At 33.8% G+C, this 60,948-nt stretch overlaps 3 protein-coding genes and 2 pseudogenes across 3 annotated transcripts; 2 read left to right on the plus strand and 3 right to left on the minus strand.

Moving 5' to 3' along the window:
• The first annotated feature begins 6,991 nt into the window (after positions 1–6,991).
• On the plus strand, positions 6,992–11,579 carry LOC145612070 (NAC domain-containing protein 73-like). Its single transcript, XM_081667446.1, has 3 exons — positions 6,992–7,401; positions 7,552–7,747; positions 10,462–11,579. Exons 1-3 carry the CDS (start codon positions 7,186–7,188, stop codon positions 11,025–11,027), a joined length of 978 nt encoding a protein of 325 aa, XP_081523572.1. The 5' UTR covers positions 6,992–7,185; the 3' UTR covers positions 11,028–11,579.
• Positions 11,580–21,168: 9,589 nt separating this feature from the next.
• Positions 21,169–35,909, minus strand: LOC145611439 (uncharacterized). Its single transcript, XM_081666770.1, has 14 exons — positions 35,442–35,909; positions 31,527–31,688; positions 31,030–31,095; positions 30,494–30,637; positions 30,299–30,412; positions 29,921–30,022; positions 29,631–29,816; positions 27,795–27,884; positions 27,577–27,711; positions 26,423–26,545; positions 23,948–24,033; positions 23,265–23,877; positions 23,018–23,095; positions 21,169–22,718 (listed from the first exon to the last, which is right to left on the minus strand). The coding sequence occupies exons 1-14, from the start codon at positions 35,745–35,747 to the stop codon at positions 21,675–21,677; spliced, it is 3,249 nt and encodes a 1,082-aa protein (XP_081522896.1). The 5' UTR covers positions 35,748–35,909; the 3' UTR covers positions 21,169–21,674.
• Positions 35,910–41,683: 5,774 nt separating this feature from the next.
• On the plus strand, positions 41,684–42,169 carry LOC145611047 (homeobox-leucine zipper protein ATHB-52 pseudogene; annotated as a pseudogene).
• A 6,587-nt stretch (positions 42,170–48,756) lies between these two features.
• On the minus strand, positions 48,757–49,740 carry LOC145612077 (glutaredoxin-C9 pseudogene; annotated as a pseudogene).
• Positions 49,741–53,091: 3,351 nt separating this feature from the next.
• LOC145611048 (prohibitin-2, mitochondrial-like) lies at positions 53,092–60,446 on the minus strand. The gene is made up of 5 exons (XM_081666283.1): positions 60,276–60,446; positions 59,717–59,833; positions 59,314–59,484; positions 53,643–53,855; positions 53,092–53,292 (listed from the first exon to the last, which is right to left on the minus strand). Exons 1-5 carry the CDS (start codon positions 60,444–60,446, stop codon positions 53,092–53,094), a joined length of 873 nt encoding a protein of 290 aa, XP_081522409.1.
• Positions 60,447–60,948: the final 502 nt, after the last annotated feature.

The raw sequence follows: 60,948 nt of genomic DNA on the forward strand, positions 1-60,948 counted from the left end.
TTTACCCTTATAGGATTATTTTACCTATTCACGATTTGTAGTGATTTCATAAACTCAAGCCTACAACGGACGTTTATGACAACATATAATGATCATGTATGGTTACAAACGACATTATATAACCCCGAGATGAATCCCCTAAGGTTTCAAGATTTTTAAAAAAGCGTAGATTATAGCCTTCGATTTTGTAATTTTTGACCTTTTTTCGCCCGAAAATAAAAATTTCCACGATGTTTACCATGGTCCCCAATACCCTCCGGTAGTCCAATTAGGTTGGTGGAACCATCCAATATGTCCTGAAACGGTCATTCTACCCGTTCGAAACTTGCACCCAGTTTGTAAACTCAAGCCTACCACGGACGTTGATGACTACATATAATGATAATATATGGTTTCAAACGACATTATGTGACCCCGAGATGTATCCTTTAGGGTCTCAAGGCTTTTCGCTATCGGGACACTAAACCTCAAAATTTTCTCAAAAAGCGTGGATTATAGCCTTCAATTTTGTAATTTTTTTTATCTTTTTCGCTCGAAAATAAAAATTGCCGAGATGTTTACCATGTTCCTTAATACCCTCCGGGTGTCCAATTGGGTCAGTGGAACCATTCAATATGTCCTTAAACGGTCATTTTAACCGTTCAGAACTTGCATTGATTTCGTAAACTTAAGCCTACCACGTACGTTTATGACAACATATAATGATCATATATATATATGGTTTCAAACGGCATTATATGACCCCAATATATATCCCCTAGGTTCTCAACACTTTTTTGCCACCGGGCCCCGAAATCTCACAATTTCCTCAAAAAGTGTGGATTATAGCTACAGCTGTCAAAAACTGACCTGACGCGAGAACTTGACCTTAACGAACAAAGATCTGATCTCTGCCTGTACTCGAACAATGGGGTGAAACTTGTGACTTGTAATCTGACTTGTACCTTACCCGATCTTAACCGAAAATCCATTTGATCCAATACTTTATGACCTGAACACGAACCTGCCTCCGACCTGATAGTGATCGTCAACCGATTTAATCCGACCCAAAAACAATTCAAACCTGAACTAGTACCCGACAAAATTAAAAATGAACCCGAGTCATGGAATGTTTAATAAAATTTTCTTTACCTTTTATTCAGCTTATATATTGGTATAATTCTGTAAACTCTCAATCCGATTTAATAAAATTTTTGTTCAGCTTATATAACTTTTGTTCTCTATTACACGTATATAGGTTTAATAAAATCTTGATGATGCTCGATTAAATTATGGAAGGCGTAGTTATATAGTTCAACTTGGCCACATCGATATTTATTAGAATTAAACTTGAACCAGTTTCCGACTCAACACTAACCCAAACCCGAATGTACCATCTTTTTAACCCATCAAACCCGACTCAACACAACCCGAACCTGAAATTGAACTCGATCTGATTTTAACTCGAATTGAACCTGACCTACATCCGAAATGGTAAACGACCCGTTATAACTTGAACCGAAATTCACCCAACCTGAATCTAAAGCTAGATTGACCTGACATAACCTGATCTCGATTTAACACAAGACCTAATTTGACTCGACTCAAACCCGACTTGAATACTCGAATTGACAGCTCTAATTTCTAGTTACACTTTGTTGTGGTAGATGATTTCAAAACAGGAAAGGCAAGTTTGGTTTTGAGAACAAACAGGGGCTTATCTTATGTTGTGTTCCTTGTATAATCATCAACACACTTTATCCATATATTTGAAAGCTTGTTATATACACCCGGGTGTACCGGACAGCCATAAGTGTTATGTTTTCATTATAATGGTTGTTAATTATTTAAGGAAATTTTGACAATTACCACCTTCTGTTATGTCTATTTTAGCAATTACCACCTTCTATTTTTTTTTGAAAATTACCACCTTCTATTTTCAAAAACATCAAAAGTTACCACCTTCTTGCCTCCCAACTACCACATGACCTCATTTTGGGCTCATTCTTTTCTTTTATTCCCTATTTCCCTCATATTTCTCATTCCTAACTCGATTTTCATCCCCCCTTTCATCTAACACACTTTATCCATGTATTAGAATGCTTCATATTAGTCAATTGCAGTCATAAGCTGGGCCATTAATTAGACTTGTAACTTTAGTTCTTTTGGCCCATCTTCAAACTTTCAGAAATAAATCTATTGGGCTTGGCTCCCTAACTTGATTAATTGGATTCATAAAATGATTACAATTTTTTCCTCTATTTTCTTTTATTCTTTTTTTTTGAACATTTTTTTTATGGTTTTTTTAAAACATTACTCCTTCCGTTCCTTTATAAGAAGCCTATTTCTAAGTATTTATTATTGACATAATAAAGAGAAACAAGCTTTTTATTTAGGGACAGAAAAAGCATTAAATTTACATTTGTTTATTACTGATTTTTATGTGGAAATTTGATCACTAAAAATTATGTGTAAAAACTACATAGGATGATAAAGTAGTACTCCATCCGTCCCTTAATACAATGCATCTTTCTCTTTATTATGTCAGAAATAAATGCTCAGAGGGATTGTATTAAAGGACGGAGGGATGACTATATTGTTATGAATCTAAGAAGTTGTACATAAAAAAGTTTTGATACTTGTATCAATTAAGATTCATAATCAACTTCAAAAATTATTTTCTTATCAGTCAATTATGTCTCTTCTTTCTTGATTAGGAGAAAATATGAGTGATAATTGTTAGTTTAAGAGTGTTGGGTGCTAGGGTCGTGAATATTTTCAAACTTTAGAGACACTTGTATTTTGAAACCATCATTAATAAATTATACTTCCTCCGTTTTTTTTTACTTGCAACACAGCCTTGTGACACGTATTTTGAGGTCGGGTTTATGCAATGTAAACGGATAAATTATTTATTATAATTTTTACAAATGATACTTAACCCTATTCTAATCTTCGTGTAAAAATTATATTGATAAAATCGCTCGTTTATCCTCACTAATTATCTCCTAAAACTGCGTGTCTAAAAGGTGTGTTGCAAGTAAAAGAAAACGGAGGAAGTATATAACTGAAGTGACAGTCATCTCTTCTTACAGGAAATACAAGTTACTCATCCTGAGTAACAACAAATGTAACTCAAGGGGCACGGATGTAAACTCAAAAAATAAAATAAAGTGTCTTTAGAGAGAAATAATTTATTCGAGTACACAAGAACACTTAAATTTTAGGTTTAGTTACCAATTGGTTATTGGTGTAGTGGTAATTGAATTTGCACCTGGTCGGGAGTATCGCGGGTAAAGGGACAGAAAGCTAACCATTCAGAACTGATCCCCGACTTTGAATTACCTCAAAATGTAAATTGGGTGAAACACCAAAAAACAATTTTAACTCTAGTTTTGTGACTTGTGTTTTAATCCGATATCTTAAATTTTACGTTGTTCGTAAAAGAGCCAAAATAAATCTTTAATGGGGCCAAATAGAGAGATATGTTAAATTTAAATATTATCAAACTCCCAAATCTTTGTGATATAAAATTAAATGTGACCCAAAAGCTAAGACCCTTTTAAATAATATTGTAACACAAACATTATAATCTGGGGCTAAACTAAGCTCTTTTTTAGACAACCTAATGGTAGTACAAAAACTGAGCACACGTTGAAAAACTTGTGGGAACAAATTGACTAAATGAACACAGGCTGTGAAAGTGATGGGCAGTATTCCAGCTAAGGGAAATACAGTAAGTATCTTTGACGAATTAAATAATGATGAAATCATCTTAAAAAAAGCCCTAATATATTAAACTCAGTCTTGCACGTCAAAGTTAAACTGATTATAAGCTTATCGTATAAGCTTCTTATTTGGTTGTGAGGCTTGTTTTAGAAGCTAAGGACATATGCCCCGAGCATATCCACTAACTGTCGGCTAAAAGCCCCAAATTTAATGTTTTAATATTAGTCGTATTAGGAATTTAGGAGAATATATATATAGGAGGTGCCAATATGTGATCCTTCGCAACATCACTACTCCTTATGTATATTCTCTCATCAACACGTAGAGTGTTGTATTTTTATTTGAATCATTTAAGGGTCTGTTCTCATTGACTGAACTCAGCTGAACTGAACTGAACTGAGCTGAGCTGAGCTGAGCTGAACTGAAATGAATATTTTATAAGAGAAGGAAATTAGAAGCTGAACTGAATTGAACTGAACTGAATTTCAATGTAAGAGAATAGGCCCTAAGTGTGGTCCGATCTAGTCTGATTTGATCGCATTTGATGAGGTCTTCTGTTTCAAAATAAATGTTTCATTTTAGTCGACACATTTGTCAACACACAATTTAACCATCAATACATATAGAATAATTTACTTACGTATATATGTATATACAATGAAATACTGTATATACTTTTTTTTTTGAAACCAAATACTGTATATACTTACGTAACTTGTTTAAATATGTTTATTGATTGAACATAGCTAGGATTCAATTCAAGTTCAGGCCAACTCGAACAAAAATTGAATCACCTTTTGATTAGGTACTAATCAATCAAGCCGACTTCAAGTAGCTTATCTCACTTTCAATTTTTTATGAGACAAAATGCAATTCATATAGTACTTCATAAATTTCTACAAAAATGCTTAATTGGACATGTAGAGAATCTAAACATTGTCTCAATAAACAACACCACAATTAATTTACATTATGAAAAAGGGCATGACACATGAGATCAAAATCGAGAGAAATGAAGAGGGTACTTAGAAGAGAGGATTCCTTGCTTGGCAATTTGGCATGACAAGTATACTTGAAGAAAAAGAATAATTTCTAATTTAAAGAGCTTATAATTTTAAAAAAAAAAAAAAAAAAAAAAATTTACAAAAAAACAATAAATTAAAAATTTAAAATACAGGTTGATGGTAGAATCATACCTTTAAATTTTATTTAAAAAATGGTAGGTTGGATAATAGTAAATATAATTTAATTTGGTAGGGTGTAGATAGATGTACATATACTGCCTACTACAATATATATGATATTACTACAACTACGTAACTTAACAAAAGCTTTAAGATCACTCTTAACATTATATTGACACTGCATCTAATAAGGAGGCTGCCCCTTCCTTCGATATCCCAGCCTAAAGGACTTGGTATGGTAAAATGTCCTAACTTGAGAATCATCTTGCTCATTCTCTACTCTATCATAACGTTATGTTTGATTATCGTTATATAGGTCTTTATCTTTACTACATTAATTAAACTAATAAGACAGTCGCGATCCTTTCAACTACTATGCATTCAAGTAGATACGCTATATATAATGAACTCTCCTAACTAAATGAGTAGTCAATCAGCTATACGGTTTTTATAGGTGTATAATATACAAAAAACAACAAGTATATATCTTAGGTCTACAATAAATTGGCTCATCTAATAAGTAAAAATACTGTAAATTAAAAAAATGGTTATTTTATAATTTAAGATGTGTGTTGTAATTCAAAGATTATAATAACCTAATGAGTGACCATTGTTTAATGTCGTTCAGAACAAGCCAACAATTTGTAAATTCCAATCCAACTCATAATACACTCTTGAGGTCTTGGTCAAGTCAAGTCAAAACAAAAAATTAAACTAATGATAATGATGGATCGGCCCATAAGTCGACCTAACCACTAAAATCAGTCTATGTATGAATAATGCACGTATGATACTATTTTTATCAAGTATAGTTGTAATTTCAGTGCATTATTTGAGAAACATAAAATATTTTAAAGTTACAACTAATATATAACGGATGTAGTAGTATAACTTTTTTGTATGGGTAAAAGTTTATAGTAAAAACTAACGTGTTAGTTTATGAAATAATATAATGTTTCTAGTTAGTTATCCCACTTTTTAATTATTGCTGCATCAAGAAAGAAGGGAATCATATTATCATATAAGGCTGACGCCTGATGATGATCTTGTGTATTGTAAAGTACAACCACTACATAATTTTCACCTCAACACCAACATCATCGCCAAGAAAGAAAAGGATTGGAGTTTTTGAAAATATGGATATGGGAAGCAACTTTTCTTTAACCTTAATCGACTCAATTGACTACACTATAGGGAGTAAACTAGTTAACTAGTCGGGCTTGACTGCTTGAGCTAGGGTTGCTTGACTTAACTTGCATCAATTCAAATTCGAGCCAAGTTAATCTTAAAGTATAATATTACCTCTTGTAATTCGTAACTCATCGATCTTACTCGTACATTTGAAGCATTAAAAATGCTCACAAACTTTTCATTTCGATCATACTTTGATCGACAACGGACCATACCTGTTCACTTTAGCCCCAATCTGCTCAGTTTAGTTCAGCTCCAATCAGTTCAGTTCAGCTCCTAATTTCCTTCTCTCATAAAATATTCATTTCATCTCTTTTTAGTGCAATTCAGTTCAGTTCAATTCAGCTTCAATCAATTTAGTTAAGTTCAATTCAGTTCAGCTTTGTTAAGTTAATATGAACAGGCCCTACTTATACGAAGTATCTTGATTTGAGCACACGTAAGTAGACCTTAGATAAAAGTTTTAATACCACGTCCCATGAGTACATCATCATAATACCACGTCCAGATCGACAATTCTCTCCAACATAAAACCATTGAAAGAGTCTAAGAACATCATTAGACTACATATTCAAGACCTTAAATCAAATCTTATCCACACTATTACACCAATTAACATCCTTAACGAGTAATTTCATTACTTATTTCTAAGAAATGTTTCAAATGCTTAGACGTAAGTATGTAACCTTATATAAGTACAAACCAAATCATTTTCCTTATTAAATAATTATAAAAAAAAAATAATAAAGAAAATAAAATAATAAAAAATCAAAGGAAAGGTGCACAATATGACGGTGTGTAACGATTATACCCTATCACTCTCTCTCACTTTCAACGACTTGACGTCCAAGCAACCTCTCTCTTATTTGTAGAAAATACTCTCTTTTTACGCTTTTCCCATCTTTCTTTCTCTCTCTACAATTTTACCTGCAAATCTCTCCATTAATACCCATTTCCCAATTGCTTAGCTTCAAACCCCACAAAATTATTTTTATTTCTTCTTTCTTTCTCTTAATTTTTCAAGAGTTTTCTGGGGTTTAACTTCATTTTTCTGGGTAGATTTTCTTTTCCTGTATTTTTTTTGGTCATTGAAAGGTATGAAATGACATGGTGCAACATTAATAACCCTTCTACTAGTAGTAATATCAATATTAACACTAATAATGATGATATTAACATCAATAACTTCAATATAATTACTGAAAAATCATCTTCTAATGATGATAATAAACATGGTGGAATTTTAATTTCCAAAATTACCCCTCTTCATACTATCTCTTGCCCTTCTTGTGGTCATCACTTACCCCTTCAAGACAAGGTAATTTTTCTATTTTTATATATTTTTTATAAAAATAAATTATTTTTTTAGCGTAGAGAGAGAGAGCTGCAGAGGTAAATAATGATGTAGACGTGATTCAATCCCAAGTCTCGGGTTTTTTTTTAATCCAGTTTAATTTTGTGTATGCAGGCAGCAGGGGGAATAAATGATTTACCAGGGTTACCAGCAGGGGTGAAGTTTGATCCAACTGATACAGAAATTTTGGGACATTTAGAAGCTAAAGTGAAGTCTGATTTGAGTAGATTACATCCTCTCCTTGATGAATTCATACCTACTATCGAAGGCGAAAATGGAATTTGTTATTCTCATCCTGAGAAATTACCAGGTTTGTAACTATTTTAAATTAATAAGTTTTGTTTTTACAATTATTTCATTTGATTTAGGTGGTTTTTGATGTAGTACATAGAGAGCCATGAGGGTTTGTATTGTGTTCGGGATTTGATCCGAGACTTTACCAACTAATCTAGCTAGCCGCCTAGTTGAGGACTCAAGGGTTAGCAATCTTAAGCTTCATGCATGCCTTTTCCATCTAAATCATATTTTGGGGGTAGATTAGTAGTATTTAATTTTGTAAGGAATTAAATTAATTAGTAGTGGCGTGCTAAGAATAAAAATGAATGTTGAATAGAATTAATTACTTGTAATTAGTAATACTAGCGTGCTAAGGATATATTTATGTTGTTTTCAGTCGATTTATGACACATTTCCATTTAGGTTGCTTCCCTTGCAAGCATCTATTAGGACTTAAGAGTAGTTTTTTAAAATTAGTTTTTGTGATTTTTGGTATTTTGTCAATTTTTGGAATTATGTTGCAAATGGTACTAATTTTATGCATTTAATCTCCAACCAAATTCCTGAATCTCTGCTTCGTAATTTAGGGGATATTGGGTCATTTGTGTTGATCATATTTATAATTAAGGAAAAAAAATTAAAAACTCTTCAATTCATTCCCCAAAAAATTACTACTCAAATTATTTGTCTCAAAATTATACTGTGCATGCCACATTTTTATTAATAAGACTTTCTAAATCTAGTAAATTTTTGGTAAGTTAAGGTTTTATAATTACTCGAGTAAAAAAATAGTTTTTATAATTACCGTAAATGATACCTTAATTAAGATATTCAAATGGACTTATTGTGGCCGATTATATAGGAACATAGGGAGTACTATCCGCATTATAGTTTGCTGGAATGTTTGCAAGACAATTTTTGTATATTACTCACAAAAATTGTCTTGCAAACAAGGCCTAAAAAATTATTACAGGTTATTGAATGAGTTATGATGCTGATTCCTCACAATCTTAATGTGTTCTGAATTATGTGATGCTCTCCTCTAATGTGTCCATTTGTTGCTATAGGGTAGTCTATTGGATCATATTAATTGTTGCGTAGTTGAGCAATAAGAAAATTTAATTACAACCTTAATGCATTAACTGCAATATTAATCACTTCATTATTACGAGTAGTGTTTAGATTGATCTTTTGGATCAAACTAAGGGTTTGTTCTCATTGACTGAGCTGAACTGAACTGAATATTTTATAAGAGAAGGAAATTAAGAGCTGAGCTGAGCTGAACTGAATTTCAACGTAAGAGAACATGCGCTAAAACATGAAAATTTGTCCCTTTAAATAACAAAATTGTTTCGCGCAATTATAGTGTAAATGGGGTGTAATTATTTGGATTGCTGCTTGAATATGTAATGAGATGTATGGCTAAACTCTTTGGACAAAGATATTATTTGTTTTCACCTGCTTTACCTTTTAATTGTGATGATTAGAGATCTTTTGAACACATGATTTGTACGATGTACTACAATACTTTTGGTTATGCAGCTCTATGGTGGGTTCAATTACTTATCCAAAGTAGAAATATATACCATATATTTGATACTAGATCTAAAGAGAGAGCTTGATATAGTTTAACTTTTATGTTTCATATTCTTGCTTTTAATGTTGCCTTCACAAGACACAAATATTATGCTTATCTAGCACTTTCACTTACATAGTTCGAGTTGGAAGTTAAAAAGGTGAAGTGAAATATACGGGAAAGAGTGAAGTAGACAAATAAGCAAGCGAGTGAATGTATGTGGAGCTAAAGTAGTATCCTGAATAAGTTGTCACATTGATAGCATATTTTCAAGTGAAAACTAATTTTGAATAGAACCAATATATGTCACGAGTAGCTAGCTTTCGAGTGGGATGAAGGTATTAATGTCTAGCTTGTTGATCAACCAAGCTTAATGACAATAAGAGGTTTGAATGTTGTCATGGCCTTACTTTAACATGTGCATCAATTACTTAACTCCATGTTAAGTAGTGTATCATAGGCATAGCTTTGCATCTTATAAAAGAAAATAAAGATTGAAAAAGTGAGATAAAATGGAAAGAGTTCACTGATTATTAGCAATGTTTAAGAAAAGAATCTTATTAATCTCCAGCTTGTAAAATTCTGTATATTGCCTCTTTCTGTACTTTTGTTTATGGTGATTGTAAGCTCTCCATATTCAACTTTCATAACTTCTAATAATTTTACCATATAGAACCGCGATTTTTCTATAAGAATGTACGTCCAAGTTCTAGTTTTACCCAATCTTTATTATGAGTTGCATTGGTAATCTATCATTAGTCATGTGTAATTAAGCTTTTAAATTAGTCTTTGATAAAATGTTTAATGGAAGCAACATAAATGTGGCCTTTGTAGTTTGTATGTACCATGCTTCCTTTGTCTATCCTGAAGTAATTATCATAATCACGTTTTCTATGATAGTAATGGTTTGCGAATGACTCCTAAATATCCTTATACTATAAGGTGAATAATGAGGTCTTAGTTACGACTTATGAAGGGGTTAGTTAAAACAATGAAATAACAGAAGGAGTTATTGATTTAATTTAAGTGAACTTTAACTTATGATGCTTACTTCTTATTTACTTACTGATAATCCTAATATATCCCTTTCATTTTCGTATATAATAAATGTGCTCTTTTTTTTTTAGTAAACTAGCAAAAATTGAGAATTCTTGTTGTTCACTCTAAATTAGGTGTGAGCAAAGATGGTGTGATGCGACACTTCTTTCACTGCCCTTCAAAGGCATACACAACAGGAACAAGAAAGCGAAGAAAGGTCCACACTGATGAAGACGGGGGAGAGACAAGATGGCATAAGACAGGCAAAACTCGACCCATACTCATCAATGGCACGGTTAAAGGTTTCAAGAAGATTCTAGTATTGTACACAAACTACGGAAGGCAAAGAAAGCCAGAGAAGACAAACTGGGTAATGCATCAATATCACATTGGCCAAAATGAAGAAGAAAGAGATGGTGAATTTGTCCTTTCAAAGGTGTTCTACCAAACACAACCTAGACAATGTGGTTCTACTATCAAAGAAGTACCCTTAGATATCGAAAATCCTGCATTGATCAAGCCCCCTCTCAATTATTACCACCCGTCTTATATTTCTTACGATCATCATCACCATCATCATCATCAACAACATAACGTTGGGGAACAAAATAGAGAAAGCCCACCTCAGTTAATTCCTAACATGATACTACAAGGCGATGGGTCATCGTTGTTTTCAATAGCTACTACTCGAAAATCATGAGAAACTGGACTGAAAGGTACATACTATATACAATATACCGATGATTTGAACGAAACTCATGATGATAAGGACTTATTTGCTTGATGGTTGTTGAAATGTCAAATAATAAAGCTTCATATATCATATACTTCGTATATGGTTGGACTTTGAAGGGTTCGGGTGGCAATTTGGTAATTTTCCATAGGAAATTTTGAGTTGCGCAGATGGCTATGCATGAAGGTGAAGTGAAGATCAGCTATTCAGCAATTATAATATACATGTACACTGTTATTTTGTAGGCTTAATTAGGAGGGTAAAATGGGAACTAATTTGTTGATACTGTACAAAGATATACTTTTCATTGTACGGTTATTTAGGGCAAAATTTACATTAATTACATGAACAAGACGAGAAAAGTTATTAGGTTACTAATATTTTTTTTTTCAGAAAAAATTAATAACGTATGAAATTATGAGAGAATAATTGATGATACTAATTCAAGTTATGTTTTGGTATGGGTAGGAATAATAAGTTGGACAATAAAGCATGGTGTTATAGCTCCCTTGTACTTGTATAATCTAGGAGATAGTTTTTCATTTCTTTTAATATAATTATTTTTATAAGTTGTAATCCAAAACGTAAACGTTAAAATAAGAAGAAGAAAAAAGGTATTTGAAAATCAAATTATCAATAAAATTCTCTCCTTTTTTTACATCTATCAAATGTTATTGAAGGAGCACGACCGGATCTGAATTCACCGAACACGAACATGTATGAATTTAAATGTAGAGTTTAATGGTAGATCTTTCAACTTTCAAATCATGACTCATGAGCTAGATAGTTTGAATCTAATCCCTACGTTTTAATTTTAATTGTAACAGTTTAGCCTTTTCTACTATTTATTAAGTGATTTTGAATTTATTTTAACTAATGTACAAACAAATTCTTTTTTTTTTTTTAAAAAAAAAATGGAATCTTCTTTTATTTTTCCTTTTATAAATTTTTGAGTAAATAAAATACAAAAAATGATTTTTACTTTATTTTTGTAGGTAAAGAAAATTCTCTCATAGAGATGGAAAGAGGACTTACAACCACTAAATCAACCTAGAGCTGTCAACAACTGACCCGACCCGACAACTCGACCTGAACCGGCAATGATCTAAACCCAACCTGTACCCGGAAAATGGGGTGCAACTAGTGACCTGTAACCCCCTGAACCTGACAATATGTTAACCGACAACCGTTTTGATTCAATACTTTTTGACCTGAACCCAAACCTGCTCCCGACCTTAGAGTAACCGTCAACCGAATTAATCCGACCCAACAACAATCTGTACCCGAACTAGTACCTGACCCAATTAGAACCTGTACCCAAGTCATGGAAGGTTTAATAAAATTTATATGCCTTTTGTTCAACTTATATACTGGTACAAATCTGTAAACCCACAATCTGATTCAGCTTGTATACCTTTTGTTCTTTATTACTCATATATAGGTTTAATAAAATCTTGATAAAGCTGCCAAATTATGGAAGACGTAATTATATAGGTTCAACTTGAACACATCGATATTTATTGGAATTGAACTTGAACCAAAACCCAACTCAACACTAACTCGAACCCGAATGTACCATCTATTAACCCACTCAAACCTGACTCACACACAATTCGAACCTGAAATTAAATCTGATCTGAATTTGGCTCGAATTGAACCCGACATATATCTGAAAAGAAGAACGACCCAGAATAAACTAAACTAAAATTAACCCGACCCGAACTTGAACCTAATATGAGTCTAGATTAACCCGACATAACCAGATCCTAATTTAACCAGATGATTTGACCAAACCCAAATCCGACTTGAATACCCGAATCGACAACTCTACTATAATACATGAAATCGAAGCGATTTATGAGGTGTCGGGAGCTGGTATTGAAATTTCACGGAACACTACGGGATGAATCCCAGGATCATATAATATTGTATGGACCCAGATATATATATGACCATTATCCGGCAACTTAAAGGCACCAAGAGAGCTTATAGCCAATACAAGAGGCATGTACGAACACGGGTAAAATGACCATTTTAAGGCAAATTGGATGGTTCCACCCACTCAATTAAACTCTCGGGGGGAGTTAGGTACCATGGTAAATATCTGGGAGTCCAATTGGGTCGGATGAACCATCCAATATGCCCTGAAACAGTCATTTTACCCGTTCACAACTTGAAGTGATTTCGTAAACTCAAGCCAATCACGGACGTTTATGAGAAAATATAATGATCATATATGATTTCAAACGACATTATATGACCCCGAGATGTATCCCTATCGTTTCAAGACTTTACGTCACCAGGCCCCGAAACCTCAAAATTCCTCAAAAAGCGTGGATTATAGCCTTCAACTTTGTAATTTTTTGACCTTTTTTCGCCCAGAAATTAAAATTACCAAGATGTTTACCATGGTCCCTAATACTCTCCGGGAGTCCAATTGGGTCAGTGGAACCATCCAATATGCCCTTCAACAGTCATTTTACCCGTTCACAACTTGAAGTGATTTCATAAACTCAAACTTACCACGTACATTTAAGACAATATGTAATGATCATATATGGTTCCAAACGACAATATATGATCCCGAGATGTATCCCTTAGGGTCTCAAGGCTTTTCGCCACGTTGCCCCGAAACCTCAAAATTTCCTCAAAAAGCGTGGATTATACCCTTCAATTTTGTAATTTTTTGACCTTTTTTCGCCCGGTAATAAATATTGCACAGAAATTTACCATGGTCCCTTTTATCCTCCGGGAGTCTAAATGGGTTGGTGGAACCATCCAATATGCCCTTAAGCGGCCATTTTACCCGTTCACAACTGGTAGTGATTTCATAAACTCAATCCTACCACGGACGTTTATGACAACATAAAATGATCATATATGGTTTCAAACGGCATTATATGACCCCGAAATGTATCCTTTAGGGTGTCAAGGTTTTTCGCCACCGGGACCCGAAACATCAAATTTTACTCAAAAAGCGTGGATTATAGCCTTCAATTTTGTAATTTTTTTGACCTTTTGTCCCCCAGAAATAAAAATTGTTGAGATGTTTACCATGGTCCCATATATTCTCCATGAGTCAAATTGGGTTGGTGGAACCATCCAATATGCCCTTAAATGGTCATTTTACCCGTTCACAACAGGTAGTGAGTTCGTAAACTCAAGCCTACCACAGACGTTTCTGACAACATATAATGATCATTTATTGCTTCAAACGGCATTATATGACCCCGAGATGTATCCCTTACGGTTTAAAGGCTTTTCGCCACCGGGTCCCGAAACATCAAATTTTACTTAAAAAGCGTGGATTATAGCCTTCAATTTTGTAATTTTTTGACCGTTTTTCGCCCAGAAATAAAAATTGCCGAGATGTTTACCATGGTCTCTTATATCCTCTTGGAGTCAAATTGGGTTGGTGGAACCATCCAGTATGCCCTTAAACGGTCATTATACTCGTTCACAACTTGAAGTGATTTCGTAAACTCAAACCTACCACGGATGTTTATGACAACAGATAATGATCGTATGTGATTTCAAACGGCATTACATGACCCCAAGATGTATCCCTTAGGGTTTCAAGAGTTTTCGTCACCGGCCCTCGAAACCTCAAAATTCCTCAAAAGCGTGGATGTTTACCATGGTCTTCAATTTTGTAATTTTTTGACCTTTTTTTGCCCGAAAATTAAAATTACGAAGATGTTTACCATGGTCCATAATACCCTCCGGGAGTCCAATTGGGTAAGTGGAACCATCCATTATGCCCTTCAACGGTCATTTTACCCGTTCACAACTTGATATGATTTCATAAACTCAAGCTTACCACGTACACTTATGACAACAGATAATGATCATATATGGTTTCGAACGACAATATATGAACCCGAGATGTATCCCTAACGTTTTCAAGGCTTTTCGCCACATTACTGCAAAACCTCAAAATTTCCTAAAAACAGCGTGGATTATAGCTTTTAATTTGTAATTTTTTGGCCTTTTTTCGTTCGGAAATAAAAATTGCCGAGATATTTACCGTCGACCCTAATATCCTCCGGGAGTCAAATTGGGTCGGCGAAACCGTCCAATATGCTTTTAAACGGTCATTTTACCCCTTCACAACTTGTACTGATTTCGTAAACTCAAGCCTACCACGGACGTTTATGACAACATATAATGATCATATATGGTTTCAAATGGCATTATATGACCCCGAGATGTATTCCTTAGGGTTTCAAGGCTTTTCGCCACTCGGACCCGAAACATGAGATTTTACTCTAAAAGCGTGAATTATAGCCTTCAATTTTGTAATTTTTTGACCTTTTTTCGTTCGGAAATAAAAATTGTTAAGATGTTTACCATGGTCCCATATATCATCCGGGAGTCTAATTGCGTCGGTGGAACCGTCCAATATGCCTTTAAACGGTCATTTTACCCGTTCACAACTTGTAGTGATTTCGAATACGCAAGCCTACCACGGACGTTTATGTCAACATATAATCATCATATATTGTTTCAAACGACATTATATGACCCCGAGATGTATAGCTTAAGGTTTCTAGGATTCGCCAGCGGGCTACGAAACATCAAATTTTACTCAAAAAGCGTGGATTATAGCCTTCAATTTTGTGATTTTATTACCTTTTTTCGCCCGAAAATTAAAAATTGCCGAGATGTTTACCATGGTCGCTTATATCCTGCGGGAGTCAAATTGGGTTGGTGGAACCATCTAGTATGCCCTTAAACGGTCATTTTACCCATTCACAACTTGCAGTAATTTCGTAAACTCAAGCCTGCCACGGACGTTTATGTGAACAGATAATGATCATAAGTGATTTCAAACGGCATTACATGACCCCAAGATGTATCCCTTAGGGTTTTAAGAATTTTCGTCACCGGCCCCCAAAACCTCAAAATTTCACAAAAAGCGTGGATTATAGCCTTCAATTTTGTTATTTTTTGACATTTTTTTGCCCGGAAATTAAAATTACCAAGATGTTTACCATGGTCCTTAATACCCTCCGGAAGTCCAATTGGGTCGGTGGAACCATCAATATGCCCTTCAACGGTCATTTTGAAGGAGTTATGTCTTCGTCGTGTGAAATTACTAGATATATAATTGGATCATATTATGAAGATAATTATGTCCGGACATTTGGGTCGTAGTTTTGCCATAGCTTGAGGTACTTACGATCTTTGGACTAGTAAAATAGGCCAAAACCCAATTGGACGGATCCTATAAGGTCACACAAAGGGGCTAGATCGAGCATTAGAGGACGAGGTCCATCATGGGCCTCATCACTCTAGGTGGCCGGCCATATGGATTGGATTAGAAGGTTTTGGGCTTCGTGCCCTACTCTAATTATAATAAGATTATAAATAGACTAGGGGCCTAGGTTTGCAGGTATGCAATTTATTGATCTTTTGATCAAACCCGAATTAACAAACACGAAACCCAACCCCTCTAATACTCCCCTCTCTCACGACTCTCTCCTCCTCCCCGGCGCACGGTGGTGTCTCGTGGTGGTGGTGGTTCGTGCGGTGGTCGGTTGTCCGAAAAGGTGGTGATCGCGGTTTTCCTCAATCACTCGACCAATCTAGTATTGGTGGACAGCTCGTTCGAATCTCGTTGACGAAGTAGAAGAGCAACGCTTGGGGCTCTATTCTCTCCTTGATTTGCCTGTCGAATAGCTATGTGGAATTCACGCTTCAAAGGTATGATTATGTGTCTTGTGTATTATGCATGTGATTTTTGGGATTAGGTGCTTTATTGAATATGATTCATGTTATTCCACTGCGTAGTACCTATAAACTCCTACACATTTTACCCGTTCACAACTTGAAATGATTTCATAAACTCAAGCTTACCTCAAACATTTATGACAACATAAAATGATCATATATGGTTTCAAACGACAATATATGACCCCGAGATGCATCCCTTAGGATTTCAAAGCTTTTCGCCACATTGCCCCGAAACCTCAAAATTTCCTCAAAAAGCGTGGATTATAGCCTTTAATTTTGTAATTTTTTGACCTTTTTTTGGCTTGGAAATAAAAATTGCCAAGATGTCTACCGTGGACCTTAATATCCTGCGGGAGTCTAATTGGGTCGGTGGAACCGTCCAATATATCTTTAAACGGTCATTTTACCCGTTCACAACTTGTAATGATTTCGTAAACTCAAGCCTACCACGGACGTTTATAACAACATATAATGATCATATATGGTTTCAAACGGCATTATATGACCCCAAGATGTATCACTTAGAATTTCAAGGATTTTCGCCACCGGGACCCGAAACATCACATTTTACTTAAAAAACGTGGATTATAGCCTTCAATTTTGTAATTTTTTGACCTTTTTTCGCCAGGAAATAATAATTGTTGAGATGTTTACCATGGTCCCTTATATCATCCGGGAGACAAATTGGTTTGGTGGAGCCATCCAGTATGCCCTTAAACGCTCATTTTACCCGTTTGCAACTGGTAGTGATTTCGTAAATTAAAGCATACCACGGATGTTTATGACAACATATAATGATCATATATGGTTTCTAACGGCATTATATGACCCCGAGATGTATCCCTTAGGTTTCAAAGCTTTTCGCCACCGGGCCCCGAAACATCAAATTTTACTCAAAAAGCGTGTATTATACCTTCAAATTTGTAATTTTTTGACCTTTTTTCACCCGGAAATAAAATTTGTTGAGATGTTTACCATGGTCCCTTATATCATCCAGGAGTCAAATTGGGTTAGTGGAGCCGTCCAGTATGCCCTTAAACGATCATTTTACCCGTTAACAACTGGTAGTGATTTCGTAAACTCAAGCATACCACAGATGTTTATGACAACATATAATGATCATTAATGGTTTCAAATGGCATTATATGACCCCGAGATGTATCCATTAGGACTTTAAGGTTTTTCACCACCGGGCCTCAAAACATTAAATTTTACTCAAAAAACGTGTATTATAGCCTTCAATTTTGTAATTTTTTGACCTTTTTTTTGCCCAGAAATTAAAATTACTAAGATTTTTACCATCGTCCCTAAAACCCTCTGGGAGTCCAATTGGGTCGTTGGAACCATCCAATATGCCCTTCAACGGTCATTTTACCCGTCTACAACTTGAAATGATTTCATAAACTCAAGCTTACAACGTATATGTATGACTATATATAATGATCATATATGGTTTCAAACAACAATATAAGCTTTTCGCCACATTGCCCCGATACCTCAAAATTTCCTCAAAAACTGTGGATTATAAACTTTAATTTTGTTATTTTTTGACCTTTTTCGCACAGAAATAAAAATTGCCGAGATGTTTACCGTGGACCCTAATATCCTCCGGGAGTCAATTTGGGTCGGTGGAACCGTCCAATATGCCTTTAAACGGTCATTTTACACGTTCACAACTTTGTAGTGATTTCGTAAACTCAAGCCTACCACGAACATTTATGACAACATATAATGATCATAGATGGTTTCAAGCGGTTTTATATGACCCCGAGATGTACCCCTAACAGTTTCAAGGCTTTTCGCCACTGGTACCCGAAACATGAAATTTTACTTAAAAAGCGTGAATTATAGCCTTCAATTTTGTAATTTTTTGACCTTTTTTCGTCCAAAAATAAAAATTGTTGAGATGTTTTCCATGGTCCCATATATCATCCGGGAGTCAAATTTGGTTGGTGGAACCATCCAGTATGCTCTTTAACGGTCATTTTACCCGTTCACAACTTGTAGTGATTTCATAAACTCAAGCATACCATGGACGTTTATGACAACATATAATGATCATATATGGTTTCAAACGGAATTATATGACCCCGAGATGTATCCCTTAGGGATTCAAGCCTTTTCGCCAGCGGGCCCCGAAACATCAAATTTTACTCAAAAAGCGTGTATTATAGCCTTCAATTTTGTAGTTTTTTGACCTTTTTTCGCCCGTAAATAAAAAGTGTTGAGATGTTCACCATGTTTCCTTATATCATCTGGGAGTCAAATAGGGTTGGTGGAATCATCCAATATACCCTTAAACGGTCATTTTACTTGTACACAACTGGTAGTGATTTGGTAAACTCAAGCACACCACGGACGTTTATGACTACATATAATAATCATATATGGTTTCAAACGGCATTATATGACCCCGAGATATATACCTTAGGGTTTCAAGGCTTTTCGCCACAAGGCCCGAAACATCAAATTTTACTCAAAAAACGTGTATTATTGCCTTCAATTTTGTAATTTTTTGACCTTTTTTCGCCCGAAAATAAAAATTGCCGAGATGTTAACCATGGTCCCTAATACCCTCATGGAGTCCAATTTGGTCGGTGGAACCATCCAATATGCCTTCAACGGTCATTTTACCCGGACACAGTGATTTCATAAACTCAAGCTTACCACGTACGTTTATGACAACATATAATGTTCATATATAGTTCCTAATGGCATTATATGACCTCGAGATGTATCCCTTAGGGTTTCAAGGCTTTTCGCTACCGGGCCCCTAAACCTCAAAATTACTTCAAAAAGCTTGGATTGTAGCCTTCTATTTTGCAATTTATTGACCTTTTTCCCCCTAAAATAAAAATTGCCGAGATGTTTACCATGTTCCCTAATACCTTCCAAGAGTTTAATTTGGTCGGTGGAACCATCCAATATGCCCTTAAACGGTCATTTTACTCGTTTACAACTTGTAGTGAATTTTTAAACTCAAGCTAACCACGGACGTTTATGACAATATATAATGATCATATATGGTTTCAATCGGCATTATATGACCCCGAGATGTTTTCCTTAGGGTTTCAAAACTTTTCGCCACCGTGCGTCGAAACCTCAAAATTTCCTCTAAAAGCGTGGATGGTAGCCTTCAATTTTGTAATTTTTTGACCATTTTTCGTCTAGAAATAACAATTGTCGAGATGCTTAATATGGACTCTAATACTTTCCAAGAGTCCAATCGGGTCGGTGGAGCCATCCAACATGCCTTTAAATGTTTATTTTACCTGTTCACAATTTGTAGTGATTTCGTAAACTCAAGCCTACCATGGACATTTTTTCGTCTGAAAATAAAAATGCTGAGATGTTTACCATGGTCCCTTAATGCCCTCCGGTTGTCCAATTGGGTCGGTGGAACCATCCAATATGCTTGTAAACGGTCATTTTACCCGTTCATAACTTGCATTGATTTTGTAAACTCAAGCCTACCACGTACGTTTATGACAACATATAATAATCATATATGGTTTCAAACGGCATTATATGACCCCAAGATATATCCCCTAGGGTCTCAACACTTTTTGCCAACAGGCCCCGAAACCTCAAAAAGTGTGGATTATAGCTAGAGCTGTCAAAAACCGACCTGACCCGAGAACTCGACCCAATAATCCAACCTTAACGGAGAAAGATTTGAACCCAGCCTATACTCGAACAATGGGGTGAAACTAGTGACCTGTAACCTGACTTGAAACTGACCTGATCTTAACAGAAAACCCATGTGATCCAATACTTTATGGTTTAGTATCAAGTATTTTAAATCCGTACCTCAAATAAAACATATCCTGTATTTAAAAAAAATTAAAAAAAAACTAAAAAAAAAGGTAATGCTATACATAGCCCTTAGGGCTATATATAAGCATTGAATTTACTCTTGGAAAATGTATAAAGTTAGGAATTCATGACAAAAACACGCGCAAATCGGTGTAATTAGTGTGTTTTTGTCATGATTTTCTAAATTTAAACAATTTTCAAGAGTAAATTAAATGCTTATATGTAGCCCTTAGGGCTATGTATAGCATTTTCCATAATCTTACTATAGCTTTTATTGAATTTTGGTAGTACTTCGAGATTTTCAACCCTCTTTTTCACGCCATCACCCTAGCACATAGGCCCACTTAATTTATTCAATAATACCAAAATATCTATGGTTGCCAACTCCAAGCATCAATCAAACATTTTAATTACTACCTCCATTACATATTAAGTGCAACTTTTAAATTTTTTAAATCTCACAAATAATAAGTGGATTTACCAAAGAGAGTAAACCACTAAACCGGTTGCCACTCTACAGTCTACACTTGATTAAGCAAGACATAATTTCGTCGACTTAAATAAATCATCACTCTTACTTTACCAGATCAAAGATTGTTCACTGAATCAGCAAGGAATACAATTTTAATAAATCAACACGCATAATACACCAAATCCACTATCAGTTATGGACCGAAACTACCATAATGCCCTGAAAGAGCAACTCCCTCAAACCGTTAGACCTACACTTCATAGAAAAGCAATGAAAATAATGACAACACTGTTTCTTGCAGAAACTGACCCTATAAAGAATATACATTATCATCCTCCTTAATATTAGACCTACAGTAGTTAACTAGTTACAGCAAAACCAGGCAATTTCACCACTGATGTTCCTGTCTCACTCTCCCAGAAAGACCAAAATGAAACAGTAGAATGATTTCAGGTCAGAGGCAATGTATATGAGCACAAAACCCTTGTATCCAGAGAATTACTAGCCCTCCCTGACTAAGCTCAGCTAAAAAAAGAAACTTAAACTAAAGCTGAATCTTCTGTCCAAATCTAGCAACGTTAACCAGTTGATCAGGACTTGTTCAAGATGTATTTTTCATACAAAGCAATATAATCTTTCTTCTTAGCAGGGGCCCGAAGCTTAAACACCTCATCACCAAAATTATGTTCAGTGAGCTCTTGCTTGAGCTTCTGAATGGTGAACTTTCTATAGTCTTGCGTGTCATTTTGCTGACTACTTTCATCATCATCGCCTGTAAAAATAGAGTCACAATCACCTGCTGAGGCTGCTTGCTGTAGTGGACTGATTGTACTTTTTCTTCTTTTGCTTGCCCTTGCTTTATCAACATCCATATCCTCTGCAGAGTCCACTGCCACATCATGCTCATCCAACCTGGAACGCTTCCCATGTGAGGCAGACTTCAGCTTGGCATCAAGGGCAGACTCATTCAAACGAACTGATGTCAGCTCTTGCTGGACCATGTCAAGTTTTGCTTGGGTAGCCTGCAGCTGATGAGAGAGTGCCTCAGCTCGGCGATTTGCTTCTCCCCTTGCAACACGTTCAGTCTCAAGGAGACTCTCAAGTACTTGAACAGTGCTAGCTCTTTGCTCACTATTAGATTTCATCAGCAATTCAATTTCCTTCTGCCTTTCTTCAACCTGAGCCTCCAGCAGTCTTACTTTAGCATTGGCATCCGTTTCAGATGTACGGAGTGTTTCCAGTTCATTTGCCAGGTCACTTTTCTCTCTCTCCAAGTGATCAATTTGCCTCTCAGCACGCTCGATCTGTGCCAATCTTTCCATAGCTGTCCGCTGAATTTCATTCTTTTCCTTCTGAGCAGCAGCTGCATCTACTCGTGCTTTATCAGCCACCTCAGTAGCTCTTTTTGCTTCTTTTTCAGCAACTCTACATCTTTCTTGCACCTCATCAAACCTCTTGAACTCAGACTGATATTTCTGCTCCAGATGTATTTTTTCCTGCTCAAGTGTGCTAGCTTCTCTCTCATATGATTGTGCGGTAGCATTTGCAGCATTCAGCTTCTCATTCAACTCCTTTATGTCACTTCTCATGCCTGCTATTTGAAGCTCATAGCTAGCTATCTTGGACTCAGCAGCCTGAGGGAAAGAATGTAATTCTAATAAATGCTAATATCAACAAGCCAATGAGTTATTAGTTATATAACAAAGAAAACATAAAATGCTAATATCAACAAGCCAATGAGTTATTAGTTCATGAGGTCGATAGTATCAAAGAACACTCAAAAGGAATATTCTGGTTATTATTCAGTATTTACCTGAAATATATCAAGGAATAATCATATATCTGCAAGTCATGAATGATTTTTTTTTTTAATTTAAAACAAGCTATACAAGATACCTTCAATTCAATTTCATTTGGGGGTTATAGAAAATACCTTCAACTCAAAACCCAAAGTTGCCAATCTCTGCTCCGCATGCTCAATATTTGCTGCTTGCTTTTTAATTTCCTCTTCCTATAAGCATAACAATGAGTAGAAAGATTATCATGTGAATATTGAGCTTACTATAATTCTGTTGTAAAACAAATTATTACAACTACATGTCTTTTTATATATGTAAATATCACAGGACAGCAAAGGCAGAAAACCCCATTAAAACTTTGACAAAAAATGATAGAGGGACCTTCTTTGCCAGACTACTGGAAAATTCACTTCTAATAGTATCTTCCCGTGATTGCCTTGTCTTATCTGCACGCTCCTGCACAAGAGCTGCCTTTTCAAGAGCTGCTTTAGCTTCTCGAACAGCAATATCATATTTTCTTTTCCACTCATCTGCTTCCTCTTGAGAAGATTGAACTTGTTCACGAGCAGCAGCCAATCTTGCTTCTGCAGCACTAGTTCTGGACTTGAGAGCATCTCTATCAGCACTTGCTTGTTCTTCTTCATCTTTCTTCTTTGATAGGACATGCTCATATTTCCTTTTCCAATCAGAAGATTCCTGCCTAACAGACTCCAGAGATTTCAACAGGCCGGAAGATTTTTCCTCCAAGGAGCTGCATTTGCTCTGCAAAGAAGTAATATGGCTCATATACTCATCAGCAACCTTCTTCTTTTCATTTATAGCATCCTCATAACGCTTCATATACTCAGATTTTGACTTTTCATTTGCTTCCAACTGTTTGTTGAGCATATTCATCTTATCTTCGATAGATCGACACTTTAAACTTAAGGAACTTTTCTCGGATGTGACCTGATCAATTCGCTTCCTGACAAGGTCTGCAATTGGACCTTCCAAACTGGAAAACATTAAAGTTTAGTTAGCCCAGTCGACATTAAGAAATTTCAAAGGAAAAGAGGAGAGCAAACCTTTGCAGAAGAAAATTTGCTAGTCTATGCCATTTTTCAGGACCATAAGTTGACTTTTCAAATTCTGAACAAAGGTCATCAAGGATCTGCGTATCCAAATATTCTCAAAATCAGAATCCAAAAATGCAAGATTGCAAGAATGTATAAATGTAGTGAAATGAGCACTTGTGCACCCACTTGCAAACATGTCATGACAATAAGTGCCAGCACAAAATCTAATATATCAACGTACATAAATAGCAAACATCAAAAGGCAGCTAAACATATTTCTTTTAATCTCCTTTGAACAGTAGGACACATAGAGCACAAACAAGTAGCAGCTTTTGAAATCCAGTACACTATAGAAAATTACATACCATAGCATTATAAACAAAAAGATCTCCAAGATGATGGTATAATTGAATGATCAGAATAATACAAGGGGTTGAGCAATCATCCAAAAGTTCCAAATAAAATCAAATAAACAATTGGATAGGAATCTGGAATTGGATTGCAAAATCCAATTTTTTATTTCCATATTGCTTTGATGAATGTCATCATTCAATCTAATCTTCTTTTGAAGCAATAAAAACTAAAATGGAGATGATAAACGGTTGTTTACATTACAACCTCGGTACTGTCAAAGGGGGCAAGGTTGCACAAATCAGCCTTAACCCCTTCCCCTCTTTCCATCCCTGCAATGACCAACATTTTCACAAAAATCTTTCCCAAACCACTAATCCCCCCCCCCCTCCCTACCTCCAGCTTCACCGGATCCCCTTTTCATTCTTTTTTCCACCGGGGTGGGGGTGGGGGGAATGATTTGACATAAATTTTGGTAGAATTTAGATAAAAAAAATTTACAATCCAGATATCTTAGATTGGAATGGATATGACAGAATATTTGAATTAATAATATAAATTAACATGATCCCACAAGACAATATTTTGCGAGAAAATACAAGTTAATATCCTATATTAACATAACTTGTTAATATCAAGGCTACTTTTGTAAATATAGCAGCCACACTAAGGATAATCTTGTAAATTTAGTGGCCAACCCTCCTTTCCCTCTCTCCCCTCCATCAGCCGACCCTAGTACCACCTGCCAGCTGACCACCACACAAGCACTAGCACCACCAGCCGACCCCCACTGAGTATTAGCACCACCATTCTCAACCGCCGCACCACCACGATGAACACCACTAGCACGAGCGAATCTCTTTCCCAAAGGGGTTAGTATGGCCCAATTTTAATAATTTGCTACTAGGGTGTCTTTTGTTTGGCCGGCCGACCGCCAATTTAGAGCTGCGAAAGTGGTGGATCTTGAGCATGGCCATGGGAGGGGAGGAGAGAGAAGGAAATAGTGCCATGAGAATGAAGGAGATGGAAGGAAATAATGTCATGTGAGTGGAAGGAGAGAGAAAAATTGGTGATATAAACACAGTTTTGTTAATATAGGATATTAACTGGGATTGCCTCATAATTTGCTCAATATATAAATTAATAATTAAGTTCAATTGTAAGAAAATGATATTGTAAATTTTTAAGTGTAGGTGTGTAGCAACTAAATGTGAACCAATAAAGTATACTCCAATAATTATAATAGCGTAAAAAATTATAAAAACCTAAAAAGACTTTAAAATCAAATTTTATCGCGACAACTGCAGCACAATCCAAAATATCTTTCGGATCCCTCTATCTCTCTCTACACCCACCCTCACCATTTTTGAATCCCAGTCACTACCCTGTAAACAATACATAGCTGGACCAAACCCAGCCCTCAGAGGAATTACTTAATGTTTCTACCTTTACAAAACTGCAAATCAGAAATTATACTTGCCCAACCCAATGAGATGAGGTTCTGAACTTTGACAAAAATTAAATATATACATATATATATATATATATATATATATATGTATATATATATATATATAGTTCCTCCGTTTCTTTATAGTTGCAACACACTATAAAAGGAAGGTTTTTTATGGTGAAAATTGTACTAATACCTTTAATTTAAGCACATCGTCCACTTGATTATACTCCTAACAACCTTTTAACCCTATCTTAAGTGTATAATAACATGTGAGGTCCACTTTTCTTAAATAGTGTGATATATATATATATATATATATATATATATATATATATATATATATATATATATATATATATAAACAAATACTTCCTCCATTTTTTATTAGTTGCATCACTTTTGTTTTCATGGACCTAGGCAATTTTTGGAGTAGAGAGAGGTAGAGAGAGAAAATAAACAGGGCCCATGTGGTTAAAGAGATAGAGAGAGCTTATTAGTTAAAGAGAAAAGTGATGCAACTAATTTAAAACTTCCTTTTTGGGAAAGTGACGCAGCTAATAAAAACGGAGGAAGTAAATATTCAAACAAAAATTAGAATCAAAGGATTGTGCAGGAATTTCTAAATCTATAAAGACAGCCATCAGATGAAAAGAGTAAGAGCTACAAAAATAAATCACCTTGAAGACTTGCTCCAACTTTGCATCGGCAGAATGACAGGCTGCTCGCAATCTCTTTTCCATATTCTGAATAGCATTCAAGCATTTCATCTCTGCCTCCATGTAAGCATTCCTTTTGTAATCCTGAATATACAGCAAAATAATCAGGGATCTAGACCAATCCAGACAAAGAGTATTCTAGCCGAAAATCAGCGCACCTGTCAAAAAATGATCCAACCTAAACTTAGGATCTCAAAAGCCCGCAAAATTATAGTTCAAAAATAACACACACCCAAATTTTAAGATTGAACATTAACATCAGTGTAACTACTGTGAATTTAGACCCAACAAAACAACCCAACCTTACCATCTGAGAGAAAACTGATTTAACCAGGGTAAATATTTTAAGATCATACTAAACGTTAATATCAAATGGCAAAGCAAACCCAAATTCTAGACCCGATCAGCACGTTTGACAGTCTACAATAAAGTCTTGTCACAATCAAATTATAAAACAACATCAGTGTACACCTAAAATTTAACAGCACCAACAATGATATACGAAGTAGCATATTACAGAAGCAATTGCTCAATTTCATCACAATAGGCAGTTGTGAAAAGCCGGCAAAATAATCAAACATACCATTTTTTTTATTAACAGAAATAGCACATTAAAAGACCTTTAAAAAATTGGAAAATCATACTTCCTCTGTTTTTTTTTAGTTGACACCTTTCTATTATCACGCTTGCCAACGCATGTTTTTAACGTTTAATAACTTCAATTATCAACATTGTAAAATTATAAAAAGTAGATATTAATAAAATATACATATAGACAATTCAAACAAGATCCCACATGATTATATTTTATCGTATCTATAAATCACAAAAGCGAGTCAAAGTGTAGTGTGTGAATAGTGTAAAAGTCATACGGTGTCAACTAAAAAAAAACGGAGGAAGTATAAGTCAAAAAATTTGACTGTCCCCAAGTTGTCAGTTGCTATAAATTTACTGCCAAATATTAGTCTACCGAACACTTAATAAGTGATTCAAACACCATAACTGCAGTAGCCCGCCTCCTATGGATGCAGTCAGTACTCCAGGCAATAAAAAAAATATATTGCAGATGAATTAACAAAACAGTAAATAGATATCGCCAATCGTATATTAAGTACCTCAAAAGCCTTCTTAAAGAATGCTTGAAGTAGCTTCTCAAATTTCTGCCTTACTGGACCAGCCCCCACGGCACAAGCATTAAAGATACCCAAGGCCTTCTGTACAGCCACTTCATGTGCTTCTCTTAGTGCTGCCTAAAACCAAAAAGATTAAAAAATATGCAACAAAAACACAATTAAAAAAAAAAAATTTAAAAATTATTGGGAACCAAACTTACTTCCTCAGCTGGCTTAGAACGGTCAAAAGAGGACATATACTCTTCAGTAGCTGAATCATATGCCCTTCTGCACTCAGACTCTTCAACACTCTACAGAATAAAGAGTTGATGCATGAAACAAAGCATTTAGCTTTAGTTAATACAGATTATCATTGCAAATATAAACCAGCCTGCAGAAACGGGAGATAACAATAGAACGAGAAATGCTCCCTTTGTCCCTTAAAGTTTGCCCCATTATCTTTTAAAGCCGTCCCTAAAATATTACACCATACCATCAGTGTACATGGGGGACAACTAAAGTCTTTTAGGTCGCACAACTCTTCTCTCTCATCAAGTCCACTCAACAAAACCTTAATGAAATAAAATATGACTATGGAGCAAACAATTGGGGAAGGAGGGAGTAATATGTTCCAACTAAGGAAAAGGGAAAGTTGAATAAAAACATTGAAAACTTTCTTTTCTTCAGTTATAAAGTCGATTAGAATTTCTACTAGTAAGCTATACGACTCTGACTGTCACTTTTGACTCTACTTAGATCCCACAATTTTAAAATGATTATACTTCCTTCGTCTTCAAAATATGCCAACACTCTCCTATTTGAATTTGCAATATTTACTAAATTTGGTTAATGTTTCTCTACATCTCTTCCCTCATTTGTCTCTCCTCTCACATTATGATCTGAACATCCCCCTATGTTGCAAATTTTGTAGAACAGAGGAAGTTAGAAGGAAGAGGAAAAGAAAAAGGCAAAAAAAGTATCATAAAATGGAAATAAGATACTGCACATATGACAGGGATTCACAAGTAATTCAGATTTAAACCTACAATCCGAAAACTATACCATCAAGTGATAGACAGGGCCACTCCTTATCTCTTGGGTACCTAGAGGAGTGAGGCATTGATCATATCTTATGAAAATGAAGGTCAATGCAGCAACACTGCACAGTGCTTGTACACCACAGGTGATTTAAAGCTCAATACAAATATGCACACCACAGTTGTTATTTTTCCACATATTTTTGCTTCTCAATCAGATCTGACAATGCACAAGGAGAGCCAGGAGAGCAAATTCAAATTATCATAGGTAAAGTAATATTATTAACCATGGACGATAGCATCACATCCCTACCTTTCAAAAAGGTTGAGACTTGAGAGATCTCTTATGAATAGTGTGCGGACATCTATACCCCTAAAATATTCTTTATATACATTTGCTCATTTAAAAGTTTGATGATAAGCTCTAATCTTTGTTCCCGTTACATCAAAAGAAAAAAAAAAAATTATAACCTCAATTAAGGCTAAATTGATTAATTATTCATAAATAAAAAAAAAAAAAATTGTTTTCATTTTATATTCAAAATTATACTCCGTGTATGCTTTACTCTCTCTCTCCCCACTTTTATGTGATGTCTTGTTTAGTTGATTTGACTTAATAAATACTTTAAATATATTATACATTTACATTTCTAAAACTTGATTTTTTTTGTTGCTCCCCGAGTCCCCTCACTAATTATTAATTAACTCTACAAAAGTTTCAAACACTTCATGGTTACAAAACATCCAACACAAGTATGTATAGACATAGAATATTAGGGCCAATTGCAAATACTCTTTCCATTCAGGATTATCCACATCATGCATGTCGGAACTCCTAGTCTGCTCTAAATATGTAAAAGAGGCTCTGAATAAGAAAGCTCAAATCAACACAAAGAAACTAATAAACTCTGACAATCAAATCTGTTTGCATCAAAGAGTGATATAAATGGAGACATATCGCATCAAGCAGCCAAAACTTATACTAATAACACGAACATAATACTATAACTGAATACTGACCTGCCAAGAGGATGTAATGGTAGGGACTGCCCCATGATTTAATGCATCCAAAAATGATTGTGTAATACCAGCTAGCATTGGTCCATTCATTGTGGTTGCTCCCATTTGCTTTGGCCTAGTTCTCTCAAACACAAATCTCGTCAAAGCATCCAATCCAGATTTAAATTCTGGCCTCAATCTGTCCAACTGCACATAGTATATATTGTATCAGTAGACTATCAAAAGAATTTTTATTTCAAAAAAAAAAATAAAAAATAAATAAAATAAACCAGCAATTAGATGATACTAACTGAGATTTGGTCCATGCGCTGTAGTTGACTTTCATTGTTTAGAGGCCGCACAAGAGTAAAGCATTCTCTATCTGGAAAAAGAGCTCGAATTGACTCCCGAATCTAATCATTATAACATTTATGCGTGAGCAGTTGTAACTGGACATGTATAATAAATTTAACATATTAAGCAATCACTCAACATGATTCATACACACAAAGCATAAAACACAGTGTCTAAACTCTAATGTAAAAAAGAGCATTCTTTACTTTACCAAGTCTATGTAAACAAATAAACACAAAAGGAACAGAATGTTTAACATTTACATCCAATCAACTGCTGAAAACAACAGTCTCTCCAATTATATAGTTGTATCTATATTTCCTGCCAATAATTACCTCATTCTTGGCAGAAATATCTTTTGCACCTCCTTGTACAGGCCTTAAAGCAAGCTCCAGGTAATCTCTGGGAGTTATTTTCCTATTATCTTCAGTCAAGTCCAAATAGAAGTCCTGAAAGCAATAATTGACAAGATCATTCCTAAGAAATATACAAATTGGATTAGTTGCTAGTTGTGCTACAAAAGAAATTACCCTTAAAAGCCAAACAAAGATTGGGGAGAACTGTCCCAGCTCAGAAGCTGATGTCTTGCCTCCGGAAGCTCTGACTCGAATATGTTTGGTCATTTCAGTTACAAGAGAGAGACGATCGAGTGCAGCCTCGTCAATTCCACCCATCTGAATCAAATATTGGAAGAATTAATGTACCAAATTTGGAATCATAACTTATATTCAGAGATCAGTAATTTATTTGCAGCGTATTCATGTATCAAACACCAACAAATCACACAGCTACAAAAAGAGGGGGGGGGGGGGGCGGAGGAGCAAGATACTCTATCAAGAATCACAGTGCAAAAGAAATTCATTGACAAGAAACAAAAAAAGACATGTACTGTATGTTCATATTCTGAACCCAATATAATAGACAAAGAGCAGTATTCAAATTTTGCAATATATCAAACTCCAATACATAGCACAGCTTGAAAAATCAAGACATTCTGTCAGGAGACTCAGGACTAAATTCTACAAGCAATTAATTGAAAATAAACACAAATAGACATGTTTCTAACCTGGTTGTAGATGAACATGCTGGACAATAGGACAGCCAAAGAAAAGATCTGGGTGCTGTATGTTCCCTGAAGAAGACTCCGATTACACCAGAGGATATATTTAAATAAAAAATAAAAAATAAAAAAAACCTTCAAGAATATAGATGATTGCAAAAAACAAAGAGCAAGTGATACTAGACCACCCTTTATGCAACCTAACATTAACTAATGCTAACTTGCTTAGAACATCTATTCTAATGATCCACAATTTTAAATTTTGAGTCCATCTCTTCCTTTTTTCTTGTGCCATAATTGGAGGACAGAGGTAGAGAGAGGCAGATCATTGGTTCATGAGATGGTTGGATCATCCTCTACTCCTCTATATATCTCTCTCCTCGTTTCTTGTGCCATGGAAGGATAAAAATTCAACAACCAAAAATGGATTGTGAAATATTGCCCTTAACAATCAAGTCCAAACATAAATTACTACCAAACCCAATAAAGTAGGGAATTCTAACCGTCTGATCATAGGCATCAATTCCCTCACTGTCCAAGAGAATTAGGTTATATTCAGTTCCATCTAAAGCAGTCCTCTTTAGCGGAACGCTCCATAGCCAAAGCCCTTTGGTGCACGGCTTATGGGTAGATGCAACTTGAAATCCGCTGCTCCTGCCTAGAAGCTAAAAATAACATGAACCATGTAAAACAATCAATGAAATAATAATTTCAAAATTGAAAGAAGAGGAATATAATGAAGCAAAAGTAGTTTGTATTACAATAATTACCAGCTAATGACATGCAAAATTGGAAAACCAACTTGAATTAAGCATGAATATAAGAGGAAATTTAATGAATAATAAGCATCAAGCACTCAAGACACGTATTAACGTAATATAAGCATCAAAAGCTTAATACACAAAAATCATCACACGGTGCCTAGTTTTCTATGGATATGAGGGAATGCATAGCTATAGCTTGCTTTGCCATCTCAATCTACAGCAAAGAGATATAGCTACAGAGAAGTTACAATTAAGCTTAAAGCCTTAGATATTAAATACAGCTCAGCAGCAAAGCCATAATCAACTAAGTACAGTAGGAGGCCTGATGCTACGCAGGACATATACCTATGTTTTTTTTTTCTAGCAAAATTTAATCACGTTTGTCAATGCATAACTTCAACCATTAATATTTTTTTTAATAACCATTAATATCTTAAATTATGCATTTGCAAAACTATAAGAATAAAACTCAAATAAAGTACACATTGAGATGGATATAACACAATCTTATATGGCTATGTGAATAACATAGCATTACATATCATAATTAATAAAAAATAGGAAGTACTTTTTACATAAAAATTATATTGTCTTACAAAGTTGTAAAACACCACTATGCAAGATCGGATTGGTCAGTAATAACCACGCAGCTCTTTAAATTCAGGTCCAATTTATTTCAAATTACATTGTTCTACTTTCACCAAGCTACACACATCAGTGCGCTACAAAAAAGGATGACACATCCTAACATTTAAAAATTGCTCTTTGACAATAGGAGGAGATAATGAGATACTTCGTATATGCTACACAGGGAGATGAAGACATCATTTCAAAAACAAAAAAAAATAAATAAAATAAAAAAAGATTCTTCATATGGCACTTTCTCTTACAAACTACCAATAATAACAAAAGATAGTTATGGTATTGTGAACACAGGCTTTAAACAGCAAAGTCAAGTGCAACATTCCGGGAAGTAGTATCACAACATAAATGTTCTAATTCACTTATGGATAGAATAAAAAGAATCAGAGGAAGAACCACAAAGGAAACTAAAATATGTCAACCCCAGTGTTTGAAAAAGCGCGCCTAAGGCGCTGAGGCGATCATGGGTGAGCGCTAATTTTGGTCTGGGCGAGGCGTTTTGGGTAGGGAGGCTCACATGAAGCAATATTCAGCCAATTTTTTTTAACTGCCCATATAGTGCGCCTCACTTCAAAGAAGCGAGCCTTGCACAGCAGAACCCCTCTCACTTCAATGCGCCTTGAGCTTTTTTAATACATTGGTCAATTCTAATAAGAATAAAAAATAGAAACTTACAAGGATAACATATACTCATGCAAAGAGTTTGAAACAACAGCACAACATCCTCAAAATAATAGTTGAAAAGCTTGTAGTGGTAATTGGTAAAGCTTTTCCCATATAATTAAGCTTTCCTCTCCTTCCAAGTACACCACCAAATAGCAAATAAAACATATAAATAAATTTCCACAATCTGCAACCCATTTAACTTTCAACCTCCCCTTACAGTCTCCCAGAATGTCTTTCATTTTACCAAGCTGGAATGTTGGATCCAGTGAATTCTCAACAAATTAAAACTAAGGGCTATGAGTTATTTTTAAGAACCAACGAATATCATAATGTATTCCTGCTACTGAATGTATGCATAATTTAACATTGCCAAAGTAACTAGAGGTTATTTATCTACTTAGAGTCCAGATACCTCTATCCTTCAACAGCACTACAGCAATACCATTTGGCCCATAAATCTTCAAGGGATTATGCTTGGTAAATACCATTAAGCCAATTTCATGTCATCATTGTGTACTATGTAAAGTTAGCTTAAAGGTATACAGCTCCATCATGAATTGCTTTCAAGATTCACCTACATTAATTTATGGGAAATACATCGCAGATCGTGTTACAGAAAATATACGTCATAGCACTACCACAATAGCAAATATATTGAGAAAGCTTTAGGCTACTAAATGGGATTCTTGAGATAATGATGGTAAAATAGGCCTTCCAAAATGTGGTCTTTGATTAGGTTGGAAAGTAATTTGTAGCAAAATTACAATCTACTGAACTCAATGGCTTCTTGAATATACAAGTCCATGAAAAGAGGGAGTCAAAGCTAGGTAAACCCTTGTTACCTATCATTTAATCAGTGAATGGAACATGTGGAAAGAGACTCAACAATAATAACCACCATCATTAAATATGAACTGCACCAACTATATGGTCCCTTAGGCCTTAGGATGTGAAAATGCAAGCAACCTAACCCCGAGCCTATCTAGATAAGACTACCACAAAGACACCTTTAGAATGGCAAGTAATTATACCTCATCGAAATGCTTTCAAAAAGATTTTATTAAAGGATATATCTTGCCAAAAAAATGAACAACCTATTGTTTAAAAGGGCCTAATGCCTATGGAAATACTTAGGAAGTTTTTAGAAGAAAGGTGCAAGCCATTAAATGACACGGTGTCAAAGCATAAGGCCATTTCTATATGCGGCAATAATATAACGCATCAAGTCCATAATTTTTCTTAAGCTTCGTTTGTTTTATGGAAACATTTGTTATGGGAATTCATCTTCTAAAGAAAACAATTTTCTATGGAAAACATCATAGTGAAAAGGGTTTTCTTTGTTTGTTTGATTATCGGAAAACTTATGGTAAATATTAAAATGGAAGTAAGAAAAAGGGTAAGAAAGAGGATAGAAAATAGAGAAGTGGGAATAAAAAGGAAAATGTAGCATAATTACCTTACAATTGAAAAATGGCTTTCATTCTCTAAAGTAATTTTCCACCTAAAGAGAAATTGTTTATCACCCTTTAATAAAACAAACAAAGGAAAATGGTTTTCCATTAAAACGAACGGAACCCTAGTTGCACATTATCTTGTCTTTCTGATTCATTTTACCCAAGTAATCACAAAGCATCTAATTACATGAAAATCCAGAAAAAAAAAAAAAAAAAAAAAAAAAAAAAAAAAAAAGGAACTTTGATCTCTCTAGAGATAAGTTGATTGCCTACAACAGCTAGCATTTGGTTCTCAAAGGAAGCTGTGTAAGCAATGTGACTACTATCGCAGTCTTAATCACAGTAACAGTCACGGAGCCAATTACTCAGGCAATGCAGATAGTTTGTATCTGATGCAAAACTTGCAGCCTCATACCGTGGTCATAGCAAACTCAATAACATTCACATCGCGGTGCTGATTATTGACTTAATTTACAACTCCACTTCCACCATCATATAGTGCTACTTAAGGATTATAAAAAAAATAGTTTCAATAAAATCAAATTACATTCTCCATCCACACCCCAAAATCAACCCTAATTACCACAATCACCTCATTAAAAATATAAAATAAAATCGAAACTTTTCAAGAACCATCACCATCTAGAATCAATATAGCAGTCGCTAAGCCTAGATACATAAAACATCATCCTAAATATTCAACATTGATGCTTTTTCAGTTCTTCAGTAAAACAGTCAAATTCAAATTGAAAAATTCCATCAAAGCAAACAATTCCAAAAGTTCAAAGACATAATTAACTTGTTCTTCAACTTTCCACAAAATAAAACCAACACCACTAAAACCCCAATTGAAAACCCTAACCCTAATTCCACAAAAATGAAAAAAACTAACCTGATTGAGGATAAAACTCTTGCCCTGACGAGCACGACCGCAAACAGAAACAACACCAATAGGTTCTTTAACAAGCTGAAGCACCGCTAAAGCTTCTGGATCCAATCGAAACTTTCCTTTCTCATCGCAATACACGAATCTAATTGGTCGAGCTGGTCCAGTGACCGCCGGCGCCGGCGAAGAAGACGTCGGCGATTGAAAGTCCGACGCCGGAGACCGCGACGCCGGAGAAGGAGTTTCCGGCGAGGAATCGCCGTTGTCTTTGGCGGCGCTAACGCTTCCTCCTCGGAAGAGTCTTTGCATCATTTTTCGAAGTTTGTATTTTTTTTTTCCACTCTTTGCTATTTATGCGCTTTTACAAGGTTGAAATTCTTTCTCTTCTTTTCTTTTCTTTTGTTTCTTTTCTTTCAACGTTGTTTTAGAGAGAGAGGGGGAAGAAAGAGGGGGGAATTTGAATCGTGGTGTTCTTTAAATTTTGCGAGGTTACGAGGGGTGTTGGATGGTCGATCACTAATTGACTAGGAGTCTATGACGATATGACGCATTGTTCTGCCCTGGTTTGCTAAAATTTAAAATTTGCTCTGCTTTACTGAAATCTGCTCTGCTCTACTCTACTCTATTTTTTCCGGCTCTGCTCTGCCTAGAAGCTCAAAAGAACAGGGCCTCATGTATAACCTCTATGACTACGTTGGTGGTTGTTTGCACATTGGGTTATTTGGATATGAACTACAATATGGTTAATGGATACAAATCATCCGAGAGACTCGAGTCTGATTCTCGAAGTAAATGGTCAAAGTGAGTTTTTCTCTCTAAAACGAGAGCTTCTCTCTTCAAATTTGGTGAAAATTAGGGTTTGCCACTCTTAGTCACCCATCAGTAGTCTAGAAGGTAGTCTCTGCTTACGTTGGATGGTATATGACTATGACATGTACTATGTTAGTGGTTGTTTTATTAGTTACGAACTACGGAGTATGGTTGAAGGGACTCGGGTCTGGTTCTCAAAAAATAAGTCAAATAGATATCTATTATTCTATTTTCTTTCAATTATACTACGTAGTGATACGATAGGGTTATATAGAATACAATAAACAAAGTGTATGTATATATTTCACTACAAAAAGTAAACTATGTATAGTCCGATCCATTATATCAATTGTATGAATGACGATAATTCCTCTGTACAGTAGCTTTCTGATTGATTTTTAATTTAATGTGGTATTCTCGCTACAAAAAGTACGTTAGAGTCCATCAACTATAAAAACTTTCATAAATAAATTCCTCTATACAACCATGTAGACTAAGGTAAGCTTCAATTCAATTACTAATTCAAGCTTATTATTTGCTTTTTAATTTTTACACTAGTCTTTAGGGAATGTTTGCTTGATGGACAAATTTTAAAGTTGCAGCAATAAAAAAACGTTAAAGAAGTGGCTTTTCATCGATAAAGAGGGTTATATAGTTGAGAATTTTAGATAAATCAATGGCATATATAGCTCAGTCACCATATTTTGATTAGTTATTACATTGATAAAAGAAGCTAAGTTAGTCTCTAGTTTTAAGGTGCCCTTTACTTTCGAAATTGATTCACTAGACATTATTTTAGGCCAAATCTCTCTTGTATGAATGACGATAATTCCTCTATACAGTAGCTTTCTGATTGATTTTTAATTTAATGTGGGGCTTATATATTCTCGCTACAAAAAGTACATTAGAGTCCATCAACTATCAACAAAAAGTACTTTCGAAATTGATTCACTAGACATTATTTTAGGTCAAACCTCTCTTGGCCTTGGCTTATCCCACTTCCATCAAGTTTATAGTAGGTATTCATCCTAATGCCTTACTCACAAATAATTCTCAAAGGGGTTGTATATTCAGATTCCTAATAAAAAACCTGGCAAGCTTGAAGATGTTCAGTCTAATGGTTGGTTAGATGTCATGAAGTCTTCGTCCCCTGCTCGCAAGAAGCGGCTTATGGACTTCAATATTGATTGGGGTTGCTTCAGATGACACTAATTTTGTTTATTCCTCTTAGATGAGGGTAAGAAGATTGCAATATTGGCATCCATCTTCCTTGACTTTATTCTGGTGAGGGTAAGAAGATTGCAATATTATTTTTTAGACTATGATGGAGCCTTATCTCTCATTGTCCACGATCCTGATCGAGCACTTTATGTCTGATGATGTAAGGATCTCTAATTGTTAGAAATCTGCTGTTAATTTACTTAGTCAATGTTTATAACTTTGTCTAAATCTTCCTTGTGGTATTTACAAATAATCACATGCCTACCGTTTTTGAGAAATATTGCTTAGGGCCTGTTCTCATTGACTGAACTCAGCTGAACTGAACTGAACTGAATATTTTATAAGAGAAGGAAATTAGGAGCTGAACTGAACTGAATTGAGCTGAACTGAACTGAACTAAACTCAGCTGAATTGAACTGAACTGAACTGAATTTCAACGTAAGAGAACAGACCCTTAGTATTGTCTATTAATGGAAGAAACTATGATAAGGTACTTAATATAGCCAAATCTCTTATTAGACAAGCTCCGATCACTATTGATGTTAATTTAGCGTCTTCTTTATTCGTTTCCTTTGGTATAAGATTTGGTAGGTTTAACATAAATACCTTTACTACTTAATTAAAGAAAATTTATATTATTTATTTTTATCGAGGCTAAAGTTTTTAGGAAAAATTGCCCAGAACAATCCGACCTTTTTCTCATCCGCTCAAAATAATCCCAATTTTTTATTATTTTTAAATAATTCGACCTTTAATGTCAATCCGCTATAAATGGTCCCAACCGGTCATATAATTTAGGGAGTTTATTATCATCATATATGGAATCGGGTTTTATTATAAACTAGAATTTCTTATGTAGGATCAAATAAAATAAGCAGTTTTTTGAATCAAATACACAAATAATATTTTATTTTGGTTTTAATAATCGGAAGTCCCAATTTCGTAAATTAATCACTAAATAACAAACTCCTAATTTCATTTCAAACCCCTAGATGATGAACACCATCTTATAGTTAGCCCCAATTTTGTAAATTAGGTGTTTGTTTGTATAATTTGGATTTGCAATTCAAAAATCGAAGAACAAGGTTAGAAAAAGGAAAAAAATTGGAAAAAAAAATTCGTTGATGGGGCTCACAATGACGTCATGTAGGCAATCAGGTGGAAAAGTTTTATTTTTAAAAAATAGTAGGTAGTAAAATACAAAAACAAAAACTGTAGATGGTTACTAAAATACCAACAATCGTATGTGGTAATTGTCAAAAAAAATCCTTTTTAAACAAACACTCGAATGAACAAATGGAGTTACTTATTTCTAAATTACTTGATTTTACTCGTATAATGAACAATTTGAGTTACTTTTATAGACAATAGGTCTTATTCTTATGAAAAAAATGAGTTTACTCATCAGCTCATATATATAAATGAAGATTACTCTTATAAACCAATATGGTCACACTGTGTGACTAGCCACATACAAGACTTACCCATAATAGTGACCTATCTACCATAGATGAAAACAAACCAAAGGTAGTAGGCATCATCTTAGTTCAATTTCTAAAATTGAATTCACTAGATAATCTTATCTCAAAATAAAGAGATTTGTTTAATATGAATGAAGTATAATATTCTCCACATTATTTAAAAGATTATAATAATCCAAACCCATGATTCATGACTCAGTAGGTGCTCCTTCATTAATGTTGTTGGCCCATGATAAACGATGGCTAGTTGGTATGTTGATTTGAAAGGTTCATGATTCTTGATTTTTCAGCCCAATTTAGGTAAGTGACACTATACAATAGCTGACTAAATCATGGTGGACAGGTTAAAAAATGATTTGCATCATACTTGTTGACAAACCGAGATTTCGACAAGATTGGAGATTGCTTGAGTGAATGCGAGTCATAAAATTGACATAATTGCTTAAAAAATTCGACAATGCAAACATCTATAATATTATTGTGGACATACTTTTGTTATTTGAACACTTTATTTTATCTTATGCATTGTCCATGACACATAAATATATGTCCATGACACATAAATATATGTGATAGGACACTTCAGCTTTTCATTTTGGATCAAAATTTTTAATTTTCTTTTGAGATATGTGTGTTGGATATGAATATCCGAGCCTAAGCAACATAGGCGTAGAATAATATTCTCCTAGTCCGAGCAACATAGGCGTAGATCGGAGTACGAGTATTCATCTAATTTTATGACTGTTTAGTGTTTACCATATCCTGTGCTGGCTAGCAGCTGCCAAACCTCCACTGCCCCAGCCACGGCCCGGCCGCCCCTACCACCGAGCTTTATAAACAGAAACGACAAGAAACATACAATGACCGCCATCACATCTTTGCATAACAACCAAGTACAGCCTGCATGCATATATTGTTAGCTAATTTGTTATTAAAAAAAAAAGGTTTCACTAATCCCGTACGTCCTTTTCACTAAAAGTTACAAATAGTGAAATGCAAAATGATTGAAGAATAGTATTGCAAGTTAATTAACTTTTTGTATGGTACGAGTAACTGTAAAATGGATACCTATTGCCCTATTGGTTCTTTTTTATAAGGAGCATTTGCCTATTACAATGAGAACAGAAAGAGCAAGTTATTACTTGTTACAAATGCAAATCTATACTTTATTAGTATTTAAAAACACAAACCACAAATTTTTCATATGACACATGGCATCACAATTCACAAGTCACTCATCACCCTATATGCCACATGACACCTCTCTTAATATGTATATTTAAATCTTAATGCAACTTGCAAATTCAAGTAAGAAAATAAAGTGTTTCATTTTCACCATAATAAAATAATGTTCAATTAATTAGTATACATTACATAAACATATGAATTTTTATAAAAATTGTCTTTTCATATCCTAGACTTTAAATATAATTTAAATTAATATGTCATTTCATATCCTAGACTTTAAATATAATTTAAATTAATATGTCATTTCATATCCCACATTCTTTCATGTATATATATCTAACTAAATTCCTTCATGTTCTCACTATTTTTTTCTTTTAAGTTTTAGAAATGAAACAATTACTTTGTATAAAAGCATACCTACTATGAATATGATTAACCCAAGTAACAACCCGTACATTGTACGGGCCAAAAGGCTAGTTGATACTAGAGACTTAACCAACACCTTAATTACATGACATTCTTCTTTTAGTTTGTTTAGGGAAAAAATAAAGGAAATCACCGAGATATAGGAAATTTATCAATAATCATGAAATTTGAACATTAGACGATATGATTCCGTGATTCCAAAGTTTATTGTTATTATTTTTTTTTAAAAAAAGCAATGTTATTATTCCACCACCTTAACTAGTACGGAGTATGGTAAACACTCTGCAAGACATGTATTCAACAACTTTTGGCTTATACGAAGTATTATATGCATCAATACATGTGTTGTGCGCCTGTTGTATACAAGTATTTCTTAAATTACTTATATTTGTTAAAATTATTACATGGAAAGCGAACAGTATTGTGGAGTATAAAAGTACACAAATTACAATTTTCGATTTAGGGTCAATTATTAGAAACAAACATATAACTGCCCAATTTTTTCTTATATATGAATTACTAACATTTGCCAAAGTAGATTAATTAAGTGAATAGTATAGAAAGTCGAAACGTTTCACTTAAAATTAAGGAGGACGTAACCGAGTAAGATAGAGTCCATTACAAATGAATCAAATTTTCGAAAACACGATGAGTACTCCATGTGTAAAAGCAGTTTTACTATACGTATATTAAAAACGGAGTAATATTTAAGGGGCGAAAAGAGTAAACTACAGTATAACCTTACCTTAAATGGCAAAAAAAAATTAGTTTAATTGCAACCTTGAAAGGGCAGTGAAGATAGGTATTATAATATCTTGTCAAACAATTAGCAACAATTGTGTCCTTCCTTATTGTCAAAAGTGGGCCTAAATCCCACGTGAAATATAACGCTGTTCATTGAAAATGAAACTACACTAACCCTTAAGATTTAGACAATTAATTTATTAACAAATCAATCTCAAATAATTAAACTACCATTGCACGCACATATTTAAGAACGAACAATACCATTTGATATGCTATATAAAGTATAACCAACTTTATAAAAATAGGTCTAAAACTCACAAAGCTCTATTAACAAGTACAATAAAGAGAGGCCACAAAAGTAGGAGTAGCTATAACATGTACTCCTTTAAACATTCTCAAAACAGAAAACAACACCCACAACAACAAAAATGCACGAGCAAGAGGCTCACCCAAGAGCAAGTTAGGCTCTTAGAGGCCAGCTTCAAGTTGGATCGGAAACTAGACATGGATCGGAAGTTCCATTTGGCTCAAGAATTAGGCATCCCATCGCGACAAGTTGCAATATGGTACCAAAACAAGAGGGCTAGGTGGAAGAGCCAAAACCTAGAGATGGGCTACGCGACCCTCCAACAAAGGCTTGAGAGTGTGCTAGTTGATAATGAAAGGCTTGAGAAGGAAGTTCAAAGGCTTAACCAAGAGTTACAAAATGTACGCCAAATGTTGGTGCCCTCAACCTCAACATCAAATTCATATGCATGTGATGAGGAAGGAAGCTCGGGTTTGATAAATGGTGAGCCAAGTAGCTGCTTTCATAGGGAGCTTTACGCTTGTTTGATTGGCAATAATGAAAGGCAACTTTGAATTCTCAAGTCATTTATATTATAACTCCTCTGTGGTGTCCATGTATAAGGATCTAAATTTAGACACTAAAGAGGTTATGATAATGATGTGGTCTTATTGTTCATGAATCATGATATATGAATATTAATGTTATTTAGTGAATTTAGTATATAATTTATAAGTATATACATTATGCACCATCATCATGAACTTCTGTTTTTAATATATTTGTTTAGAATGGATTAGATAGGTTAAACTAAAATCTGATTTACTTAAAAGATTGCGAATGAGTCAATGGCTTGTTTCAAACTACTCTATTGGCAATTTATTAGGAATTTAGGATCCTTTTGAAGTTTTGATATGTAGGGTTATGAATTCCAATGGTGATTGCATTGAATTTGTAAGGTTCGGAATCTAGTAGGTTTGGTACAAAATAACTTATTGCCACTTTATGAACCCATTGGTTTGCAATTCCAAAAGGATAGATAGAGGGTGAAAAGGAAGAATACAGATTGGGTAAAATTTACCCGGTGTAACAAATTTGTATCTTATACTAAAACAATAACTACTTACGGATTTATATTTTTGCCTTCTAAATCCCTTTATTATCATTTCCTTCCCAAAATCTCTACCTCTTTTACTCCTCATCAAATCCCCAAGATTTTAGGAAGCTTTTATTTTAATATTTTATAACTTATTTCATAGCTAGATTTGAAGTTTAAAGTTGGTACTCTGGTCTTGTTTGGAAAAACTATAGGTAGCGAGTAGCTTTTAGCAGTCGAATAGCGGGTAGTTGTTATGTAGAGAGTAGCAGTCAATTAATAGTAGCATGGGTAAAGGTTAGCTGTCATATATTTAACGGTTGATACTATGAGTTTTTAGCAAAAGTAGTGGCAGCAATACTAAAATACATTAAGATCCATCCATATTGTTTAAAATGGTAACCAAAATTTGACAAAACGCTGCTACCTGCTATTTTTGAAACGCTGCTAAGTTTGAGAAAAAGCTACCTAAACGCTACCTCTACCACTAACCGGTACCCGAAACACCACCTTGCCAAACACTCTTATTTTCTAATAGTGTTTTGACTTGGTCAATACAATTATCGCTACCTCTAATGCCACCGCCAAACTGAGCCTCCTTATTTCTTTTAATTGTTATAGTACTTTTTTTTTTAAAAGCATCTACCTCATCTATTTCACACTAATTTAACAAAATTCAAAATTAATGTGAATACTACACATGGATTCACTAATAGACCGATTTAAGTAATAAATAATACAAGTACTCGGTAACAAATTTTAAACAAGGATTTATAATAATAAATAAAATACACTTTCGAGCGTTCGCTCAAAGATTGTCTAGTAACCCCTCTACACATAAGATGTATCCATAGGATCATTATGCCTAATAAACTCAACCCAAACGGCCCTTAATCAACAATGGTACCCTCATTATGATTCCACTTCTACTCTGTAATACTTCAAGTCGAAAACATATGAAACTTTTATTTAGAGACGGAGACGGTCGTGCATGTGTTTGTACTTCTTCCCTATGCAAGTCGCCTCAAATCCTTCACCTCGAAGTGTAGTGTGAAGTGTGAACAATCCTTGCTAAGTTTTAATGTGTGTGACTACTGACTAGGGAAAGCATATACTGAAGACGTGGAGGCATTGGGCTGATACTTTTGAATAATTGTAGTGAGCTTATTGACGTGGGCTTGATCCATAAGAAGTCCAAATACCAATTCATAAAAGCCCAATAAATAATACAACTATCTTCATTAAATTACTATGTATATACGTATGATTGTTTAAATACTATGGTCACAATTTTATTGTAGCTATTTGAAATTTGTTCTCAAATATAAGTTTTTAGTTTTTTACACATAATTGAAAAACTTCATAATCGAGAAGGATAATAAACTCCCCAATTAAGTTTGATAATTTATATAACTATCTTCATTATATTATAAAATGAAGGTCCATATGTAATGTATTTACGTGGCATATGTTTAAAAATCAAACCAATGTTTTGATTCACGTACACATTATACAAGTGAAAGTTTTCCATAGCATAAAATAAGGGCTAAGGTCCATATGTAAGAATTTTCTTTGTCCGTAAAGAGAAGTATCATTTTCTTCAATTTTTTAACTTTAAATGCAAGCCCCATGTTTTTATTTAATTTTTTTTTACTAATATAGCGAAATTCAAAAAACAATAAAGGGTACCAACAAAATACACTACGAAAAAATCCCGAAAAGACACTTACAAACAAAGTACGAAAAACAGTTAAGTTGGAGTACTTGAAATCCAGACTAGGCCCTCGACTACGATTTTGCACCCAAACCCCATTTATCATTTGGATGGCTCCGTTATTAACTTCTTTTACTCAATATAAGGAGCAACTAATGATGACCAAAACAAATCTTTATTAACCAACAAGTGCTCTCCGAACCAAGCTAGTTAGTTTCCGTGTGAAGCACAGATTAATAATATAAATAGAAAAAGGAAAAACATTAATTAATATGCTTTTTATTTTTGTTGAATTGTAGTCATATACTCATATACCAAATACAAGCATAATACGGAGTAACTCATATTTGAACAAAGTGAAAAATGTGATTATCTAATCAACAACTCCTCTAAGATTTTACAAACTACAGTAAACTATTTACAAGCTCACATCTATTCAAAATAAAAGTCGTTATTATCGCAATTATGATGTCGTGCAGGAAAACTAGGCCCAAATAACGTATTATTCATAATTGGATTAAAGAGGCAATTAGCTACGTAGTTACGTCATAAGCTTAAATTAAACATAGGAAGGAAAATTCAACTTGACTTTAGCAACTTATACACCTTTATAAATATATATATATATAAGTCACGCTTTCATCATTTTTGTCCATTCATAAATCATTTACCATAACATAATTGAAATAATTAGCGATTTATTTATACAAAAATGTAACTCTAAGAAAATTGGGTACGGTACAAGAAAAGGACGGCATACGATATAAACGTACATGCTAACGTAATAAAATAGGATGAATTAATGGATCATCATAATCTTATTATACATAGAATTAATAATGATTAAGGTGTGACTAATTAGATATAGCGTAATTTCATCATCATTAACGTCACACTAATCATCTTTAATTTGCTGTAATGTGTCTGATTTTTTTTGACTTAAAAGAAGGTTATTATGTAGCCAGATGGAGAAAGGAGAGAAATTTCTAAAGCTTACTTCATTATTGTGGCCAACTTAATAAAAGCAATTGTAATAGTTTAAGTATTTTAATCGGGTGATTAATTAAACTATTATTAGTGCCACTATCAAATTGATTGCTTGTTAACCACAGATTTTAATTTCGTGGAAATTATGCTAGCTATTGCTTGGGTTGGGTGGTATCATCACTATCATGGTATGTACTCGTATATGTAATGGAGAGCAACATCTATTTGATTGCTCTTTTATAATATAAATTAAATTTTAGTGATTTCATATATGTTGGATGGCCGTCAGAAATAAATTTCTAGACTTCAGACTTGTGTTAGTGAAATTCTGTTCGTTCTTTTGGTATATATGTACAAATTTGATTTATACTTTAGTTTTAAGCCAGTTTTAATGTTGAAATCATTAAGGACTTAAGGTGCATGAGGTGTCGACCAACATTCTATTAAACTATGTTCAATGTTGAAATCATTAAGGTACATGAGGTGTTGACCAACATATTCTATTACACTCTATCATAATAGAAAACTATATATATAATACGAAGTTTTTTTCCCTCTCTTTTTATTCTTCTTTGTAAAGTTATACGAAGTACTGTACTATACAAAGTAATTTATTATCTAGACACACCAAGTACTAATTTGTTGAATTTTTTACACAAAGTTTGATCAAGAAATTAAATTAAAGAAGCTCAAGTCCTAACTCATATTAGTTTTATCACACAAAAGCCTCCAATTTGCTTGTTAGGTTGGGTTTGTGAGCAGGTCATTAGCTATATATCACAATATCGGCATCTTGTCTTCAAAATTCTAACTACGTCACTGGTACAACGTTTATTCCCGACTTTGTTTTTATATACTCCATACTTTAATTTTTTTTTATTATTATTTTTTTTATAAATATTACTCCCTCCGTTCCTTAATTATAGTCCCATTTCTCTTTATTATGTGAGTAATAAATGTTAGAAATGGGACTCTAATAAAGAGACGGAGATGTAATATTATTCTCACGAGCATTATATTACGTTTAGGTAATTTAACCCTACCACTTTTCACCCTCATTAACTCAAATCTACCAAAAATTCAAAAGTAACTTCTTCCATTGAATTGAAGCAAATAAAAGGAGCGGAGAATGAAAAAAGGTTCAAACAACAACGAATAATATTACATACTATAATAATCAAATAAATATGCAACAAAGCAATCTAATTATCTAATGATTTAGTAGTACCATGCATTAAGCCATATTGTCGTTGGTAGTTAGATGGTCAATCAATGGTTGGATCTGCTAACACTATAAAGCCGTAATCACACTTTATTCTATGCTTCATCTACGTATGTATACATAGGATATGTTTCTTTTTGGCTGCGTCAAAAACTTACCATTGAAACAAAACCCAACCATTTTAAAACTCAAAATTTTGGGTTCTAGAAGCAATCATTTTTTTTTCTCTAAAAAATAGAAAAAAATAATCATTTGACTAAAAGAATTTCAAAGACAAAATCTATGGATGAATAAATTTATTGAATATGACATGTTAATCCTATATATTCGAGTGTAAAATTACATATTTACATTGTTTGATGATTTCATCCGTAAGAGTAAATAAATCACTATTCTATATTGATCATATAATAATACTTGCATTTTATAACCTTATTACATGTTTATTTTGGGTATTGTATATTTAGTGAGACAAATCATTTTTAATTTTACAAATTTATTAATAATCATGTATAGTTTTTCACTAACTCAGACTATAGCACTTTAACGATCTTAACATGATTTAAAGATTTTTCTCTTTATTATTACAAGATAAAATAAATAAATAAATAAATAATTTTGTTAAATCCTTGGAATTTAGTTATTTGATTTGGGTCAGAATTTATATTTTCACTTTAACCTGACCTTCTTTAAATGATTATACTCCATACCTATTAAAAATTATCAACTTGTGATAAGATCATGTTAGATTTACTTTTTATTAATATAGTTTTTACTTATACATAATTAATGATATTATTAATTGTTACTTGGCTCTACTAATTAATTATATGCATTGACAAATGTTTAATACTTCGTATATGGTATCACAACTTCACAAGTTCACAACTGAAAAAGAAGAGAATAATGGTATACAGACAATATTTTAGAGACGGGCTTAACTTAAACCATTAGGTGTCCCTAATATTTGGTGATCTAAATGTTGATTGTGGATTAGTGTTTTGCATATTCAAAATCATTGACTTGACCATGAAATTTAGAGTTGACTGGTAAGCAGCATTTACATCATTGCATGTAAGCCATGTATGTACAAATGTACAATAATGTCAAAAAAGTTGCTCAAAGCGTAATTTTGTGATTTGTGTCACATTTTCTAGAGACTGAATTATTGTAATAAATGGGCCGTGTTAAGATTGTGTTTAGACCGCTTTTAATTCCAAGCAAAAATTCACAGCTTTTTTTAATTTTTTGTTTTTTTTTTTTTTTTTAAATAGAAACGAATGGAGTACTTATCCGACTCAAATGTTTTAAGTCCTTCTCACCATTTAGTAAGGCATAGGTAAAAATTATGGTTATTACAATTGATGGGTGATTTAGAATCACACTTATGTGTTGTTTGAAGGCAATCAATATGTTTCTAAATCTCTAACAAAATTGTTCTATTACTTGTAAAAGGTGGAAGGAATATAGCTGCAAACAAATTAAACAAAGTTCATACAAATCTGCTAATATGAGTAGTATCTAACTTTTTTTGGCAAAGTTGTTTGCTTAAACTTTTTGGCATGAGACCAAGCACTGAGTAATACATCACACGCAAGATATTGTTTGAATGGATTTATTTTGGCTTAGGTGTGTGGCAAGTCACTCAAATTAGCCAAATTACATATATATTCCGTATCAAGTAATTTTAAATCAGAAACTATCAGATACTCTATTTCATATAATTCAATTTTGAGTTAGAAATTCATCATATTATATATTCTCTTTGTTTTTATTTAAGTGTCTCAATTTAATCGTTACAGTAGCCAATGTTGAACTTTGACCGACATATTTTTAATTATCAAACTAAATTACTGAAATAAAACAGAGAGAGGTTGGGTAAAAGGTCATTTACTCATTTTATTTATTTATTTATTTTTTTATATCCACTAGTTGATGATAAGCAATATTACTATGGAGTAGTATAATTCATAATAAAGGGTGGACCACGTCAACGGTTACAAACCTAATCCTGAACTATTAATGACACGTGGACAACGATATGTAAACCCCCAATTGTATATATCATCTTATGATATCATCTAAATCCATTGATGATGAAATGACTTAAGAGACGAACATGCACCGAAATTGGATAAAGGAATAAACGAACAAAACAAAATCATTCTTCAATTTATTATTTTTCTTTTATATTTTTTAATTTTAATTTCACATAATGAAATCATTTAATATTATTAAACACCATCATTTTCTTTGTGGTCTAGGCATACAAGTATACAACCATGAATAACAATAATAATGTACAAGAAAATCTACCTTCTATTAAAAATTCATAAAAAGTTACCATGACAAAATATATCCTAGCACTTGAAAATTTTCCCATACAACATTAGATCCTTCCATTGATCCGATTCAAAATATTTATCACCTAACTCATACTTTCTCGAATAGAATTAATTGTCACGCTGATATAATACTTCAAGGTGCTAAACTCATACGGAAGTAGTTGTAGTTTAGAGCCATAACGCGCCGGCTTGTTTGAGAATAGGCACCAATTCACCAGAAAGATGAGCAGCCATAACCTTATCTAGGCCACCAAAAAGCTCACCACCCACAAACACCAAAGGAAATTGCAAGGTGTTTACACTATTATTATTATTTTTTTTTCCACCATTGACTACAAATTTTGACAAAGAATTAATCAAAAGAGATTCATTATTAGCATTATTATTACTATCAATCTCAAACACAGGAGGATTAACTCCTAACCCAAGCAACAATTTCCTTACCACATGACACATACAACAACCTCGCTTCCCGAACACGATCACTGGATTCTCCTTCACCAAATTCTCCATCGTATTATCATTATCATTATTATTATTATTGATATTACGACCACTATCAGAGGAGGTACTCGCCACCAGTACCGGTGGGAGTACCTCCCATCTCTTATAGGGCAATGCCTCTTGCATCACACAATAATAGTAATAATAAGCGTGTGTATACAAGTATAGTTATAAATTTGTATTGAGAATTTGAGAATAAGGAATAGTATTTGAAGTGATTAAAAATAAATGTGATAATATAAAGTTTGAAATAGTAATATTATGAGGGAAAAATAGTGGAGAAAAGGGGGAGTTTGGTTGGTGAGAAAGGGTGGAATTTATATAGGAAAGAAAGGGTGATGAGTTGGACGTCAACTATGGGATAAAAGGTGGGGTAAGAGTGACGACATAAATAGCGTCACATACACTGTGAGTGGGTCGTGGATTACGTCAATAATTGCTGGAAAAATATGGAGTGACGTAAGCATTGACGATGACTTCTTACATATCCAAAAAAAATTAAAAGGCAAATTCTATCATGTAATGGGGCTAGATTTTTAGGTGGTTATGGTTGTTAATAAATGTTATCATGCTACTTGGTTGGTTTAATTAGTATATAATTGTACTTAATTTAATTGATTTATACTAGACTATTTGAGTATCAAGTTTGCGTATTAATTGGTATACTCTTTTGTAAGATTTGTTGTGTATAAAGATTGAGTTAGTTGAAGTCTAATGATCTGGCCAAAAGAAAATGTTGCGTTGATTTTGATTTTGTTTTGGTTTTAGAGATCATTTCATGTTAGCTTGTTGCAGAGTTTTGTTGTTTGGGGAATTTATATAATTGGCGGATGATGTCTAGAGGGACAATTTGGATAATATTATAATTCCGATTTTCGAGTTAATTTTCATATAATTTTTCTTGGGTGTCATAATCAACTTCATACATGATTTATAACTATAATTATCCAAATATTTTGTAATTGATATAAAAGAGAAAAGGGGGTGAAGGAAGTGGTATGGAAGGTCACAACAAAAGTGTTTATTATAAGTAGGATGGAGTATGGAAATTACCTCAACAAATATATCTAAAATTATATAGATTAGAATATTATTGTGGTATACTCTATAAGGCATGATGAAATAGAAGTAGGTATATCAAAGAAAACCAGGTTTCATTTGCTTTCTTTTTCTCAGTAAGATAGGATTCATATTTGTTGCATGGATGGTACTCTTATTTTACAATCAATTGTTGGTTGCTAGCTGATTCACCTGTTTAAAGATGTCAATGGACGCAACTTTCATAGAAGATTGGAAACAAATATATCTCGTTGTTCCATTGGTGGTGGACATGGAAATAAAATTCTAGATGGAGATAGTTAGATAGAGGGACCAATATCCGCAGCTAACCCATTAGATTAACATCCCTAACTTGCCTTAATGACTTATAAAACGAATGAATAGTAGAAGAAAGTATGTTATATAGTTATCAAAAGTTTGACAATGTTTACATATCACAATATGCTTCAATCAACAATTCAAAATTCTTTATTTATTAGTGTCTAAAATATTTTACTATATTTAAATTTTATGTCAACATTACATCATCAACAATTTATAGATACATGCATTAAATTACTAATGGGATCATATATAGAGTGAAATACTAAACATGAAGTGACGCGTGATTCATCGAGTTACGGGTAATAACACATCCGAAAACATCACTTGTTGAATTATGGGAATATAGACACACACATACATTGAACACCATCCTCTTTAAGTTAAGAAGAGAAAGAGAGACTCTACACACCATTGATTTATTATAAAATCTAAAAAAAATCCAAATTTCAAAAAGTTGACACGTAAATGCATTTACACACAAGTAAATAATGATAAAATAGCAAGTATATTTGTTCCCATAGTTTGAAGTGAGTTATGCTTGCTTGTTTGGGAGTGGGAGATATCGATGACGGTCCAACGCGGCACACATGGGTTTGCGCCGACCATTATTATCACTAGCCAAAGAAAGAGGCAACCAAAAAACTACCATCATATATGCATATAAAATACTATACACATAAAATAAAGATGTCATTTTCTTCATTATTTTTCCACTAAGAATAATGGTCTAGTATGGTAAAGATGTTTGCCCTTTTGTGGGTAGTGGGCCCCATTTCACGCAAGTTTTAATGATTTTAATATAAGGTGGACAACTATTGTTGGTATTGAAAATTCTATGGACCGTATATGCTAATCTTATTGGTTCCTTAATATTGGACTAATCACATTATCGTTAATATGGTATAGTTTTTTAATTAGTTGTTCAAACTATGAGAAGTTGAGAATCATCTAACAATCTCATCCATGGACTTCAAATCAAATAATTAATAGAGAGATTCCATCATAACCGAAAGGTCGTTCCTTTCAAGCACTAGTGTTTTTTTTAAAAGAAGAGAAGGCAAAATTGTCAAATATATACTCGAAACTCGATCTTATATACTTTAACAAGTTTCTGGCTTGGGTTATGTTCAGAATATTGTTTACAGGATGATATTAGGTTATAGTATGAGCAAGAGTTTAATAACCAACATAACTAGTCATTTTGGGTTCTACGGGCTAAGAGTGTAAATTCATAAGTTGTTTTTGCCATTGTAGTTTTATATTGCCTTAATACTTGTATTTCTTATGAATTATCACTCTCAAATATATTACAACTAAATTATTTAGGTTGTTTTGAGCTTTAACATTTAGTTGTAAAGTTTGCTAAACATAAAAAAAGAATATCCATATGTTATCCATCAATTATAGTACTTTGTATTTATGTTTCATTGAGAAAGCCTAACACTCTTGGTCTGCCTTATTCTGTTTTTATGGGATCGAATTTTGTTATTTTGTACGATATTGTTGTCAACTAATTTCTCTTTTAGAGACTTGGGGATTTTTCAAAGTTTTTATTTTTGTTTGTTGACATCTCACATTAAATGTATTGTGGAAGAGTTCCAAGCTCTTAATAAAGCATATATACTTTGATCCTTCAGGTTTCAATGGTATGATGTTAGTTCCAAGCCTAACACTCTTTGTGGAGTAGCATCTTATATTAATTACAATAACCAATTTCGTCAAAAATAAAATTTGCAATATTTAAGGATATCGCACAAGCCATAGACTAATTTTTTCCCTTACAATCAAACTAATGGATTAATTATAGCTACCAAATTAATCCACCAAACATCAAAGTATTTTGTAATACCAACTTTATATCATAGCTAACAAATTTTTGTTCATGACTAATGATAGAGAAGGAGTTTTATTGATGATAAAATAGAAGAGAGATGAATGATCATGTCATTTTCATGACTGAAGTTGGTTCTTGGGAAAAGAGTTACTCTGTATAGCATAACATGTTAAAAGCACCGAACACTATTATTAACATTTTTACAATAAACCAACAATTAAAAAAAAGATGACCATATTTTTTTTGGCAATCACTAGGAGTGTTTGATCATACTTGGTCGTTACTCGTTTGTTTGTCCTTAATGCACATAACTTGCCAAAAATAAAAATGCTCTATATCAATTCCTGTATAGAAAGTTGGAAATTTTACTTTCGACAAACTATTTGTCCATTTTCCTTGGTAAATGAATCATTTACTTATTGGAGCCTTTGTCAGATTCAATGTTTAAGCTCTTAAGGTCAATTAAGAGATTATCTGAAGACATATACACTTTGTTCTCTGCCTTTGAAATTGTTTGTGCTGTCTCTTTTGATGCTTCAATGTGTCTCAATGCTATGAGTGCCTGATTATTGGACACCGCCTCGCCAATTAGCTGGGCACTCTTTGCTTCACCCTGCAGTTAACCACAGCATGTTAAATTCACAATCTAGTTTTACTAAACTCGGAGGGTGGAAGAATCATCAAAAAAAGTAGAAACTACGTTAACTCTTTCCATATTATAGACGATATCTTTTCTTCTTTTTTTCTCCTAAAGGGTGAGTTTTAATAATTTAAACGAAGTAACAAAATCAGTGTGAAATTTGACTCTATCTACGCCCTCTCTATTGGTCATACCCAATATGAGAGGGGTATAACCCAATAAAGATAAGCCCGACCTTTATTAATTACAGGCTCCTAGGCCCAATAGCCACATTATGACATTAAGTTATAACATGAAAGGTTACAGAGTTGTGAGTAAAGCACCTGAGCTCTGATAATAGCACTTTGTTTCTCTTGCTCAGCTTTCTCTACAACAAACTTAGTCCTCTCAGCATCTTGTTGAGCAATCTGCTTGGCTTCGATTGATTCTGTAAACTCCTTTCCAAAATTCAAACTCGTAATCGACACATCATCAACCTCTATGAAGAAATTGGATGCCCTCTCCGTTAATATCTTCCGAATCTCCCTACTGACATGCTGCAACAAACAAAATTTTAACATACATTTCCGAAAACTTTTCATTTCACCTCAAGCACTTGTGTCGTATTCTTAACAGTTAACACTCCTACAAAGCTTATAATAGATTACACTTACCACATGTTAGACCAAACTTATGGAAATTTTGCATAACATAGTTAAGTACGTGTAACACTTTAGATATGAGTGTTAGTAGATAAGCAAATTAAACGAAAGTACTTATCTCAATGTTGTGTAGACCAATTGACAATTGCCGCGTCGTGGTAAACCACTGACCTAAAAGACGATTCCGCGCTACCCCGGTGCAGTAGACATCAAGCGGTCGCCCTCCGGGATAAGCACGGCGCCGGAATTTGTGTGCACTCACAAACCCGACTGGAATTCAGAATACTTGCCCAAAAACCGAAGGGATATATTTTTAAGAGAAGGTAAGAAGTTAAAGATGGATGGTTTTTTTTGTCATATCTTTCGGAGGTGAATAATGTTGATTTATAAGACAATGGAGGGAGTAAAAACAACCAGCAATTAAGGGGAAATGGTCATCAATCAAGTGGTGTAACATCCACCCATTAATCCCCAATAAGAGCTAGCTTTAATCAACATTAAAAGGGTAACAGCTAGTCTTTAAGTAACAACATTAATCAGCAATAATGCCCATTAAATTAGCAATAAGAGGAAGCTAAAATTAAGGGATTCCAATAGCCATTAAATTCCAATCGTCAAAAGAATAAACATTGTAACTTTCTTGGTTTTACTTCAAGAACTTCCAACAATCCCCCACAGGTTCGAAGAAGTGAAAAGAAAGAAAGAGAGAAAATTGGTTTTGGGCAAAACAAAACAATTGCATAAGTGTCAATGTCTCGCGACTTGAATTAACACATAGTGGACATCAAGCTATGATCCCTCACCTACCAAGTGACCTTCGTCTTGAACTTAATAGGGAGTTAGGGACCCGTCACATTAAGCCACACAATTGAACATGTATAATATTCTGAAATTCCGCGAATAAAGGTGACGCATTATACTGGCCATACGTCCAGCCTGGATGCTCATAGGTGCTCTAGAGTATTAGCCCACCCAAAACTCATAGGAAGCGGCCACACTTCCACACCTAAGTAGGTGAATCCCATCAAGTGTGAGCTACATCACACCACCAAAAATATGGATATGGGTTCATTAAGAGCCATTTGCTCATCCTTTTTCCATTTGTAGCAAGCACACATCAAACATCTAGGGATGGACAAAATCAAATTTTGTGCTTCCGAATTATTTCATAATGTTCCCCTTTGAACTCATGATGAGTAGGAGTTGATTACTTGTAATTCATACTTTGGGCTTTTAGTCCCATCCCTTCCGATGTTACCAAAACTAGTTTTATACACAGGCCTTTAGTTAACGGATCCGCAGTATTTCTTTTAGACTTTATGTAGTCTAGTGATATCACCCATTCGACAAGTCATCTTTGACATCAACCATTATAGACATGGTTCAATCAAAAGCAACCACGACTTGCAAATCACAACGAATTCCCATACAATGGGATATTTGCAAGCACATTTGCTCATAAGAGCCATATACTCTTGACCACCTTGCCTCATAATAACCTGTCAATTCAAGAGCAATAAATTTAGATTATTCCAAAACAAACATAGCAAAACAAGGTTACTTTGCACAATTCCAAAACATAGCTCCACCACTTAGTGGTTCAGACATAACCGCTTGAGTTTGAACTCATCGTCGAACTCCAATCACTCATGGAAACTCGCAATAGTGCAAACTCTAATCTTGTGTACTTTTCAAGTACCTATGCAACCTCCTCAAACCGATCTAAAGATCATTGCTCGAGTTAAGAGTATACTTTCTTAATCTACTTACATAATAAGCAATGTCCGACTAAGAATAGTTCCCAAGAAACATAGCAATACCAAATAGACACAAATGCTCACATATGATCAAGAAAATTCAAAATCTTTATATTGTAGCAATGACTCATCCATCCCAAGTTTAGCCATATAGACTTTCAAAAAAACTCAGTGAATTAGCAACAAAATCCATAGAAGTAATATCATGCATTACAATCCCAAGAAAAAGATTGTAGAATTCTACACATAGTTAGACATAACCTAACTCATAGTCAACGACTTCTTCCACGGAAACAATCACTCATGACATTTCACTAGTTTAAAGTTGATACTCTAAAGACATAAATATACCAAAACAAACTTGTAAGGCAAACACCATCAAAAACCGTCTTTAGCACAATTAATCACTTTAAGGCTTTGCATTAAATAATAGAAAACTCTAACATTAATGCCTCTCATTACTACTATATTCAAATATCCACCACTAATAGAAGAAGAAAGAAATACTTAGTTTCCCAATGTGAATATCCAACCACTTGAAACACAGTAGTAACACACAAATATGCTCAAAGACAATTTATCCATATAAAGGATCAATCAGGCTCAGGATAAAGTTACTCTAAGTCTCGCCTACAAAGTCATAAACTAATGCAATTACTAATAAAAAAATGAGTCAAGACTTTGAGTCCAACACTAATTCTTTATTACTTCCCCCACATTGGACGACAAAGTCCGATTCAAAGCCCTTAGCAATAAACTTAAAACTCACATTCTCAATTGATGAGATATTTGGACATAAAAAAACTCCTCCAAAATTCATTTGGGGTCTTTAATAGCATAAATTCCTTATAAAGAAATCGCATAAGTTTATAAAACTTGAACCCCCACCTGAAAGCATAAGGTCCAAGTTCCAAAATAAAGCATAGTCAAATACATGATTGGGAAAAATTCATAACTATGTCATAGGCGGTAACCGGTAACAACAAACCATCATAATGGAGAAACTTTAGTCTAATTCCCAAAATACTTTATTCGAAATTTTTTTAAAGAGAAATTCATATAATGTCCTTAAGGAAAAAATATATATATATATATATATATATCACATAATTTCCCTTCACAAAACTCAACAAGTTTAAGAGTTATAAATTCTACACATGCTAATGAAATACAGAATATAAAGTAATGAAATCAATTGAGTTATGAACAAAGCTTCTCAATAAGAGTATTGCATATCATGGATTCAAGAAATTGACATAATACATCTCAATTCCATGCTCAGCACATACATGAATCATGATAAAAGTAGTACTTGGAGTACATATATACATGTACCTCAAAAACATGTTAAACAATATTGCTCAAAACATCCTACTGAATAACAAGTTAATCCACAAAATGTAGAACCAACAAATTAAAGGTAACTGATTATATGCAATAAAATGTCATACTCATAAAATATCGACATTATAACTTTAATTTCTATTAATCATTCAACAAATATTTACTTGACAAATTCAACATTCAACATACTTTGTCAACAACCACAAATACATATATTTGTTAAGATGATTACTAAGAATTAAAACAAATTGTAAACATAATAACATGAGACTTGGTTTAGAGTGAACCTCCTTTGAATTAAATCAAGTAACATGTGTAAAACCTCTATGAGATGCCCAACCGCCCTCATTGTAAACAAGGGCCTCAAGATGTCAACATAACTCACTAATCTGAGCAGCTAGTGAGAATCCAACCGTTGAATAATAAGCCTCATGTGTCCCAAACATACTCCCAAAATTTCAGCCCAAACCGACCAAGGATGACCTTTGATCGGGGTCATCTTTGGGACTGCTCCCGGAAATCCGCGAATAACGAACAAGTCCTAAAATCTCAAAAATATAGCATAGGCATTAGAGAATATCAACAAAAACTCCACAAAACAATGAGATTTAGGAAGCATTATAACACTCCTTCATGTTATTATATAAGATTGCAACTAGTTATATTGCACCATATATTCAACAACATAATATCATTGATCAATTAAAATAAAGTAACCCATATTACAATATTAGTAATATGTACCAAACAAATCTATTCAAATTATTGTAAAGTACCAAGTACAATCTTATACATAAGTACATAACATAAAGCAATCACTCAACCATTTAAGAAATAAAATCAATTATCAATTAAAAAGTAATTATAGTGCTCCGATCCCATGATTCAAGCTAATTCTCCAAAACTCCACTATAATATTTATTAAATAACAACAATCAAGGCTATAGTTTAGAACTTTAGATAATGTTCTACAAGAATATGGAAAAATTAAGCCCCAATCAATCACAACATATATGCCATTAGCCATTAGTAAAATAAAATTAATGCTATATATATACAACATGAACTTATAAAATTCTATATAAGGAATATATGGGATAAATAAATAATCCCCAAACCAAGCAATTGCAGATAAAAACAAAAGCATTGTTGAAGATTATTAGTGACAAAAGCTTTCCCTTCATCGTAATACCAAAAATCTATGTAAATAAATCATTAAGGCACGCAATGATTTGCGGCAAAGAATACCATGAAATTCATCATCAGTTTTACACAACAACATAAAAATTGCTCCAAATTAAATAAAACTCTATGCTTCATACTTATTAACATCCCAACATCCACCATTCTCAAAACTTTAGCAAAAAATTAAATTCTTAAATTCAACCAACCAACCACTGCAAATTAATAATCATAGATATAGCATGAAGACAACCTATATAAGCAATACTATTATAATCCGTAATAAAGATTGCTTGATAAATCATGATAGCAATAACAAGTCAACAACAGTATACTCAATAAAATAAATTGGTCAGAATGCAATCAAATCACAACATTGTCTAAATTTGACATATCAAAAATTCAAATATTTAGAAATCATATCAATCGTCTTTTAGATTGTTAGTAGATAAGCAAATTAAACGAAAGTACTTATCTCAATGTTGTGTAGACCAATTGACAATTGCCGCGTCGTGGTAAACCACTGACCTAAAAGACGATTCCGCGCTACCCCGGTGCAGTAGACATCAAGCGGTCGCCCTCCAGGATAAGCACGGCGCCGGAATTTGTGTGCACTCACAAACCCGACTGGAATTCAGAATACTTGCCCAAAAACCGAAGGGATATATTTTTAAGAGAAGGTAATAAGTTAAAGATGGATGGTTTTTTTTGTCATATCTTTCGGAGGTGAATAATGTTGATTTATAAGACAATGGAGGGAGTAAAAACAACCAGCAATTAAGGGGAAATGGTCATCAATCAAGTGGTGTAACATCCACCCATTAATCCCCAATAAGAGCTAGCTTTAATCAACATTAAAAGGGTAACGGCTAGTCTTTAAGTAACAACATTAATCAGCAATAATGCCCATTAAATTAGCAATAAGAGGAAGCTAAAATTAAGGGATTCCAATAGCCATTAAATCCCAACCGTCAAAAGAATAAACATTGTAACTTTCTTGGTTTTACTTCAAGAACTTCCAACAATGAGTACCCTAGTCCGAGTAACATTGAATCAAAATAAAACATTACCTCTCTTTGAGTAAGGAGCCGACTAGCATTGTATTGGGCAATTACAGCCTTAAGAGTTTCATGAATGATAGAAGGTAGCACTCTTTCGTCATAGTCTTCGCCTAGATGTCTATAGATTCTTGGCAATTCATCAACTTTTGGACGAAAAAGGACACGAAGTCCTATATTAATCTGTTACATAAACTTCAGAGCATCAATTCCAAAGAGTATTTGTTGTTTTCAACTGAAAAACATAAAGTTAAGTGAGTAGTATATACACTGCCTATTTAATTTTTTTTTATTTTTACCCGTGTTGCACAATGACTATGATGCAGACTTTTGCCAACTAATCTAGTTGACATCTGCTATAAACTTAGTTCCGTAATTGTACTAGATAATCAAGTAAACAAACATGAACATATACCATTTGAAGGTCATGGCTTCCAGTGGTACTCTCAACAACATGGGGACGTGAACGAATGTCATAAATAATTGGCCTCTCCATCCAAGGAATCATTGTATGCGTACCTTCAGGATAAACCTGCACATAAGTATGGGAAGTGAAATCGAGTAGGCATTTCCTGTATTTGGAAGTGTAAAATATAGTTTGGTTGATTGAATGAACGTCTTAGGGCCGGTTCATATTTACTTAATTTCAGTTCAGCTCAGCTCCAATCAATTCAGTTCAGTTCAATTCAGTTCAGCTCCTAATTTCCTTCTCTCATAAAATATTCATTTCAGTTCAGTTCAGTTCAGTTCATTTCAGCTCCAATCAGTTCAGTTCAGCTCAGTTCAGTAAGTGTGAACATGCCCTTATTTGCATATTCATCCATTAATTCAACCAATTCTTGATATTCCCACAGAACTAAACCTCATGTATATTTTTATATCAACCAAACAACCACTAAGTTTAAACACGAATCAACTATTGTACAGTGTAATTTTGTGAGAAGACAATACACATGAATATGAGTTTATGTTACCTTATCCTTGATACCATCAATGCGGCTAAAAATTATAGCACGACACCCAGGAGCTACACTGTAAAAGCTGTTATGTATTGAGTAGGCACCAAATACTCCAACCATGCCAACACCAACTAACTTTGAAATCGCGAAGCCAAATTGCCGCAGCTTCATACTCCATTGATTCATCATATTGTCTAGGCAAGGGTACTTGCCCTGATTAGCAAACACTTGTGTTAAAACAATATCACATTATATAGTAATTTTAATATATGAACTTCCTCCGTTTCTTTTTAATTGTAACTCTTTGTGTAACAAAATTATGTAGAATGCTTAAGAAAAAAAAAAGGTATGATTAATTGGCCATCAGAAAATTGTACAAGGTCACTACGTTACAAGATTTAACTATAATTTGTTTATTTTTCTAGGTCTATTAGATTAATGTATGTGAGAATAACTAAAATCAATCCAATAATATACAATGATTTAGACGAAAATAATACGATTATAGTAAAATTATGTAAATACAGATATAATTAGTTGTGAGAAAAAAAGAAAAACCTGAGAATAATATTTTGGTGGCAAACGACACAGAGATAGACGAAATTCTCACCTGCTAATCTGCTATGCTATATTGCTAATGAACTTTCAGTGGGGTTTAAGGAAGCTAAAACCCCATTCTATTTTCGAG

The sequence above is a fragment of the Chenopodium album genome, chromosome 24 (genome assembly GCF_948465745.1).
Source record: "Chenopodium album chromosome 24, dcCheAlbu1.1, whole genome shotgun sequence".
Lineage (NCBI taxonomy): Eukaryota > Viridiplantae > Streptophyta > Magnoliopsida > Caryophyllales > Amaranthaceae > Chenopodium > Chenopodium album.

Excerpts from the sequence above, each read along its gene's own strand:
- LOC145611439 (XM_081666770.1), bottom strand. The coding sequence starts at position 35,747 with ATGATGCAAAGACTCTTCCGAGGAGGAAGCGTTAGCGCCGCCAAAGAC. Across the intron at positions 23,096-23,264 it reads CCAGTAGTCTGGCAAAGAAG|GAAGAGGAAATTAAAAAGCA; the intron begins GTCCCTCTATCA and ends TTATGCTTATAG. Across the intron at positions 22,719-23,017 it reads CTTTGGGTTTTGAGTTGAAG|GCTGCTGAGTCCAAGATAGC; the intron begins GTATTTTCTATA and ends TCTTTCCCTCAG.
- LOC145612070 (XM_081667446.1), top strand. The coding sequence starts at position 7,186 with ATGACATGGTGCAACATTAATAACCCTTCTACTAGTAGTAATATCAAT. Across the intron at positions 7,402-7,551 it reads ACTTACCCCTTCAAGACAAG|GCAGCAGGGGGAATAAATGA; the intron begins GTAATTTTTCTA and ends TTGTGTATGCAG. Across the intron at positions 7,748-10,461 it reads TCATCCTGAGAAATTACCAG|GTGTGAGCAAAGATGGTGTG; the intron begins GTTTGTAACTAT and ends ACTCTAAATTAG.
- LOC145611048 (XM_081666283.1), bottom strand. The coding sequence starts at position 60,446 with ATGAATCAATGGAGTATGAAGCTGCGGCAATTTGGCTTCGCGATTTCA. Across the intron at positions 59,485-59,716 it reads GAAGCCATGACCTTCAAATG|ATTAATATAGGACTTCGTGT; the intron begins GTATATGTTCAT and ends TTTATGTAACAG. Across the intron at positions 53,293-53,642 it reads GTGCTATTATCAGAGCTCAG|GGTGAAGCAAAGAGTGCCCA; the intron begins GTGCTTTACTCA and ends GGTTAACTGCAG.